Raw genomic sequence first — 72,089 nt, 5'->3', positions numbered from 1 at the left:
AGAGGCTGCTGCCCCATATATTTAGACTTGAATCACTGGCCACTTTAATAATGGAACACTAATCACTTTAATAATATTTACATATTTTTGCTTTACTCATCTCATATGTATATACTGTATTATATTCTACTGTATTTAGTCCATGCCACTCCGACATTGCTCGTATATTTATATATTCCTCCATTCCATTCTTTTATGTTTAGGTTGTGTGTATTGTGTGAAATGTTGTGAATTGTTAGATATTACTACACTGTTGGAGCTCGAAACACAAGCATTTCACTACACCTTCAATACCACATGCTAAACATGTGCATGTGTCAAATAAAATGTGATTTGACCAATACTATTATCCAATGAGTTTTAGGGGTTTCCTTCAATGTTTTACAGGCCAGACCATATTTCTGTCTTTTACACCAAACTGAGGCTGTGGCTGTGACTTGGATACCACACCACTCTCTATTCTTAATCACTCCCACTCTCTTTGACAGATAAAAAAGGCAATTAACTGAAAGATGCAGTATGGAAACACACTGAAACCAAAACTCAACCCCAAGTAACCTATTTTGAAACTACTCCTTTGGGCATTAGCCCTGTGAATACTGTGCATCAGGGACGAGCAACAGCCATGGGGTGTGCATTCTTTTTTTAACAAATGGTCCACTATCAGCTAAATCAGTTGTTAAAGTGTTGGACTGGGGGGGGGGAGCCTACACACACAACCTGGAGTTACCCAAATCCATCTCTGCTGTGCATGGCTGCAACTATAACCAAGAGGACAAGAGAGAGAGATGGATCAAGCAAGAACATGATGAGATAAGCAGGGGAATAGAGAGAGACCATTCAGGAGGAAGGACAGTACAAATGTGACAAATGAGTGAGAAGTAGTATTATGTACCAGCTGTTTTCGGTTTTCCTCCAGGCAGAGTCCAAGAACACCCAGGAAGGATCCAAATGCCAACTGCAGATATCAAATAGAACAGCCTCTGTTAGAGAGATGCCAGAGGTTGGCTCTTACTGTAGAGAACTTTATGCACTATTAAAAGTCATATAACGGATGTTAATTTTATAGAAAGATTATTCCCTGGTGGACTACTACTACTACAGAACTGGGAGCACCAATGAGCTGTGCAGTTGAATCACTCCACTAACGTTACCCCCAAATCAGAATAGAGTTGTGGTGATCCAGCAGAAGAAATGCTAAGGTTTAAAACATGGAAAATGTACCTGTTAACAACATGGCTGTGTCTTATCCATGTCAATTTAATAGTACAATTTATAGAGGTGGATAGAGGGCACACCTGCCACAAAGCCTGTTTTAGCATGGGCAGCGCCATTTGAGATTTTCACAATTTTCGAATAGTCAATTGGGTGGGACTTCCTTTTGGTTGAGAAAAAGAAATGGACTACTTTAAAAACAGATAAGAACCAATAGCACTTACTATGATGTTACAGAATCGTGGACTCTCTTTCCGAACCCTATGATGCCACTACAAAACAGAATCTAACTTTAATTTAATATTCTCTATCTTAAATTTAGTAATCGCTTGTGGACAGTTCTACATAAAAAATAACTGGTACGCAAAGGAATGGGATGCATGGGATAACGAGCCGCAGTAGTTCCAGTGTTTGGGTTTTTCATCACTGGTTATTTGGACAAATGACAATTTCGCAGTTGTTAGCATATTTCGAATTTCCAAAGGGAAGGGGACATTCGGACCATAACTTGCAAAGAGAGAAGGTGGAGCACCTCGTTCTACCATCTCTTGATCCAATTTGTTAATACGTATGGGCCCATAACTTATCGATCAGCTGACCAATTACACAAGATTTTAGTTCTGGGTTAACCGAGATTATGCACTTAGAAATTATCGGTCTTCAAATGTGTATAAAATCTACTGGAAAGATTTACTGACTGTGATGTGAATAACAGCTGAAATATATGTTGTTTGTCTGGCATGTGCTATAATAAGATGAATGATGAAAGCTCTCACGACATTTATGAGATTTTAATTGTCATGATTTGGAAGACATCTTGTTTTGTGGACAACAACTCACAAACCATAGTTTCCCTATCCATCAATAACAGACCTGCATTCTTGGCATTGCAACTTCTTTATTCTTAAGGTAAGTGTAGTTTTTTTTATGACATAAAGAGAAAACATTTGAGAATATGTGGTTATTGTTAATAGTTCATTTATATGTCAAGTGAGTAATTTTCACTAAAATGGCAGATTAACATAATGATGATTATGATGATGGTTTTAATAATAATGAGGATGATGATAATGATGAAGATGTACTTACGATGACTCCAGAGGCATATCCAGTGATGCTGAGGCTCTCTGTGCGAGTGGTGGTGTAGATCCCCAGAATGACCAGGACCAGGGACAGACAGAACATACCCAGTACCAGCCATATCGCCATCCTGTTCCTCCTCTTCATCAGCTCTGAACCCACAGATGCATATTCAGTCACAATACTATTTCCCTGTACAATGTATACTTAACGCTTCTTTAATCCACCTGGACTAACACTTGGGGCCCCTCAAAGTTTTGTCCTCAGAATCCATGTTGGCCCCACATGCGATTGCCATGTCGGGCTTTATGTGGGCTCATGTAGGGCTTCATAACCACATGTGGGGCCAAAGTGGATACTGAGAACAAAATGTTGTGGGTCCCTGACTCCCTGTTGGGTTTCCCTCATGGGGCCTGTGGAACAGCCCTTCATTAACCCATATGGGCCCCACATGGAAATGTTGGCTGGGACCATTTATGATAAAAAAATATATTAAAAAAGTAATGTTTTTTTTTATTTTAAATTTTACCCCCTTTTCGTGGGGGTAGTGGGGGCCCCGTTGTTAGTAGTTACTATCTTGTCTCATCGCTACAACTCCCGTACGGGCTCGGGAGAGGCGAAGGTGGAAAGCCATGCGTCGTCCGAAACACAACCCTACCAAGCCACACTGCTTCCTAACGCATCCAACCCAGAAGCACCAATACACCGTGCACCTGGCGACCTGGCTAGCGTGCACTGCACCCGGCCCGCCACAGGAGTCACGAGTGCGCGATGAGACAAGGATATCCCTACCGGCCAAACCCTCCCCTAGGCCAAATGTTTGTCGCCACACGAACCCTAGACCACTGCACCACCCAGGAGGCCTTTTTTTAAATAAAAAAATACAAATAAAAAAAGTGACATGTTTTTACTGAGACCTCTGGCACAGAGGGAGCAGATATGCTCCAGTCCATGATTTATTATTTCGAAATAATAAGGATTATTAATATGACGGTAATAATTACATTTAAGATGTAGGGCTCATTTATTGTGCGGACTGACATACTGGAAGGACAGTATAGAGAATAGAGAATATAGAGTATGGAGAATACATATGAAAAACCCTCAGACAGAGAGTAGATAGTATAATAAACGCAATGGGCCGAATTCTAATTTGCGATCATGTAAAAATCTACCATCGAGATCAGTACATGAGTTACACGTCAGTCATCGTTCTTTCAATTGGCAGGTCTCAAAATAGAATAAGGTCCAATGCAGAAATTCATAGTAAATCTTAAAAAATACACTTAAACCTACAAATAAATGTAATATATTTATTTATTTGATTGATGATTAGGCTAAACTACTTTGGAGATTATAAGTTATGTCAAAAAGCTGTACAAATAATGTTTTTAAATAAGCATATAACTTGTATAGCCTTCATGTATACAGACAAAAACCACTTGCATTTTACTTGCCCAAAACAAAATCCTTTTAACTAAGCTATTTAATTGATGCTGTCATAATTTACAAAGTAGAATATGGTAAAACAGTAGGCCTAATTCAAACAGTAGCCTAATTCAAATACAGTAGCCTACACTAATTCACAGTATAGGCTAAACAGCCGAATAAACCCACATTGAATGACTGAACTCCATAGCCCACCTGCTTGACTGAGAGGGGGCTTCTCCCGATCCTCTGCGTCCCGAATGGCCCCGTTTGTCATGCTACCAAACGGATGCTCCACGGAGTATAATATCCACAATATCCCTAAGTGAGCCAAGGGGCTACGTCGGCTGTGCTGATTTCAGAACACGTCCGCACGGTCTGTTGCGCATGGAGCTCTTCAAATGTTTATAAGAGCACTGCGCGCACGGTTGGCAAACGTGTTCCCCAAATAAGCACGCTTAAGATCCCCTTTCTAGCCTACAACTGCGAGGATGCGCTGCTCCCTTATTACAAAAGGACTAGCCTCATAAAACTCTTCTTCAGTCACTGAATCTTACCGTGAATGCTTTTCTTGTTTATTCAGTTGGCCGGTAAAAAAAAAACGCTAATCGTATGAGAAATTGTATAGGCTACTTTTACAATCCTACAGTACTATACCTTGAGATGTTTAACTAAAATTAAGAATAACCTACATGTGTTTTAGATTAAACATGATGAATCTATTCATCATAGATGTAATCTTTTTTTGTATTTTAATTATGAACGTGACCCACTCCCTCTCCCACTTTCCTCTGTGGTTCTGCTTAGAGTCTAGAGATCAATATTATTGTATATAATGTATATGTACTCGTGTGTTACATTATTGGATATTAATCTTGAAAAAATATCACTGGTTTAGAGGTGATATGATAGTGTACAGATTTAGCACCTGGGAAAGGTGAGAGTTGTCATATATACACTACCATTCAAAAGTTTGGGGCCACTTAGAAATGTCCTTGTTTTTGAAAGAAAACAACTTTTTTGTCCATTAAAATAACATCAAATTGATCAGAAATACAGTGAAGACTTTGTTAATGTTGTAAATGACTATTGTAGCTGGAAACATCAGATTGTTTTTGGAATATCTACATAGGTGTACAGAGGCCCATTATCAGCAACCATCTGTTACAACACAGAGGCGGATGCAAGATGCAAGCAACGATGGTTTTAATGAATGTAGTTCACAGCAGCAACATGACAGACAGACTGTACTCAGAAGGAATCCGACCCAGGAACTCGGGTGCATCTTCCGATCATAACGTGCTGAGAAAACCAGGGGAGTGTGTCCGGATGAGTAGGAAGGAGCACAGCAGATAATCCACACAAGAGAAGAGCACGGACACACGACACAACCTCAGAGAAGAAACAACGATCTGACAACAAGAAACACTGGTAACAGAACATATAAAGGGAAGATAAGTGGTTCCAGCTGGCGCAGACAATCAGGCCGAGATTGGGAAACCACGCCCACACAAACACTGGAGAGAGAGAGAGAGAGAGCGAGAGGGAGGCAGTGGATTCATGAACCGTGACAATACCCCCCCCCCCTAGGAACGCCTCTTGGCGTTCCCAGGCAAATTTACCTGTCGATTGAAATCATCGATAAGGGAGTGATCCAGAATGTCCCTAGCAGGTACCCAACTTCTCTCCTCCGGGCCGTAACCCTCCCAGTCCACCAGGTACTGGAATCCGCGTCCCCTCCTTCTAGAGTCCAAAATACGATTGACAGAAAAGGTGGTTTCCCCATCAACAAGTCGTGGCGGCGGGGGAACCGGGACCGGCGGGTTAATGCGTGCCTGAAACACAGGTTTTATTTTAGACACATGAAAGGTAGGATGAATTCTCCTATACGCCAGAGAAGCTTGAGCCGGACCGCCACCGGACTAATGATCCTGGTGACTCTGAACGGGCCGATAAATTTGGGGGCAAGCTTGTTCGAAACGGATCGGAGTGGAATGTTCTTAGTAGAAAGCCACACTCTTTGGCCAACGACGTATACCGGAGGCTTCGACCGGTGGCGATCGGCCTTAGCCTTGGTGCGCCCCCACCCGGAGAAGAGTCTCACGGGCCCTGCTCCATGCGTGACGGCACCTCTGGATGAAAGCGTGAGCGGAGGGAACAGTGACCTCGGACTCCGTACTGGGAAAGATAGGTGGCTGGTAACCTAAACTACACTCAAACGGAGAGAGACCCGTGGCTGCCACTGGCAACGAATTGTGAGCGTACTCAACCATAGAGAGTTGTTGACTCCAGGAAGAGGGATTCTTAGAAACCAAACATCGCAACACTCTCTCCAAATCTTGGTTGGCCCTCTCCGTTTGACCGTTGCTCTGGGGATGAAACCCTGAAGACAGGCTGACACTCGCTCCCAGTAACCTACAAAACTCTTGCCAAAACTTGGACACAAATTGGGGCCCCGGTCAGAAACTACGTCCATCGGCAGGCCATGTAAGCGAAAGACGTGATCCACGACAGTTACCGCTGTCTCCTTGGCAGATGGTAATTTAGGCAAGGGAATAAAATGAGCCGCCTTCGAGAACCGGTCCACCACGGTCAAAACAACCGTCTTGCCCTGGGAGGGCGGGAGGCCGGTAACAAAATCTAGCGCGATGTGGGACCAGGGTCTCGAAGGGACCGACAGCGGTTGGAGTAACCCATCTGGGGGTCGATTAGAAGTCTTCCCAGTGGCACAAACCGAGCAGGCCAAGACAAAACTGTGAATGTCACGAGCCATCAGTGGCCACCAAAAGCGTTGCTTAACCAAAAAGCTAGTGCGGCTGACTCCTGGATGACACGCTACGTTGGAGCAGTGCCCCCACCGAATAACATCGGACCGACACCCCTCCGGCACAAACAACCGATTAGGCGGGCAACCGGGCGGAGGCGTGACCCCCTCTAAGGCCGTTTTGACCCTCGATTCAACCTCCCATGTGAGTGTGGAGACCACTAGGGTCCCGGGTAGGATGCACTCGGGAGTGGATGGGCGTTTGGAATGGTCAAAAATGCGAGAAAGGGAATCGGGTTTGACATTCTTGGAACCCGGGCGATACGAGAGAGAGAAGTCAAAACGTCCGAAAAAGAGTGCCCACCGCGCCTGCCTGGAGTTGAGTCGCTTGGCGGTTCTGATATACTCCAAATTCTTGTGATCGGTCCAAACTATAAAAGGTACCCCCGAACCCTCTAACCAATGGCGCCACTCCTCCAGTGCTAACTTCACTGCCAACAACTCTCTGTTGCCAATGTCGTAGTTGCGTTCCGCAGGTGATAACCGATGGGAAAGGAACGCGCAAGGGTGCATCTTGTTGTCAGAAGAGGAACGTTGGGAAAGTACCGCACCTACCCCCACCTCTGAAGCGTCCACCTCCACCACGAACTGACGCGAGGGATCGGGAGCTATGAGGATAGGAGCCGAAACAAAGCGGCTCTTGAGTTTGGCGAATGCAGCCTCGGCTGTATCGGACCACCTGAACGTCACTCTGGGAGAGGTTAAGGCGGTAAGAGGAGCGACTATCTGGCTAAAGTTGCGAACGAAACGCCGGTAGAAATTGGCGAATCCCAGAAACCTCTGTAGGGCCTTACGGGAATCTGGGCTTGGCCAATCCACCACAGCCTTAACCTTGTCGGGATCCATGCGAATACCTTCAGTCGAGACGATGTAACCTAGGAATGGAACGGATTGTGCATGAAAAATGCATTTCTCCGCCTTGACAAAAAGTCCATTCTCCAACAACCTCTGAAGCACTCGTCTGACGTGTTGAGCGTGTTCCTGGAGAGAAGAAGAAAAAATCAGTATGTCATCCAGGTAAACATATATGAACTGATCAATCATATCTCTCAGCACGTCATTGACGAGTGCCTGGAAAACCGCTGGGGAGTTGGATAGCCCAAAAGGCATGACCAAATATTCGAAGTGCCCTCTGGGGGTGTTAAACGCGGTCTTCCATTCGTCCCCCTCCCTTATGCGAACCAAATGATATGCATTACGTAAATCCAACTTAGTGAACACGGATGCTCCCTGTAACCTTTCAAAGGCGGAGGACATCAACGGTAAGGGATAGGTATTCTTCACTGTGATGTTATTCAACCCACGGTAATCAATGCAAGGACGCAGAGATCCGTCCTTCTTCCCCACAAAGAAGAACCCCGCCCCCGCTGGAGAAGAGGAAGGACGAATGAATTTAGATGCCAGAGAACCAGAGATGTATCTCTCCATAGCCTCCCTCTCAGGAACAGAAAGTGAATATAACTTGCCTTTAGGCGGAGACTCACCTGGCAATAATTCTATTGCACAGTCATAGGGACGATGCGGAGGAAGGGAAGCAGCACGGGACTTACTGAACACCTCCTTCAGGTCGAGGTATTCAACGGGCACGTTAGACAAATCCACTGCCTCCTCTAGAAACACAGAATCAGACACAGACGAACAAGCAGACACTAAACAGGACTCAAGACACTTGTTACTCCACATGGATATAGAGTTATGACCCCAGTCAACTCTGGGGTTGTGTTGGGTGAGCCAAGGGTGGCCGAGAACTAATGGTGCAAGGGGTGAGTCCATGAGTAGGAATGATAGTGTCTCAGTGTGATTGCCAGAAGTGATGAGTGTGATAGGTTCAGTGGTGTGAGAAATGTTGGGGAGTTCTTGACCATTGAGAGCGTTGACGGATATCTTGTGCGTGAGTGAGGTGATAGGGATCTGGAGTTTGTGAGCGAGCTTGAAGTCCATGAAATTACCCTCTGCTCCTGAGTCCAGTAAGGCTTGGGTGTCGTGCGTGTGGGTGGCCCATCTTAGTCTTACCGGGAGGAGAGTAGATGATGAGGTCTTCTCTGTGGTGACACCACCCGATAGTAGCCTCATGTTTACTACCGGGCCTGATCTTTTACCGGGCAGGAGTGGATAAAGTGGCCCGCTCTACCACAGTAGAGACAGAGTCCTTGGGATCTCCGCCTCTCCCTCTCTTCCCGGGAGAGGCGAGCTCTCCCCAGCTGCATGGGTTCGTGAGCGGAAGCTGAACTGGCCGTGTTCCCGACGCTGGCATGCCAGCCCTCCGTGTCGTTATACGGTCTGTTAGGGCATGCTCGGCGGCCAATACGACTCAGACGAGCGTCGACCCTCAGGGCTAGTTCCACTAGTCCATTTAAACTCCTGGGAAGGTCCAGAACATAAATCTCCTTCTGGATCCGGTCCTCCAGCCCATGCAGGAACATGTCCCACTGCGCCTCCTCGTTCCACTGACACTCAGCGGCCAGAGTGCGGAATTGGATGGAGTATTCCGATACTGAATGGTCTCCTTGGCGAAGGTCAGCGAGTAGTCTGGCCGTCTCCCTACCCGCCACGGCCCGATCGAAGACCCTTCTCATCTCCTCGGAGAGTGTCTGGAAAGAGGTGCAGCATGGGTCCTGGTTCGCCCACACCGCCGTTCCCCAGAGAGACGCTTTGCCTGATAGCAGTGTGAGTACGAATGCTACCTTAGACTGTTCACGGTTGAAGGTCCGTGGCTGCAACGAGAAATGCATGGAACATCTCGTAAGAAAGGCTCTGCAATAGTCAGGATCACCTGAATAACCCTCTGGTGTCGGTAGCCGTGGCTCTAGCTGGGAATCCGGCTCTGGCGGGGCGGGTTGAACTGCCGGTGTAGGTGGCGCAGCGGAACCCCTCAGATGTTGCAATTGTTGGGTCAGCTGGGATACCTGCGTCGAAAGGGCTTGTACTGCCCGACCTGTGCTGGAGATGTTCTCCTCTTGTTGATCCATTCTCGTGATACTGCGGGAAAGGAATTCGGTCAGACTCGTTGAACTCGCTGCATCCATGGTCTGGTCAGATCGTTCTGTTACAACACAGAGGCGGATGCAAGATGCAAGCAACGATGGTTTTAATGAATGTAGTTCACAGCAGCAACATGACAGACAGACTGTACTCAGAAGGAATCCGACCCAGGAACTCGGGTGCATCTTCCGATCATAACGTGCTGAGAAAACCAGGGGAGTGTGTCCGGATGAGTAGGAAGGAGCACAGCAGATAATCCACACAAGAGAAGAGCACGGACACACGACACAACCTCAGAGAAGAAACAACGATCTGACAACAAGAAACACTGGTAACAGAACATATAAAGGGAAGATAAGTGGTTCCAGCTGGCGCAGACAATCAGGCCGAGATTGGGAAACCACGCCCACACAAACACTGGAGAGAGAGAGAGAGAGAGAGAGAGAGAGAGAGAGAGAGAGCGAGAGGGAGGGAGGCAGTGGATTCATGAACCGTGACACCATCACTCTTGTGTTCCAATGGCACGTTGTGTTAGCTAATCCAAGTTTATCATTTTAAAAGGCTAATTGATCATTAGAAAACCATTTTGCAATTATGTTAGCACAGCTGAAAAGTGTTGTTCTGATTAAAGAATAAATAAAACTGGCCTTCTTTAGACTAGTTGAGTATCTGGAGCATGAGCAAATATTGTTGAGGATTCAAATGAGGAAAATATTCAAAAACAGCCACGTGATTGGTGGGTCCCCCTCGGGATGTTGAGCTAATGTAGGCTAATGCAATTAGCATGAGGTTGTAAGTAACAAGAACATTTCCCAAGACATGGACATATCTGATATTGGCAGAAAGCTTACATTATTGTTAATCTAACTGCACTGTCCAATGTACAGTGAAAGGGTGGCAGGGTAGCCTAGTGGTTAGAGTGTTGGACTAGTAACCAGAAGGTTGCAAGTCCAAACCCCCGAGCTGACAAGGTACTAATCTGTCGTTCTGCCCCTGAACAGGCAGTTAACCCACTGTTCCCAGGCCGTCATTGAAAATAAGAATTTCTTCTTAACTGACTTGCCTAGTTAAATAAAGGTCAAATTAAAAAAAAAAGAATACCATGCTATTGTTTGAGGAGAGTGCCCAGCTATGAACTTGAAAAGTTATTAATAAACCAATTAGGCACATTTGGGGCAGTCTTGATACAAAATAATGTGTTATATTCTCCTACATTAATTTCACATTTCCACAAACTTCAAAGTGTTTCCTTTCAAGTGGTATCAAGAATATGCGTATCCTTGCTTCAGGTCCTGAGCTCACTTTTGGTGAAAATTGAAAAACATGGTTGTTCCAATTTGAAAACTGGACAAACTGTTAAATACATGAACAGGGAAAGAAAGAGGTATTCCACATTCCGTCATTGGACGAGCAGGAAAAGCCAAAGGAAAAGAACTGGTACAACTTTCAGTACTCTGAACCAAGTACACTTTCTGGTAGAACAGGGTCAGCTGACCTGTTATTTGTAGATAATCTCAGAATTGAACCAATGGAAAATCAAAATTATGATGTACTTGAAGTAAAAGACATGTCATTTGACTCAGCTAAACTAGATGAGCTTAGTAATTGGAGGAAAAATGGAGTGTTTGAGGAAGTCAAAGACATTGGCCAAAAATGTGTCTCGACAAGGTGGGTGTGTACCCTTAAAGCATCCTGAACTGGAGCACATCTAGTGGCTCGAGGTTTTGAGGAGCTGGCTGCTAAACAACTCACAACATGCACCCCAGAGTCACTCAGATTGCTGCTGACAGTGATCTGCCAGAAAAAAAATGGAAACTTAATTCAATAGACATCAAATCTGCATTTTTCCAGGGAACAGAGCTGTCAAGGAACATTCACATCCGACCTCCCCTGAAGCTAGGAGCGAAGGAACACTGTGGAAACTAAAAAAGTGTGTGTATGGCCAGGCAGATGCATCACTCTACTGGTACAACAAAGTCAAGGCAACAATGTAAAAATGTCACAAGTGGATCCTACAGTCTTCTATTGGCTTGATCAAGACTGCAATGTGACTGGAATACTTGCCTGTCATGTTGATGACTTCATCTGGGGTGGCTCACCGACCTTTGCTACAACTGTGATTCCACACCTCAAAGCTGTTTTCCAGCCGTGAGGAGCATGATAATTGTTATGTTGGCATAGAGTTTATTACAGTTGATGGAACAATACTGATGCAACAGGAGAGCTATATCAAGAATCTTCAACCCATCCACATGTATTCCTCAAGTGCCATACAAAGGAATTCCTCTCTGTGGAATTGAAGCTGATCAATTGAGGTCAAAGATAGGTCAAATTCCATGGTTTGCTAGACAGGTGGCTGCAACTTAGCATCCAACATAAAGCACGTCACTGTACAAACCATTGACTCTAAAGTTTCAGCATGTTGGAAAAAATGACTCTCTGAAACTAGTTGTGTTCAGTGATGCTTCGCTGGGGAACCTTACAGATGGAGGCACACAAGGTGGACATGTAATCGTGTTAATGGGTGAAGGAGGAAGATTCTCACCTATCTGTTGCAGTCAAAAAGGATGAGAAGGGCTGTCCGAAACACACTTGCTGGAGAAACCCTTGCTCTTGTGGATGGAATTGACAATGCCATCTTTCTGGCACCTCTGTTCTCAGAGCTTACCATTGGTGAGACAAAATGGAACATTCTACCTGCAGTTTGTCACTGACAATTGCTCCTTAGTTGATGCTGTCAAGTCAACCAAGTATGTCACAGAGAAAAGACTTTGTCTTGAGATTAGCAGCATCAATGAACGTATTCAAGCACAGAGAATCCAGCGGATTATGGGGTAACCACAAAGGAACAGCTTGCTGACTGTATGACTAAAAAGGGAGCTTCCGGTCTTGTGCTCCTACAGGCACTCAGCAATGGAAAGTGGTACCTTAAAAAATATAAACTTTGTCACACAACCCATTTGCAATTGGTAACTTAAATAATACTTGGGATATTTTAATTATTCTGTTGATGTTTTATTTGTCTTTAAAGAAAAGTTAATGTTTTAAGTATCCCTATATTTATTTTATTATGGTGCTATCACTCTGTTATTAGTATGCCTGCGCATTAGTCTCACTGTGGATGGACCTTGCTTGAGTGCAATGGCAACTACACTACCGTTTAAATGTTTGGGGTCACTTAGAAATGTCCTTGTTTTTGAAAGAGAAGCACTTTTTTTGTCCATTAAAATAACATCAAATTGATTAGAAATACAGTGTAGACATTGTTAATGTTGTAAATGACTATTGTAGCTGGAAACTGAAGATCTCGTACAATGCTGTGCACTACTCCCTTCACAAAACAGCACAAACTGGCTCTAACCAGAATAGAAAGAAGAGTGGGAGGCCCGGTGCCCAACTGAGCAAGAGGACAAGTACTGTACGTTAGAGTGTCTAGTTTGAGAAACAGACTCCTCACAAGTCCTCAACTGGTAGCTTCAATAAATAGTACCCGCAAAACACCAGTCTCAAAGTCAACAGTGAAGAGGCGACTCCGGGATGCTGGCCTTCTAGGCAGAGTCCCTCTGTCCAGTGTCTGTGTTCCTTTGCCCATCTTAATCGTTTCTTTTTATTGGCCAGTCTGAGATGTGGCTTTTTCTTTGCAACTCTGCCTAGAAGGCCAGCATCCCGGAATCACCTCTTCACTGTTGACGTTGAGACTGGTGTTTTGCTTTTAACACCATATGTACTGGGCTTGGGTGTTGCATTAACTAAGAAGACCATGACCACATCATTCCAGCTTTGATACTTTTTTGTTTTCTTTACTTTTTGATTCAAGATGAAGGGATGTGGTTGTAGGCCTACAATCATTAATGTTAGGCATACAATTGGTTATAGCTCTCATGACAAAAATGTAAAAAAATCAATGGCTCATGTATATACTGTACTTCTCTCTTCACTCAAAGTAAGACATTTCAGAGAAACCAAGGCAAAGGAGACCCAGCCGAGGAGTGTTGGTTCATCACGGTCCCAGACACCAACCAAACATGCACCAAACACGACCCCTCTGGCAGACTGCGAAGGCTTCTGAAAACTTACAAGCTGCTCTGCACAGAGACCAACAACCGAGCCAACACACCATTGGTACTTCTCCAGAGCATCAAAAGATGACAGCTGTTGACCAAGCTGTGTCTTAGGCTGTATTTAGTTAACACTAACACAATAATATTCAGGCCTTGCTTCCACTGGTCCTGGGGCCATTGTTAAGGTCAACGGCATCATGAACTCTACCAAGTACCAGAACATTTTATCCAAAAGCTTGGTTGCCTCTGCCAGTTGGCTGAAACTTCCAGCAAGACCATGACCCCAAGTCCACAACAAAATCCACAAAGAAATTGTTTGAATTGACCACCACAACAAATCTACATTTTGCAATGGCCATTTCAGTCTCTGGACTTGAACCCTATTGAAGACCTGTGGTTTGAATTGAATAGGGCAGTCCATACACGCAGACCGAAGGATATCAAGGATCTGGAACGATTCTGTATGGAAAAATTGTCTAATATCCCTTCCAATGTGTTAACCAATCTCATAAAGAATTCTAGAAAAAGGCTAAGTACTGTTATCCTCGCAAGGAGAGGGTGCACAAAAGTATTGAAAACAGGGGTGCCAATCATGTTGACCCCTATCATTTTCTCTAAGCAAGTGTGTTAGTATGAAATAATATAATTTTCATTTTTCTTTTAGCATACAATATATATTTGTATTTGAAATTAATGTAATACTGTCCTTTTGGTCATCTTTATCAACGGTGCCAATAATTGAGGGTGACTGTAATTCACAACCCCCTCCTTAACCGTCCACGTTAGGCGTGTAGGGCGAAGGGCTGGGAGGCCAAATGAGACAGACGTCCTCTGTGTGAGAGGTCAGAGAGAGGGGATGCTTCCTGTCTTCGCAGTGGGGTCGGGTTGAGACCAAGGGTCCTCTTCCTATCTTAGGAACACAGAGGTGAGGTAAGATACAGTACAGACGAGGCTTAAAGAGATTGAATGCGATCTTAAGCACTTACAAATTCATAACATATTTCTGAATTGGAATCCGTAACATATACTGTACACTGAACAAAAATATAAACCCAACATCTAAAGTGTTGGTCATGTTTCATGAGCTGAAATAAAAGATCCCAGAAGTCTTCCATACTTATAAAAACCTTAATTCTCTCAAATTTTGCGCACAAATTTGTTTACATCCCTGTTAGTGAGCATTTCTCCTTTGCCAAGATAATCCATCCACCTGACAGGTGTGGTAAATCAAGAAGCTGATCAAATAGCATGATCGTTACACAGGTGCACCTTGTGCTGGGTACAACACACAACAGAATGCAACAACAGGTGCAGTTAATACAGGTAATGAGTGGAGAACAAGGAGGGCTTCTTAAAGAAAACCTAACAGGTCTGTGAGAGCCGGAATTCTTACTGGTTGGTAGGTGATCAAATACTTATGTCATGCAATAAAATGCAAATTAATTACTTAAAAATCATACAATGTGATTTTCTGGATTTTTGTTTTAGATTCCGTCTCTCACAGTTGAAGTGTACCTATGATAAAAAAATACAGACCTCTACATTCTTTGTAAGTAGGAAAACCTGCAAAATCGGCAGTGAATCAAATTCTTGTTCTCCCCACTGTATATCCCATGACAGAGAGGTTTGGTGTAAACAGTACTCATGTGTTCTGGGGAGTTTTACAGCCGCTGCATCCTGTTTCCTGCACCTCCTCCGGAAAGCAGCGGGATCATCCTTAAATCCTCCGGAATCCTGTCCAAACAAACCAACCCAGGTCTTTTTGGCTGGTCCTCATGTTGCTCATCTGGAGAGATCCAGAGGAACAAAACAAACAGCATCATTCAGAGTCTTGCCTGAAGACCTTAACTGCATCATTTTATTTCCCCCTCCATCCTTCCACCCCGCTCTGCAATCATCTGCATCTCCACACTAGGTGCACTCCTCTGTGCTCCAAGAACACTAAAACCAATTGACCTCCACTCCACTCTAGTGTTCTTATAGGACATCAAATGTCTGATGCAATTAATCTGGTATGTTCTTGTTGCAATCCAGCTATACTTTTTCCTTCCAACAGCTGGAGATTAAGCGTTCTCAGCGCACTCATAGCATGCTCTGCAAATGGCCCCTATTCCCAGAGCATTTCTCCAATGTGTTATTTCTTATGGCCCCAGCTGCAGCACATGGATAGAATCTGCACACTTATATCAATCGAAGGCTTCTGCTGCAGGCACGTGCACAGATCGGGCTCTACCCGTGCAGAGCACACGCCCCTTTGCCCTTCCAGTCTCCAGTGTCCTTTACGGTGGTGGTATAATTTCACCAAAAATGTATGTCCTTTTTAAAAATTAAACCGTTGACGTTAAATTCTCATCCATGCTTCAGAACCAAAAAGTTGAGTGTCTTGATTGTTGTCCAACGACCAGTCATCAGTACTGGGTGCACATATCCAGATTAGTGACCAGAAACAACTTGTTGACCTGCCAAAAACAGAGTAGGCATACGTTTGTCATCGTTACCTGGCAATTTGATTGATCATTTTAATTCTCCAGATAGGCCTAGTTTGGGTGGCTATTGGCTATATGTAGAACGACAAGCAGCTGTAACATCCCACTGCTTTTAATATTATGGGATGAAGATATTTGGGCAAAGTTATCACGATATGTATGAGGAATAACAGGGCTACTCAGCTGGTAATGAGCACTCTGCAGGCAGGCTGCCCCCCAAAGTGATGGCTGCGGTGCAGACAGAACATGCCTTCAATCCAATCCTGCACTAACAGTAGGCCATATTATTTTGTTTGCTCTGGACTCCAGAGAAGTGACATGAGAGGCCTACACTGAGCATACAAAACATTAAGAACACCTGCTCTTTCCATATCCAGGTGAAAGCTATGATCAATTGTGGATGTCCCTTGTTAAATCCACTTCAATCAGTGTAGATGAAGGAGAGGAGACAGGTTAAAGAGGGATGTTTAAGCCTTGAGACATTGATTGGGTATGTTTGTCATTCAGAGGGTGAAATGGGCAAGGCAAAAAATGTAAGGGCCTTTAAATGGGGTATAGTAGTAGGTGCCAGGCGCACCTGTTTGTGTCAAGAACTGCAACGCTGCTGGGTTTTTCCACACAACAGTTTCCTGTGTGTCTCAAGAATGGTCCAGCACCCAAAGGACATCCAGCCAACTTCACACAACTGTGGGAAGCATTGGAGTCAACATGGGTCAACATGGGGCGTGCAACTCAATATTAATCAAATTCAAATCAAATCAGATTTATTTATATAGCCCTTCGTACATCAGCTGATATCTCAAAGTGCTGTACAGAAACCCAGCCTAAAACACCAAACAGCAAGCAATGCAGGTGTAGAAGCACGGTCGCTAGGAAAAACTCCCTAGAAAGGCCAAAACCTAGGAAGAAACCTAGAAAGGAACTAGGCTATGTGGGGTGGCCAGTCATCTTCTGGCTGTGCCAGGTGGAGATTATAACAGAACATGGCCAAGATGTTCAAATGTTCATAAATGACCAGCATGGTCCAATAATAATAAGGCAGAACAGTTGAAACTGGAGCAGCAGCACGGCCAGGTAGACTGGGGACAGCAAGGAGTCATCATGTCAGGTAGTCCTGAGGCATGGTCCTAGGGCTCAGGTCCTCCGAGAGAGAGAAAGAAAGAGAGAAAGAGAGAATTAGAGAAAGCACACTTAAATTCACACAGGACACCGAATAGGACAGGAGAAGTACTCCAGATATAACAAACTGAACCTAGCCCCCGACACATAAACTACCGCAACATAAATACTGGAGGCTGAGACAGGAGGGGTCAGGAGACACTGTGGCCCCATCCAAGGACACCCCCGGACAGGGCCAAACAGAAAGGATATAACCCCACCCACTTTGCCAAAGCACAGCCCCCACACCACTAGAGGGATATCTTCAACCATCAACTTACCATCCTGAGACAAGGCTGAGTATAGCCCACAAAGATCTCCGCCATGGCACAACCCAAGGGGGGGAGGGGGGGGGGGGGGGCGCCAACCCAGACAGGATGATCACATCAGTGACTCAACCCACTCAGGTGACGACCCCTCCCAGGGATGGTATGAGAGAGCCCCAGTAAGCCAGTGACTCAGCCCCTGTAATAGGGTTAGAGGCAGAGAATCCCAGTGGAAAGAAGGGACCGGCCAGGCAGAGACAGCAAGGGCGGTTCGTTGCTCCAGAGCCTTTCCGTTCACCTTCCCACTCCTGGGCCAGACTACACTCAATCATATGACCCACTGAAGAGATGAGTCTTCAGTAAAGACTTAAAGGTTGAGACTGAGTTTGCGTCTCTGACATGGGTAGGCAGACCGTTCCATAAAAATGGAGCTCTATAGGAGAAAGCCCTGCCTCCAGCTGTTTGTTTAGGAATTCTAGGGACAATTAGGAGGTCTGCGTCTTGTGACCGTAGCGTACGTGTAGGTATGTATGGCAGGACCAAATCAGAGAGATAGGTAGGAAGCCCATGTAATGCTTTGTAGGTTAGCAGTAAAACCTTGAAATCAGCCCTTGCTTTGAAAGGAAGCCAGTGTAGGGAGGCCAGCACTGGAGTAATATGATCAAATTTTTGGGTTCTAGTCAGGATTCTAGCAGCCGTATTTAGCACTAACTGAAGTTTATTTAGTGCTTTATCCGGGTAGCTGGAAAGTAGAGCATTGCAGTAGTCTAACCTAGAAGTGACAAAAGCATGAATTATTTTTCTGCATAATTTTTGGACAGAAAGTTTCTGATTTTTGCAATGTTACATAGATGGAAAAAAGCTGTCCTTGAAATGGTCTTGATATGTTCTTCAAAAGAGAGATCAGGGTCCAGAGTAACGCCAAGGTCTTTCACAGTTTTATTTGAGACGACTGTACAACCATTAAGATTAATTGTCAGATTCAACAGATTATCTCTTTGTTTCTTGGGACCTAGAACAAGCAAGTTTAAAAGTAGAAAGTTTGCAGCCATCCACTTCCTTATGTCTGAAACACATGTCTCTAGCGAGGGCAATTTTGGGGCTTCACCATGTTTCACTGAAATGTACAACTGTGTGTCATCTGCATAGCAGTGAAAGTTAACATTATGTTTTCGAATGACATCCCCAAGAGGTAAAATTAAAATATATAGTGAAAACAATAGTGGTCCTAAAACGGAACCTTGAGGAACACCAAAATTTACAGTTGATTTGTCAGAGGACAAACCATTCACAGAGACAAACTGATATCTTTCTGACAGATAAGATCTAAACCAGGCCAGAACTTGTCCGTGTACCAGAACTTGTCCGTGTAGACAAATTTGGGTTTCCAATCTCTCCAAAAGAATGTGGTGATCGATGGTATCAAAAGCAGCACTAAGGTCTAGGAGCACGAGGACAGATGCAGAGCCTTGGGTCTGATGCCATTAAAAGGTCATTTACCACCTTCACAAGTGCAGTCTCAGTGCTATGATGGGGTCTAAAACCAGACGGAAGCATTTCGTATACATTGTTTGTCTTCAGGAAGGCAGTGAGTTGCTGCGCAACAGCCTTTTCTAAAATTTTTGAGAGGAATGGAAGATTCAATATAGGCCGATAGTTTTTTTATTTTCTGGGTCAAGGTTTGGCTTTTTCAAGAGAGGCTTTATTACTGCTACTTTTAGTGAGTTTGATACACATCCGGTGGATAGAGAGCCGTTTATTATGTCCAACATAGGAGGGCCAAGCACAGGAAGCAGCTCTTTCAGTAGTTTAGTTGGAATAGGGTCCAGTATGCAGCTTGAAGGTTTAGAGGTCATGATTATTTTCATCATTGTGTCAAGAGATATAGTTCTAAAATACTTGAGCGTCTCTCTTGATCCTAGGTCCTGGCAGAGTTGTGCAGACTCAGGACAACTGAGCTTTGAAGGAATACGCAGATTTAAAGAGGAGTCCGTAATTTGCTTTCTAATAATCATGATCTTTTCCTCAAAGAAGTTCATGAATTTATCACTGCTAAAGTGAAAGCCATCCTCTCTTGGGGAATGCTGCTTTTTAGTTAGCTTTGCGACAGTATCAAAAAGGAATTTTGGATTGTTCTTATTTTCCTCAATTAAGTTAGAAAAATAGGATGATCGAGCAGCAGTAAGGGCTCTTCGGAACTACACGGTACTTTCTTTTAAAGCTAGTGGGAAAACTTCCAGTTTGGTGTGGCGCCATTTCCGTTCCAATTTTCTGGAAGCTTGCTTCTGAGCTCGCGTATTTTCTGTGTACCAGGGAGCTAGTTTCTTATGAGAAATGTTTTTAGTTTTTAGGGGTGCGACTGCATCTAGGGTATTGCGCAAGGTTAAATTGAGTTCCTCAGTTTGGTGAGTAACTGATTTTTGTACTCTGGTGTCCATGGGTAGACAGAGGGAATCTGGAAGGACATCAAGGAATCTTTGTGTTGTCTGTGAATTTATAGCACGACTTTTGATGTTCCTTGGTTGGGGTCTGAGCAGATTATGTGTTGCAATTGCAAACGTAATAAAATGGTAGTTCGATAGTCCAGGATTATGAGGAAAAACATTAAGATCCACAACATTTATTCCATGGGACAAAACTAGGTCCAGAGTATGACTGAGTATGACAGAGTATTAGGAAGGTGTTCCTGTTTGGTATACTCAGTGTATATCCCCAGTTAATATTGTCTGCTAACATGAATGATGTTCAGCTCCCAATGCAGGTGTAAAACAGTTTATCTTGCATTTTTAAAATGCATCACCGTTTATGGCTATAATGGCAGGCTACATTTGCTCAGCAATTGTGTGGGCATGTTTGCGTGTGCGTGCTTGGGGGTCGCAAGTGTTGTACAACTCTTTCTTTGTTGTCGTGGGTCAAAACATTTGAAATCCACTGGGATACATGACAGTGTCAACAAATGGAGTTGGGTTGTATATAGTAATCATAGGCTACAGTATTTCTTACAATCTTCTATTTTGACTGGAAATGTGTTGGTCATTGTTCATTTTATTTGATTTATTTTTATTTCACCTTTATTTAACCAGGTAGGCTAGTTGAGAACACGTTCTCATTTGCAACTGCGACCCGGCCAAGATAAAGCAAAGCAGTTCGACATATACAACAACACAGAGTTACACATGGAGTAAAACAAACATACAATCAATAATAAAGTCAAAAAATCTATATACAGCATGTGCAAATGAGGTAGGATAAGAGAGGGAAGGCAATAAATAGGCCATGGTGGTGAAGGAATTACAATATAGCAATTAAACACCGGAATGGTAGGATGTGCAGAAGATGAATGTGCAAGTAGAGCTACTGGGGTGCAAATAAGCAAGAGAAATAAATAAATACAGTATTAGGATGAGGTAGATTGGATGGGCTATTTACAGATGAGCTATGTACAGGTGCAGTGATCTGTGAGCTGCTCTGACAGCTGGTGCTTAAAGCTAGTGAGGGAGGTAAGAGTCTCCAGCTTCAGAGATTTTTGCAGTTCGTTCCAGTCATTGGCAGTAGAGAACTGGAAGGACATGCCCCCCAAAAGGTATGGCATGTCTCTGTTCTGCTGTGACATATTTGTATTATGCTGCTGGTATTTACATTGTTCTATATGCATGATTTAAATCTTGCTGAGAGCACTGATATTGTTCACCTGTTAAATCTTTAGATTCTGGGCTGGTTTCCCCAACCCAGATTAATGCCATTGCTGTTCTTCAAACGGTTTATTGGTATTACCCTCTCACTAGTAGGATGTGAGTACACGTACACCATGTTTTAAGTAAATGTCACATACCATGTACTTTTGTAGTTCTTTATTATTTATTCTGGGCTAAAGGCAAATGAATGAGTGAAACTCTATGGGAAGAAGTCCTTCGAGGGGCCTCAAGGGACCGAGGCAACGGGAGACTTCAAAAGCACAGTGCCCGACAGAGTCCTGTGGTACTCTGCGATTGAGTAGAAGACTTGAAGGATGATGGGGTGCGATCGCCTCAAGTATACAACCCTGTGAACTCAAGACCTGACTCAGCTGTACATCAACATTCCTAGTCATGCTATGTTTGGGAAAATAATCAATTGGCTTATGGCACATTGGGGCGGCAGGGTAGCCTAGTGGTTAGAGCGTTGGACTAGTAACCGAAAGGTTGCAAGTTCAAATCCCCGAGCTGACAAGGTACAAATCTGTCATTCTGCCCCTGAACAGGCAGTTAACCCACTGTTCCCAGGCCATCATTGAAAATAAGAATTTCTTCTTAACTGACTTGCCTAGTAAAATAAAACATACTGTGCATTAGGCTGGAGGTTTTTTTTGGGGGGGGGGGGAGATTGCAGTTGATTGCCTTCTGTTTATGTTTTTTTTGTTGCAAAAGTGCAACTGAGCAACAGTAGCCATAGTGTATAACATACAAAACACACAGCAAAATAGCCAGAACAGAAGGGTGCACAATAAACAATAAGAGCATCTGCTACCTTTTCAAAGCTACTTGAGGAGACCTACAGTGAAGAGTTTTACCTAAATTCAGATATAGAAACTGTCAATGCTGGAATAAGAAGAGCAATAGTTGGGGCCACAAGGCAGGTGATTCCTACACGGGGCAGAAGCAGTGAGGGGTAGGAACAGAGCTTTCAGGATGTTGAAAAGGTCCTGTAATTACCAGCACCTGATTCAGTATAAACAAGAACAAGAGGTAGTAAGGAGGATCATTAGGACAGCTAAGTGTGAGTATTGGAGCCGGTTCTGTGGAAACATAGGCAGGACCACTCCTGTGGGAGAGGTATGGGGGATGTTTAAGAAAATGAGTGGGGACAGAAGTAATTGGGATCTCCCTGTGCTAAAAAGTGGGGAGATTGTTGCAGTGAGAGATGGAGAAGGCAGAGATGTTAGCCCAGGCATTTGTAAAGGGGTGTGTGTCTATTTGGCAATAACAGCTCGTGCGCAATGTCTAATATTAAAGAAGTCTTGAGGTATTGTTCGCCTGAGGTAGAGTACCTCATGATAAGCTGTTGACCACAGTATCTACCAAGAGAGTTCTCATCTATATTATTCGTATCCATCTATTTACCACCACAAACTGATGCTGGCACTAAGACCGCACTCAACAAGCTGTATAAAGCCATAAGCAAACAAGAAAATGCCCACCCAGAAGCGGCACTCCTGTTTGCTAGTACAGACTGGAATATGTTCAGGGATTCAGCCAATGGCATTGGGGAGTATACCACCTCAGTCACCGGCTTCATCAATAAGTAGAAAGATGACATCACCCCACAGTGACCGTACGTACATATCCCAACCAGAAGCCATGGATTACAGGCAACATCCGCATCAAGCTAAAGGCTAGAGCTGCTGCTTTCAAGGAGCGGGACACTAATCCGGACACTTATAAGAAATCCCGCTACACCCTCAGAAAAACCATCAAACAGGCAAAGTGTAAATACAGGATTAAGATTGAATCCTACTACACCTGCTTTGACGCTCGTCTGATGTGGCAAGGCTTGAAAACGATTACAGACTACAAAGGGAAGCACAACAGGGAGCTGCCCAGTGGTGTGAGCCTACCAGACGAGCTAAATGCCTTTTATGCTCGCTTCGAGGTCAGCAACACTGAAGCATGCATGAGAGCACCAGCTGTTCAGGACGACTGTGTGATCACGCTCTCCGTAGCCGATGTGAGCAAGACCGTTAAACAAGTCAACATTCACAAAGCCATGGGACCAGAGGGATTACCAGGATGTGTACTCAAAGCATGAGTTGACCAACTGGCAAGTGTCTTCACTTACATTTTTAACCTCTCTCTGACCGAGTCTGTAATATCTACATGTTTCAAGCAGACCTCCATAGTCCCTGTGCCCAAGGACGCGAAGGTAACGTGCCTAAATTATGAATGATTACCGGCCCGTAGCACTCACGTCGGTAGCCATGAAGTGCTTTGAAAAGCTGGTCATGACTCACATCAACACCATCATCCCAGAAACCCTAGACCCACTACGATTCTCATACCGCCCCAACAGATCCACAGACGACACAATCTCAATCGCACACCACACTGCCCTTTCCCACCTGGACAAAAGGAACACCTATGTGAGAATGCTGTTCATTGATTACAGATCAGCGTTCAACACCATAGTGCCCACAAAGCTCCACCCGGACTATATACATTGACCCCCCCATTTGCTTTTTCACTGCTGCTACGCGCTGTCTATTATCTATGCATAGTCACTTTACTCATCCCTTTTTTTAACCTAAATCAGTTAAGAACAATTAACAATTATTTTTCTACAATGATGTCCTACCCTGGCCAAACCCGGACCTACATGTACAAATTACCTCGACTAACCTGTACCCCCACACATTGACTCGGTACCGGTACCCCCTGTAAATAGCCTCATTATTGTTATTTTATTGTGTTACTTTGTACTTTAGTTTATTTAGTAACTATTTTACTAACTCTTGAATTGCATTGTTGGTTAAGGGCTTGTAAGTAAGCATTTCACAGTAATGTCTACTACACCTGTTGTATTCGGCGCATGTGACAAATAAAATGTAATTGGATTATATTGTATCCATGACATATTGGGTAAATCTACAAGGACATACGGTTACACATCCTACAACAAAAAGGTGCTCCTAGAGTGCTGGGAACATGAATGAAATCTGAATAAAGTTTTGGGTGGATAGGCAATTGCATGGCGAGAGAGATGGGGTTGTTTGGGAGGGAGTTTAGCCCCTCTCTGGTTCTTCCAGCCATCCCACCTTGGTTTCTCCCTCAACCAGTGATAGATCTAGATTTGCTTGAGAGGGTAAGACATGTTAAGGAACGAGTAGATTCAGTTGTAAGTGAACATTTAAGGACACAATACTATGCTTTCTTAAATATATTCACAGATGGATCTAAGGACCCTAAAACAAGGAGGACAGGTGCAGCTTTTAGTGTTCCTGAGTGTAAGCTGGCAGTGACAAAAAGAGCAATGGATAATTTATCTGTTCACACAATGGAGTTGATGGCCCTACTGTTGGTGAGGCCAGACAGAGTAGTCAACTACTCTGACTCCTGTGCAGCACTGATGAGCTTAAACTCATGTGTGTCTCAGAGCAGACAGGACGTATTGTATGACATTTTGCAGTGTTTGTATAGGGTGAAAGAGATGGGGTATTTGTGATGTTCCTCTGGGTACCAGCTCATCTGTGAGTAGAGGGGAAGAGGAGGAGAATGTTATCGCCAAGCAGGCTCTTAGACATCCTAATGTTGAGATGGAATTGTCCATCAGTAAAGTGTAAGCTGAGAGATTAATAAGAACAGTGGTTCAAAATAAGTGGCAAGAGTTGTGGAACAGGGAGAGTAAAGGGAAGACACGTATAAGATCCAGGAAAAGGTCCTCGGGCCGCATCACAAGGATGCGACTGGGACACACAAGGCTAAATAGTGGTGGGGAAACATCCGACTGGTAGGTGTGATCATTGTCAGGAGGAGATGGAGAAAGTGGAACATGTTCTATTTCCATGCCAGAAATATGTGAGAGAAAGGGAGCGATTGTTATTAGATTTGAGGAGTAATGGGTTTGAAGAGCCAGAATTAAGTGAACTGCTGGGGAAATCTTCAGGCGATGTGGTATTTAATCGTGTATTTTGTTTCTTTAGGGATAAGAGATTATTGGGTAGGATTAGACTTTCACTGTCTCTAGTCCACACTCCAGTCCAATTGATGGTGGTAATGCACCATAAAGTTGGTTGCCAACCGCCATATAAAATCCCCAGAAGCAGAAGAAAAGAATACGAGTTTTACCTTCATTCACCGTAGGCTACTTTTTAATCTTTGGCTCCGCCATCTGTTCGTTTCGTAGTACTGCAGATATGTTATAGCGCACGACCGCCCCCTGGTTTGTTTGCTCTGCTGATTAAAACACGGACGAGCGAGCTAGCTTCTTTCGTCCATTTTGCTTTGCTGTTAGCTAGTTTATTGCAGAGATGGAAGACGGTGAAGAGCCGGGTTTAGTTCACTCTCACAGCTCTACTTCTGGGTCAAAATCGAGCAGTGACAAGATGTTTTCTCTCAAGAAATGGAATGCTGTTGCAATGTGGAGCTGGGATGTGGAGTGCGATACATGCGCCATCTGTAGGGTCCAAGTTATGGGTAAGTTTGTTTGTTACACCCATAGCCAACTCTTGATGAGCATTAAGCTACCTAACAACAAGCTAAATACAATAGCTTAGTGGTCAGACGGTAATCTAAACTGATTAAGAGATGCCCATCATCATGGGCAGACCGACTGAGAACGCTTCCTATTTAGAGAGCTTAGTTTGTTAGCTCATACCTAGCTAGCAAATAGACAACTAATGTTAGCTTGCTAATAAGCTGACACTAGGAGGTTAACGTTAGAATTCTGAAAACATGGCCCAAGTCATTGCCTGGTAGGACAGAATTGCTAGCCAGCTGTATCAGTCCATGTGTCACAAATCAGGAATGGTCAGCGACGGCTGTGCACCTGTTTAACGTTAAGTAGCTAGTTAGCAAGGTTTCCTTGATATGTACCATCTCTCCGCAGATGCATGCTTGCGGTGTCAGGCTGAAAATAAACAAGAGGACTGTGTCGGTAAGCCACTTTAAACGTCTTAGCCCAACATGTATATAACACCAAACAGTGTAGTTTGGTGTTCTCAGACCAGCGGGATGTATGACCCTGTGTCCGCTCCAGTGTTGGGTGAAACCTGGATACTCATTTTATAGATCCTGAACTTGGCGAAAACTCCTACTGGTCTCACAGCAGATGTGCATGTGACAGATATACCTGGGTTCCTAGTCTGGTATATTGGGTTAAAATGTGATAAAGCCAGTGTATCTAAACCTTGGTAAAGCAGAATTTGTCCTGTGTATTCATTAGGATAAAACATATTGGTTGTGTGTGTACCAATATGCTTTACCATGTCTTCTGCTGACCATGCTGCATTTGAAAATATCATGTAGCACACCATTTCATAGTCTGCTTCTGTCTCCCCTCTTTCACAGTGGTATGGGGAGAGTGCAACCACTCTTTCCACAATTGCTGCATGTCTCTCTGGGTGAAGCAGAATAATCGCTGCCCACTGTGCCAGCAGGACTGGGTCGTACAGAGAATCGGCAAATGAAGTGCCTCTAACTTCCCCATCCTTCCACTGCAAGTTTGGACAGGAGACCGGACTGAATACTGCAACCTTCTATGTACATTGTGTGTGCATGCCGCTGTCATACCTTCAATGCTAAGATATAGATTGAATGGCCAATATCCTGGTGAAGACGTCCTCGCCCCACTCTTCGATGGAAATGTCGGCAGGTGCAGGGCGATGCTGAAGGACAGAGGATAGTTGCTGCGCTTGGTGTCATGGTTAACTTTTTTTGTGTCGTCCAAGATTTTTTTGTGAGAGAAAAAAGTTGGTTATTAAAATAAGTCTAAGCGTAGCTTTGTTATTTCTTCTTTTAGCATTTTAATGTGATGGGTTATGGTTGGATCCCCTCAGAAGTCTGAACTCAGACCATGAGGTGTCTGCCTGCCTTGCTACCTGTAAGAGCACATTTCATACTTCACCTTCTAATCAAGAGAATGATTACAGAATATCTACGATTGTCTCTGCACCATGTGTTGGCTTTTGGGGTTTGGATCCATGGTGCTGCAGGGACTGTGTTTAGTCAGAGAACTTCCCAGATTGCATAATTGGGGCATTATAATTGCATAATACATGCCAATTAGACAAGTCACACATGTCTATAAGAATATTCACGTTCGAATGATGAAATAATCGTACGTTCAACTTGAAATATTATATACTGCTTATATAAAAACATGCATTTAATTTGAAACACATTAATGGTTTGGCAAAGGTTTTGATGGATATTTGCATGGCAATAGCCAAAATTTGAAAACAATTTCCTTACTCATCTTGTCTATTGTTACAAGCTGTCCTGTATGTTGTGTAGGAATGTAACACCCAGTAGTTGCCATTGAAAATTAGACCTGTATCAATTCCCACTCTATACAAACACACCTTTTCCTACAACTGAACATGTCATGCTCCTTCAGCAACTTAACGTAGATAAACTGTTGGAAAATTAAATATACATGCCAACTCAGTCTCAATCAGCACAGCTACAGAAGCTGTTTTGGATACAAGGAGTTTCCATTTTACAGACACTCTTATCCAGAGCGACTTACCGTAAGTAGTGAGTGCATACATTTTTTGTACTGGTCCCCTGTGTGAATTGAACCCACAACCCCGTTGTTGCAAGTGCCATGCTCTACCAACTGAGTGCATAAAGATATGAAACAAGACCTGTGTTGCATAATAGCTGAGGTGATGTGTATATACAGTTCGAAAACATGATGGAAAATAAAACATGTTTCACTTTGATACTGTAAATGTACAGTGCCTTCGGAAAGTATCCAGACCCCTTGACTTTTTCACATTTTGTTACGTTACAGCCTTCTAAAATTGATTAAATCGTTTTTTTCCCCTCATCAATCTACACACAATACCCCATAATGACAAATCAAAAACAGGTCTAGAAATGTTACTAATTAAGTAAAAATTGTAATTGTAAATATCATATTTACATAAGTATTCAGACCCTTTACACAGTACTTTGTTGATGCATATTTGGCAGCGATTACAGCCTTGAGTCTTGGGTATGACGCAACAAGCTTGACATAGGTGTATTTGGGGAGATTCTCCCAGTCTTCTCTGCAGATCCTCAAGCTTTGTCAGGTTGGATGGGGAGTGTCGCTGCACAGCTATTTTCAGGTCTCTCCAGAGATGTTCAATTGGGTTCAAGTTCGGGCTCTGGCTGGCCCACTCAAGGACATTCAGAGATTTGTCCCGAAGCCACTCCCGTGGTGTCTTGGCTGTGTGTTCAGGGCCGTTGTACTGTTGGAAGGTGAACCTTTGCCCCCATCCAAGGTCCTGGAGCAGGTTTTCATTAAGGATCTCTGTACTTTTCTCCGTTCCTCTTTACCTCGATCCTGACGAGTCTTCTAGTCCCTGCCGCTGAAAAACATCTCCACATCATGATGCTGCCACCACCATGCTTCACCGTAGGGATGGTGACAAGTTTCCTCCAGACGTGACGTTTGGCATTCAGGCCAAAGAGATCAATCTTGATTTCATCAGACTGAGGAGTGGCTTCTGTCTGGCCATCCTACCATAAAGGCCTGATTGGTTGAGTGCTGCAGAGGTGGTTGTCTTTCTGGAAGGTCCTCCCATCTCCACCGAGGAACTTTAGAGCTCTGTCAGAGTGACCATCGGGTTCTTAGTCACCTCTCTGACCAAGGCCCTTCTCCCCTGATTGCTCAGTTTGGCCGGGTGGCCAACTCTATGAAGAGTCTTGGTGGTTCCAAACTTCTTCCATTTAAGAATGATGGAGGCCACTATGTTCTTGGGAACCTTCAATGCTGTAGAAATGTATTGGTACCCTTCCCCAGATCTGTGCCTCGACACAATCCTGTCTCGGAGCTCTATGGACAATTCCTTCAACCTCATGGCTTTGTTTTTGCTCTGACATGCACTGTCAGGGACCTTTATATAGACAGATGTGTGCCTTTTCATGTCCAATCAATTGAATTTACCACAGGTGGACTCCAATCGAGTTGTAGAAAAATCTCAAGGATGATCACCTGAGCTCAATTTCGAGTTTCATAGTAAAGGGTCTGTTTTTAATTTGTAAATCTTTTTGCAAACTTTTTTTTTTTTTTAACTGTTTTTTTGCTTTGTCATTATGGGGTATTGTGTATAGATTATTTTTGTAATCCATTTTAGAATAAGGCTGTAACACAACAAAATGTGGGAAAAGTGGAGGGGTCTGAATACTTTCCGGGGCGCTGTATATACAGAATAAAATCAAGTTGTAATCCTGCCCGTCTTCTGCTCATCAGCCGAAGCACACCCCTTTTGACACAACAGAACTTGAAATGGACCCAGCTTACCTGCATGTTTTATCAGACTTTGTTACTCCTCGTGGTTTTAGGCTACTATACTTGGCACTGATCTTGCCTATCGTGCGGTCTATGGGCTATGTTTAGGGCTCACTAAATGCAGCTCTCTGTTGCTTATTTAGCTTTGCCCACAATCCCAGGTCAGGACTGTAGCTCGGCGTAGCAACAATCTTTGTGGAAGTCATCCATGACTTCTGCCTAAATCCTGACATGTGGCCTAACCTTTACTAGACATCTCGGAAAGCAGAATAGGAATATAATGAAAAATGCTTTTCTATTACAAGTCTAATAGAGTCTGTGTAGCTAAAGTGATTATTCTAGGGAGATCTTTCACTACTTCTTGACAGAATTGAATACACAGTAGCGTAGGCCTATGTCTGTTATTAAATCCATTCATCTCCTAAACCAGACATTGTGAAGACAAACTTAATTAATAGTCTCTCATCGCCTCAATGTGTAGCCTTTAACTCTTTGTTTACGTCTTTCTATCCATCATATTATGACAGCGAGGCCAGCAACCTCACTGGCATTGTCCCCATCTAAGTTGGCAGCTCGCTAAATATAGACCAACAAAAGCTTCTTAAGTAAGATACCACATAAGTTCCTTTCCGTGAGCAGCGCCCGTGAATGAGCACACAAACACTTAAGAGAAAATCCCTCGTGCTTTTTAATTCGAGATGAAGCATTACGTGATTGAGTCAGAGAATGTCTTCTGGTGTGGCGCAGATGTCAGAGCTGCTCAGTCACACCAGGGACCTGGAGAGAATTGGACACACTACAGGGAAAGAACATATTCTTAGCACCCCCTTCCAGCACCTTAGTAGCCTTAGCTCCCTGCTCAGCCACACGGTGTAGGAGGGACAACCCAACACAGAAGCAGCCAACATGTGTGACATGGGGGGATTGGATAATCTGGTGGCGAACACGGCCTACCTTAAGGGGGGCGACGAAAAGGAGATGAGGAAGAGGCGGCGCAGCCTGTCCCTGCCCAAGCCAGAACAGTGCGTGTCCATCCGTGCCGCAGTGGGGAAAGAATTTGAGATGCTCTGCGAGAGGCAGCCCGTTGGGAAGAAGTTCTTCCGGAAGTTCCTCCTGGAGTCCAACCCGCAGTACGTGGCAGCTGCAGAGTTCCTGGACGAGCTAATCGACTGGGATCTGGCGGAAGGCGCTGGCAAAGATAAGTCGAGGACGAACATCATCAACAAGTTCTGCAAGGCTGAGTCCAAGAGCTTCCTGTCCTACCTGACAGGAGAGGTAGCGGACAAGTGCAAGGCCGTGTCGGACAAGGATTTTGAAGACGTGATGATGGGCAAGGTGAAGGATGCCACACGGGAGTACCTGAAGGAGAAGCCCTTCACAGAGTACCAGACCAGCCCTAACTTTGACAAGTTCCTGCAGTGGAAAGAGTACGAGAAACAGAAAATCACTGATAAGTATTTTCATGAGTTCAGGACCCTTGGAAAGGGAGGCTTTGGAGAGGTAAGTCATCAAAAAGTTTGCAGTGCAGCTGCCTAACTGGCAACAGTAGTGAAATATTACAGTTGTAAAATGTAAACTTGAACACTGTTTTAGCACTGTTTCTAAGGTTATGCAACAGTTACAGTGAGAATTGGAATGGTACAAATACTAATGATAAGGGATGATAAAGAAGTCCCTAAAAATGATAATTGTTTGTACCTCATCTAACTGCATACTGCTCAGCTAACACATTTGGTTCCTTGGAAGTTGTGGAAATGTTATGTTTTTGTTTGCAATTGGTTCTGAGAACGAAGCCATAAGTTTCCTGACCGGTAAAACAATGGTTTTTTAAAAGTTCTGAGAACAGAATTTAAAATTTCACCTCTTCTGAGAATGTACATTTTTAGGTTGCAGGGAGCTTCTGAGAATGTTTTACTATGGTTACATGAAAGTTTTCCTGGGAGGTTTTATTAACGTTCTGAGAACATGTTTCAATAATATTATTTATATTTTACCCCCTTTTTCTTCCCAGTTCCGTGATATCCGATTGCGTTCCGATTACGATCTTGTCTCATCGCTGCATCTCCCCAAAGGGCTCGGGAGAGGGGAAGGTCCTTCGAAACATGTTCCGCCAAACCACGCTTCTTAACACCCTTCCGCTTAACCTGGAAGCCAGCTGTACCAATGTGTCGGAGGAAACACTGTTCAACTGACAACCAAAGTCAGCCTGCAGGCGCCCGGCCCGCCACAAGTAGTCACGAGTGTGATGAGCCAAGTACAGTCCCCCCGGTCAAACTCTCCCCTAACCTGGACGACGCTGGGCCAATTGTGCGCCGCCCTATGGGACTCCCGGTCACAGCCAATAACACTTTTAATAACACTGCTAGCTTAGTTTGGATTAACGTTTTTGGTCTCCAAGCACAGAGGGAAGCACGTGGAAATTCCTTTCCTTAGGTATTAATCATACAAACACGGTTATGTTTTATTGTGGCACGGCATCAATGAGATTCTTCTGTTCTCTGTCCATGGAATTAGTCTACTGTGCCACCAGGATAGAGCTAGCATGCCATGTTTTTTTGAACTCATACAAAGCTGTTTTAATCTATTCAAAGATACCCCATTTCAAAGGAAACAAGCACTCATTAAGTTCAGGTGTGGGCAATTAGTGGGCGTGGGTTTTTGTTGATGCTGAGAACGGAATGTATATGTTTTAAATAACATTCTTAGAATGTTTCTTAACGTTCTCAGAACAATGTGAGAACATGACTTTAAAGAGAACCATGATGAAACCTGTAGGAAACATTATGTTGAAGTACTAATATTCCCCCAGGAGAATGTTGTTTCTTAACGTTCTCTGAACTATTTGAGAAACTTCCCAATGTCAAACCAGTTGGAGACCGTGCTTAGAACATTACCAACATTTGAATTAAATGTTGCCATGTTTGAACTTTTAGGAAACATTCTGTTAAAGCAATGAAAAACCAAGAAAATATACTTTTTGTCAAGTTCCTTAAAGGTTGACTTTGGGCAAAAATGCTAAAATGAACATCTTTAATCTGCATAACTGATCAATGCACCATCCTACCAGGTCATTTAAAGCTTAAAACAAAATGGATGAATAAGATATTTGGCAACAGAAATGCCATTTCTTTTTAAAAATTTGACCCCTTTTTCTCCCCAATTTTATGGTATCCAATTGTTTTTGGTAGCTACTATCTTGTCTCATCGCTACAACTCCCGTACGGGCTCGGGAGAGACGAAGGTTGAAAGTCATGCGTCCTCCGATACACAACCTAACCAAGCAGCACCAATGTGTCAGAGGAAACACCGTGCACCTGGCAACCTTGGTTAGCGTGCACTGCGCCCGGCCCGCCACAGGAGTCGCTGGTTCGCGATGAGACAAGGATATCCCTACCGGCCAAGCCCCCCCGTATCCCGGACGACGCTAGGCCAATTGTGCGTTGCCCCACGGACATCCCGGACGTGGCCGGTTGTGACAAAGCCTGGGCGCGAACCCAGAGGGTCTCTGGTGGCACAGAGAAATGCCATTTCTTACCAATATCTACAACTTCCGTCCAAAAACAAATTCTGTGAAATGACCTCCACACACACTGGAGGAGTTCCTGGCAAGCTGAAGTGGTTAGCTTTGCTAGCGAACTAGCTACAGCGGTCGCTTTGTGCAAAAAAAACTGAATGACACATCGACAAATCACCAAAGGCACATCCCAATTCTGCTTAAAAATGTTGAAAGGGGGAGTTGGATCATTTTTTGTGCCCATAGTCGACCATTAAATGTGCTGAGAATGTTCCAAAGCCAAGCATCAATCCTGCATCATTCCCATAAAGTTGTGGGAAGGTTGTATGCTAAATAACCATAGGACAACCACGCTCTCACCAAGCTCTAAGAAACATGTGGTTCTCTGAATGTTTTGTGCTAGCTGGGTTATGTGATAGCTTGGGGATCTTATCATACATTTCTCAGACATTAGTTTCAGTCCCTCTCTCTCTCTGCATAGGTGTGTGCCGTGCAGGTGAAGAGCTCAGGCCAGATGTACGCCTGCAAAAAGCTGTGCAAGAAGCGTCTGAAGCAGAAGAATGGTGAAGGCATGGCACTGCTGGAGAAACAGATCCTGGAGAAGGTCAACAGCCTGTTCCTGGTGAACCTGTCCTATGCCTACGACACTAAGACCCACCTGTGTCTCGTCATGACCCTGATGAATGGCGGCGACCTCCGGTACCACATCTACAACATTGGCGAAAAAGGCCTAGAAATAGACCGCATCAATTACTACATTGCACAGGTCACCACAGGAATCCTCCACCTGCACTCCATGGATATAGCATACAGAGACATGAAGCCAGAGAACGTGCTACTGGATAGCTTCGGCCAATGTCGACTCTCGGATCTGGGGTTGGCCGTGGAGCTCCCTGGCGAAAAGACCATCAATCAAAAGGTAAGGGCTCTGATAGGCTGAGATGAATTTCGTCATCCTTGTTGTTTACTGTGACTGTACATTAACAACAATGACTGATTTTTTTTTTAGAGTAGGGTGAGATGACATGGTATTATTGATAAGTATTTATCCATGGTTAGGGATCTATCCATAACCAGGGTTTTACATTATTACCATCTCACTGGGCATAAACTTGTTGAATCAATGTTGTTTCAACATAATTTGTAAACTTGTAAATTGTGATGTAGAATCTATGTGGAAAATACATTAGATTTTGAAAAAAAAGTAATCGACTGTTGTTTTGAGGGTGACATTTCAACCACGGGATTATGTCATCATGGTAACACAATTTCAACATAGACAAACCATGTATAAAATATGTTGAATTTGTAGCTTTAAAACCACATTAGATCTTCAACACTATGTCCACTATCAGATAAAAAGCATTAGGCTGGGCAGCATCTCCTACTGGAGACTTGATCTGTCTACAACTAGGCTTTGGTCTCCCATCCAGGGTTTTAACCAAGCCCAGCTATGATATTTGTCACTGACTTTTACCAATGTACTATCTTGGGAATGACTGACTGTACACTGCCCTTCCAGCATTATGTACAGTGGGGCAAAAAAGTATTTAGTCAGCCACTAATTGTGCAATTTCTCCCACTTAAAAAGATGAGAGAGGCCTGTAATTTTCATCATAGGTACACTTCAACTATGACAGACAAAATGAGAAAAGAAATCCAGAAAATCACATTGTAGGATTTTTAATGATTTTATTTGCAAATTATGGTGGAAAATAAGTGTTTGGTCACCTACAAACAAGCAAGATTTCTTGCTCTCACAGACCTGTAACTTCTTCTTTAAGAGGATCCTCTGTCCTCCACTCGTTACCTGTATTAATGCCACTGTATAAGATTCACTCTCCATTAGCAACCTCTGTACACACGCACACACACACTCACGCACAAACACACACTCACTCAATTAGCAACCTCCATATTAAGAGAGCTCAACTTAAAAACTAGATAGATTCACTGTTGTTATTGAAGTCATTCCAAAGGGTTTAGGTTTAACAAAGCAAATTAAATGTGACCATACTTTATTACTCATATCACAAATGATGCTATTTAAGCCTATATAGCATTAGCAAAGTCATCAACAGCCGTTGTTTTAATTCAACTAAAAATAGACAACACAATAGGCCTAGGGATTCAGGCTCTGGTTGATTTCAAATTGTATGTTATTTAGTGATATTGAATTATCCTTTGTTGTCAACATAACCAAATATCACAATTTGAAGGAGATGTATCTTCTGCTTGGATAATTCCATTTTTGCCACTGACTTAGTCTGGCTATAATTCCAGTTTGACAAATTAATAATTTACATGTTGGATTGTCAAACAAAAATCTAAGTTAAAGAACAGGACTAAATCAAATCACACTTTATTTCAAGTGTATTTCAAGTTTGATTTGATTTAGTCCTGTTCTTTATCTTTGGTTGTTGGTTGAGATGGAGACGTGAATCCATTAATTTGTAGACAAAGTGGAATTAAACTATCCAATAAGAAGATAAATCTCTGAAATATAACAAATAGCCAATTAACTTGTCAACATGTTAACAAATGATATGTAGAATTCATGTTTCCAACTCAACCAAAAATACAAGTGAAAGAACTGGATTAAGCCAGTGGCTCAGATGGAACTATCCAAGCAGGAACTATCCTTTAAATGTTGATATTTGGTTGCATTGTCAACCAAACACAATGACTTTTGTAATACAGTAAATAGCTTAATGTTAAGGCTTTCTTACAAGTTAATGTAACATTCAACCTCACAATGAATAACACATCCATGGCCACCTTTTGAGATGACTGTATCTGTACATCTCTTCTGATGTAATCATATAGTCTACGTGTTCAAGATATCATGGAATTGATCTCTCGCACCATGTATTTTTGTTATCTCTACTGCAATCCCGGTCATTTGGTTCTGCTATTAGATTAAGCACAGTGATCACACATGAATCTGTTGTGTAAAACAAAACTAAATATCTGACATTGTATTCCCATTTGAACTTTGCTGTGCTTTTAAATGGTTGAAAGGTGCAGTGACATTTGGGTGTCAACTAAAACCAAAATTCAAACATTGTTTTTCCATGGGGGGGGGGGGGCATGGCCAGGATAGAGGGCTTACTGGAGGCTAGTGCAGGGGAAACCTGGTGCAGGCATGTGGTGCTGATGTTACGAAAGAGCTTTGGTAGAATTCAGGGATATAGAGTCCCTGATAAGGGGCATGGTGAGCATAAGGGTACATTGGCATATGTGAGGGTTGAATCAATGAATCACTCAATCAATCAAAAGTTGTGCTATGCCACTGATTAGCTCAACTATGCAAAGTATTGTGCTGTAGTCCACAGTTGATATAACACTGAACATTTTGTTACTATGGTATGGAACCCTAGAACTAGGCGTAAGCAAACCCTCACTTCTCTTTCTCTGTTTCCTTCTCTGTCATCACATCTCCCTCCTCTCCCCTCTTCTCCCCTCCCCTCCTCTCCTCTTCCCTCTCCTCAGGCTGGCACAAGTGGCTACATGGCCCCAGAGATCCTGAAGAAAGAGCCTTACCGGATGTCAGTGGACTGGTGGGCACTGGGCTGCAGTATCTACGAGATGGTGTCAGCTCGCCTGCCCTTCAAGGACTATAAGGAGAAGGTGCAGAAGGAGGAGGTGGCACGGCGCACCCTCGAGGATGAATGCAAGTACGAGCACAAGAACTTTGACGAGGGTACCAAGGCCATCATCGACCTCTTCCTCAAGAAGAAAATTGACAAGCGTCTGGGATGCAGGACCAAGTAAGAATTGACCGCAGTTTCGGGCCCAGAGATATTCCTGAGTACATGGGCAAACCAGGAACAACTCTAGGGCCCTCTAGAGGTTTTTCTGGTCAGGTCACATGTTCAGGAAAAACACCTGGTTCTAGGTATCAGGTCAGGTGGACTTGGGGGGAATGTATATTTCTCTGACTTCAGTGTGTTTCTCTCATCCAGGAACGAAGACCCAAGGAAGCATGAGTGGTTCAAGAGCATTAACTTCCCTCGACTGGAGGCGGGGCTGATCGACCCACCCTGGGTTCCCAAGCCCAACGTGGTCTACGCCAAAGACACGGGGGACATCAAAGACTTCTCAGAGATCAAGGGCATTGTGTTTGACGACAAAGATGACAAATTCTTCAAGGAATTCAACACGGGGGCAGTGCCCATTGCTTGGCAACAGGAAATGATTGACAGCGGACTTTTTGACGAGCTGAACGACCCCAACAGGAAAGAGTCGGCCCCTGGATATGACGACGAGGAGAAGAAATCTAAATCCTGCACGCTTTTATAAAAGCTCCTCTATACTATAGTTAGGACTTTTGTCATTTTCAAAGCTATCTCATTAAGAACATTGTGACGATAATCGTATCCACAAAAAAAGGTGTGAAGTGGCCAAGGTCAAGGAACGTTTTCCACCATTTCACACCTTTTTTTTGTGGATACGATTCTTCCTGCTCTCCTACATTGTAATGATCATGATAAACCACAGCACTTACGATGATATCAGCAATCGATAAGGAGCTATAGGTCATTTTGCCTGTATCATTGAGCAGAGTCAGTGTCTGTGGTATAATCAACAGCAAAGAGCTAGACCAGAGCCAGAATGGGAACTGTGCTTTACAGGCACTGGCATACTTGCAGTAGCAGGCTTCTACCACAAGGTGTCCTCAGATATCTAGATATGTGGATATTCACAAAACCTTCTTCTCTGTATTGACCTGCGTGTAACATCTTGCCTTTTTAAAATGCATATGCTGAGATCACCTGTTCATTTTTTTGTGCGTTGTGGTTTTATTGGATTGCAATGCTTTGACTCTTAAAGCCTTAGAGAGCATTAACTCTCACTCCTTCACAAATCTATCCCAATGACCAACAAACTCCCAAACCATATTTGAACAAATGTATAAATAAATATAAAATGGATGTCACTGGGTTCAGTCTCATAAGCTATTTTTAATAGTATTATGTAGGGTTTATTTCAAGTGCACTATAACAATGTATATGCTAGCTTATTTTCGCCCATTAGTTACATTTAAAGGCCCAATGCAGATGTTTATATATCAATATCAAATTATTTCTGGTAACACCTGTAATAGTATTACATTAAAATTGACAAAAATAGCATTTTAGCAAATTACTATTTCTCAAGTTGTCTGAGAGGGGTCTGAGTGGGGAGGGGAAAACTGAAAATTAGCTGTCATTGGCAGAGAAGTTTAGAACTCTCTTTGTTATTGGTGAATTCATTCATTTATCGCCTGGTGATGTCACCGGGAAAGCCAAAACTCCTGCCTTTGCAAACCTGCTAATTCGGTCCTGTGTCGATTGTATTTTCAACAAGCAACTAACAGGAAATAACACTGATCAAATTGTGTTAGTTTCATCAGCTGTTGTACAATATGACACAAAACACAGGAAAAACATCATTTTGACTGCACTGGGCCTTTAAGAATGTGTGCGCATCATAATGCACCTTACTAATTAAGTATGTTAATAGAATTGAGAAACCGAGATGATCATTGAGGATTTCAGTGTCTGTATGGACAGTTTATTATAGTCTGTGTAGGAGTTGAATGGATCTCAGAAGAATGTTAAATCAAAAGCCGGTCCTGTTTTGTGCTTGTGTCTTTGTTACGCTGAGCTTCTCGAAGTGACATTTGATTTGTAATGTTAGTGTAAATCTCTATTTCTTATTTTTTAAGGGATTGGGGATGCTTGTGGTATGTGTATGCTGAATGGAAAGGTGATATGTGCAATAGGAAATTGTAGAAAATCAAAGAAATAATGAATGCTTTTTATATATTTATTTGAGAATGTTTTTTTATTTCCCTGTATAATCTGTGTAAAATCAGTTTACATTTAACCTCAAGTGCCCCTTTTCTCTGCCTGAATTTATCCCACTTGATTTGAGAGCCAGTATGTTTAATGTCACAGTCTTTTGCCCTAGTGAATTCACCTCCAACTGCCTCAATACTCACAATACAGATATCATCTACCATAAACTAATTACATCTATCTTCCCCCATTCAACACTCAGATCAGATGTCCAGCAGTTTATGTTTTCATAACATATTACTGCCAGGGCTCCATTTTTAATCTGATAAATATCATTTACTAATGGATTGAAACCCAAACTCTGGCGTGTAAGTCTTACAGTTTGGCGAAACACAGACACATTTGTGAACAGGTTTTGAATGTGTGGGACATAAACATGTGCGGTGCTAAATCCTGAGAGAGGCGACCTAACAGGACTGAGATGTTCTGTTGGCGGGTGTCTGTTGTGGGATTAGAAGGGGTTTAGATGGAAACCCAAGACACAACCAGAGCCTCATCACACGTAATGGCAGATGAGGGAGTCATCTGTGGACGACTTGTTGACAACATCAACCCGTCGTCAGGTCTCGTGGAACATGTTTTTACCAGGCGCCTACGACCTTCAGCCAATGTTTAGTCCCAGGGTCTTTCAGAGCGAGTAGTGCAACTGTGGCCTTCCAACGCGGCCCTGCTGCACACTCCTGTCCCCCCCCCCCCCACACACACACACACACTTAGACACACACTTAGACAGACACACACTTGTTACCTCTGTTGTGGCAGTGGGTGTTGGAGATCAAAGTGGGACAGGGTGTAATTTGGGATATGTGTTTAGTACATGCTTGTCTTCAGGATTAACGTGTTATCACGCGTGTGATATAACCCCATTTTCCTCCTGAGGAATCAGTGTGCATGTTTGTGTGTGTCTGTGTTTGCCCCGTGTGTGTGTATAATATGCACATGCGTGTGTGTGTGTATAATATGCACATGTGTGTGTGTATAATATGCACATGTGTGTGTGTATAATATGCACATGTGTGTGTGTGTATAATATGCACATGTGTGTGTGTGTATAATATGCACATGCGTGTGTGTGTATAATATGCACATGAGCGTGTAGTACAGGTGAGAAATGGCTGAACAGTAGATACAGAGCCTATTGTCTGTCCAGAGGGAGAGCAAAGGAGAGCCCAGGCCAATCGCGTGGGAGGATGAGGAGGAAGAGGGCTGGTCATGGCTCCCTGTCTGACACTCCAGTTAGTTTACTTTACCACAGGGGAACTGTTTAGCTTTTGGTTTACATTCAATTTCTCCAGCTTCATTGCTCGAATTTTTCACATTTCTACAAATAAGTGAAGTCCTCCGTGCCGTCCAACAGAAACATGGTGTCTGTGTTTGACGTGCTTCCTCTCAGAGGCTCAGTATGGTGTATCCATGGAGCCAGACCCCAGAGCCCCCTGCCAGGGTGGGGAGGAGATAGGAGTAGCAGGCCTGGGAGTCACAGAAAAAACACGAATAAACACACACACACACACACACACACACACACACACACACACACACACATATACACACACACACACACACACACACATATACACACACACACACACATATACACACACACACACACACACTGCATCCTCGCTCTACTAATGTCCAAAATTACATCCTCCTTCTTCCACCATCACCTGTCACTTACAAGCACCAAATCCAAAGGAAACGGGTTGGTTGGAGCTCATCAAAAGTTATTGCATCCTGAAATCTGAGTGGACTGCAGTGTACCGCTTACTGCAGTGTCTTGCCTCCAGACTGTAGGGTGGCAGAGGAACAACACATCAAAAGAGTGAGAGAGGATATATAATGATAGAGATACGGTATTAAGGAAACATTTTATAGGACATTTTATCGGACATATACTCCTTTTCCTGAGTGCTGAGAAATGATGGTGCATGTGTTAATCTACTTAAACGCAACCTCTGGGGTTACTAGCAGAGCATTATTTGGCGGTTAAGTGTGTGTATGTGTGTGTGTGTGCGTGTGTGTAGGTGCGTGTCCGTGTGTGCGTACGTACGTGAGGGATAGTAATAGTGTCTTGGACGCAGGTAAGATTCCTCCCTGTTGGATCTGTTTCCCATAACCATAACACACAGTAATATAAGTTGTCAGGTGCTACGTGTCTCTAAGAGTGTATCCAGTTGTAATCTAATTATGTGGTGCTTTAGTGCATTCTTTTTTGCCATAGTAATGTGACTGATGGTTGGCACAGCAGGCAGTCTGGACTGGATCCAAGGCCATCGCAGTGTGCACATCTCACCTGTCTATACCTCACTTAACCTCCCAATGTGTGTGAGTGTGTGTGTGTGTGTGTGTGTGTGTGTGTGTGTGTGTGTGTGTGTGTGTGTGTGTGTGTGTGTGTGTGTGTGTGTGTGTGTGTGTGTGTGTGTGTGTGTGTGTGTGTGTGTGTGTGTGTGTGTGTGTGTGCACTCAGATCCTGTCCCCTCACCTGTCTATGCCTCACTTAACCTAACACTGTATACCCATGACCCAGGCAGCCTCACAGTGGAAATACACAGATCTATTTCACTTTAATTTCAATCCCAGTCCATTCAGGAAATTTGATGGAAATTCAATTAATAAGTTTTGTAAAAGTCTTCATCTGTAACTACAGATTTTCTGTGCTCAAATAGATTTCATCCCTTCTCTGAGCTGTTTTCCATGCCCACGGTTGAAAGCAAGTAGGCCAAAGTTGATGATCCTCAACCACCCTTTAAGACAGTGCAGTATCGTGCCCCAGACCTGGATTCAAAAACTATTTGAAGCCATTCAAATACTTTGAGCATTTTCTCTAGCCTACCATTAGTGCCATGTGGGCGGGGTTTGCCAGTTTGGCTAATAATCTACTAGGCTGTTAAGCCAGGAATGCTCAATAAAGCTCAGATAAAGTACTTGAAATGATTTCAAATTCTATTTGAACCCAGGTCTAATCCTCAGTCCCCTGTTAAGTTTACAGTTGAGAGGTCAGTTGCAGTACACTGCCCTCAGGGTTTTTTTTTTGACAGACATACTAATTTAAGAATCACTACTTTGGGCTCTGTGGTGCTGTCTCAATAAGACTGTCGATCAGTTGGTATTTAAGTTCCGAGTCCGACTGAGCTCAAGTTGCCTTTTCAATCACTGTAGCCGAACGCCTGTTGTAAATACTTTAACTGGTAACATACCAATACCACATATCTAAACTATGTGTCATTTAATCTCTCATATTTATAGTTCTGTTGGTTGACATTTTACATGCGAAGGCAAGCAAAGACACAGTAGTGAGCTCTACAGATGAATGAAGACATAGACATTAGACCATTTTATATGATAATGATAATGGTGATGAGAAACCACACACACACACACACACACACACACACACACACACACACACACACACACACACACACACACACACACACACACACACACACACACACACACACACACACACACTGAGCCCAGATGTTACTGGACTTGGTCTGTTGGCTTCCCTTCCTATGTTTATCCCAGCATGCATTGTTGACTCTTCGTGTCCTGCAGAACATTATTCGGTCCTGTGCTCTTTTCCACTGTGCCTCTTTTCCACTACAACTCCCATAAAGTCACCATCCATGCCTCTTAGAAGAGGGCATTCTCCAGACAGCAGCTCTAGTCACATGCTTTGTCAAGCCATTATCACATAATAAGTATGTGCTTTCACAGCCATTTATAACATAACACCATTCCTTCACTGCAATATTCCAGGTATTGTTGTGGCAAGGACATCTTAATGGGTTTCTTGGCTGAGAAGTTGGAATAAAAGGTGTTCTGGATGGATCACTTGGGCATGGTCACACATGCATGCACGTACACACAACCCACACACGCACAAACTTACCTTCCCCGCTCACTATACACACACATACACACACACATATGGCACGGCCCAGGCAGCTCTGAAAGCAGCCTTTGATGGCCTATTTTCTCATTTGCCGTTTGGGTTGGCATCGGACAGGCCCTCCTCTCCCATCCAGTGTGGGCCCAAGGCGCCTCCAGCCCCCCTTTGAAAGATTCATGGAGCCTGCAGGGAGTCAAACTGCTCTCACCTGTTGTCTCTGGCAGCCCGAGGGGAGACGATTAGCACCCCTTGCTGACAATATGCTCTTTGTTCCCCTTCCTTCTCTCACTCGCTTTCGCTGCCATCACACTCGCTTCTCGCACTCTGTCTGCCTCACTCTCTCACTCAGTGTCACTCTTTCTCTCTCTTACTCTCTGTCACTCTCTCTCTCACTCTCTCTCTCTGTCCTTTCCTATGCCCTTGTGAGCAGAATGTGCAGTGTGTGGAAAACAGTTGAGCACTTTATCACAGATCAGCAGGTTAATCCTGTACAAATAGATTCTGGAATGGGGTCACATATGTCCTGCGGAGGTCTCGCCATCCGGGCCAAGCCCAAACTAGCTTTAACTCATCTCAGTGCAATTATATGAAGATTTAGAGGTCGAACGCTTAGTTTAAACATTAGTATCATCGTACATGAAGTAGATTAGGCCAAAAGTTCCAGATAAATCTGCTTCCTGAAGCACTGTTCCATTCTGAATGCATTAGCATCCATTAGAAGGGACCACTAGGCCTCCCATAGATGTCTGAGTGGTGGGAATGTGTGAGAGGGCCTGTGTCCCTTATGGCCAGGGAGGGCATGAGATGCCGACACACACACACACACACACACACACTGCGGCCAGGCAGAGCATACATGTGTGCTGTGCTGAGAGCAGGCAGTGTGTGACATTTCCACTGCAAAGGGTCAAGGCTTCGCAGCTGTATAAAGTGGCCTTTATTGGCCAAAGGAAGAAAGGACTCTGTGAGATCTGGGTAAGCTGATAGGCTCCTCTTTACATTTAGTGTATAGCGCATAGTGGAACCCATTGAAGGATATTGGTTCCCTAGAGGAACATACTGTATTGAAGGAGTGGGTGTGGCACATTAAGGAGAGTCTTGTCTGATGTCAGTCTGTTGCCACCCTCAAGGTAGTGTTGTGTGACTGTATGCAACAATGCAAATTACCACCACACATATTATCAACATGTTCTCTCTTTCACAAGTCAAGTTATTGTCCCCCAGGATGAAATCGGGGCGGGGACTGTGGATCTGTCTCCGTTCTTTTGTCACACGCAATATCTCCGACAGCCCTGGCCAGATTTTGAAGAAACATGGATGAATGTTGCGTCTTGCCATAGAGATCCATCATTTACAAAATGAGTAAAGGCCCATTTACTGTTACCCTGTTTACCGTTACTCGTGGCAACCCTATGGCCTGTATACAATGTAAATCAACGTGACCTTTCCTTGTAATGATTATCCAGTTTGGGTTATAATTGTATGATAGAACCTCACTTACTTTTATATATAATTAACCATTCATCCAACCCTTAACAAAATAGACAAATGTGCAGGCCTTCCTCTGAGTGGAGGAGAGCAACCCAGGAGAGGCAGTAGCAAATCTCCTCTCAGCATCACTCTGTAACAAACGTTGCTCCTGTGGGCCATTAGGAATGCAGCCATCGCCATGCTTTAGGGCGCCGCTGATAGGCCCTGACAGATTGAGTCCCCCTCTGGAGCTCAGCCTTCCTGCTCTCAGACATACTAGAGCTTTATTACAACTCCAATCTCACCTAGAGGAACCGCGTTTCCCAGCATGACCTGCTCCACTCTTGGCCCCTGATTGGCTGACGGCCCCTGACGCTCTCCCGCCCATGGCTCTGATTGGTCGGCAATCCCGGCCTTGGGCGCAGCCAATCCCACGGCAGAGGAAATGGGTAGGACACGTGTAGTAAACCAAAGGAGCCCGGGCATACCTCCAGCCAGGACAAAACACCCAAGGAAGCAAATTAGGTATCCAGTCTCCAGCCTGCGCAGCGGCATATAATCTCCTTAACTGAGATACACAGATGTCTCTGTATGGAGTTTACTCTCAGCCATACGTAGCACTTACAGTACAGCTCTGCCAGAAACTACTTGAAGTGAACATACTAACAGTACAGAACAGTACTATACACTATATTTCAATGGAAGGCGGAGGCGCAAGGAGACTTTGAGCGATTTAACCATTGGCGACAAGAGACCAGGCGACCACAGTTTGTCAAACTTTATGATCAGCAACTTTATGATCAGCAATGAGCCCACTTGATAACCAATCAGTGGAAGGAGAGTCTTACAAATGAGCTTTGACACCGTGCTGGATAGGCTTATAACCACCATGCTGTTTTTATCCTGTATCGACAGCGGGAGATCTTGGAAATTCCTTGCTACAAAGTATAGCTTCTAGTATAGCCATACTGTTAGGAGGGTTTAACTCGTCAGACTGAAGTGGGTGTCTGGCCTGATGACAACCTGAGCCGTGACTGAATATTGGGCAGCGTTGATATGATCCTATCTCTGACAGGAAGGTTTAACATAGACACACGGAGCTGTAGGGCCCACTCACCTAAACAGAATAGACCACAGAGTGACATATCTAATGGATAGACACTTTAGTCTGTCATAAGCTTGACCTCTGTCACCTTAACACACAGAGTGGTCAGGATGTGAGCAAGTCTTGCTTCCCTTCCTCTCTCATTGACTCTTTGGCTCTCCGTTTCTCTCAGGTGCGTATCCAGACTTTCTTTGTATACTGTAGGTCTACTGTATCATATGAGTGTAGAAAACCAGACCATGATATGCAATGCTACGCCAAGGAAACCTGAAACTGCAGCCTTTTAGCCCACTGTTATCTCTGAGATCTGCTTCCTGTGTTGTACAGTATGTTATAGGGGTGCTCTATCTCCCTCTACCTCTATGGTGGTGTGTATGGGAGGGGGGGATGAGGGTCTGAGGAACTCTCTTACGTGCTTTATGCTAGACCTCCCTCACCGCACACACAAGCCTTAAAAAGCCCTGGTCTGTTCTCTGAGCGGTTAGTTAGACAGTTACTAACAGATTGAACACCTCGACGTGTTCAACATGAGGGGTCACTGCTCAAGGGACTTTCCAAATGAAGACACCTCTGAATTACAATGACTTATGATTGATATGTTTTAGGAACAGGCGATGCCATGTTGTGCCGGTGCAGCAGTTTCCTCTCCTTTGATGAAAGTGTGTGTGTCTGTGTGTATCTCTCTCTCTCTGTGTGTGTCTGTGTGTGTGTGTGTGTGTGTGTGTGTGTGTGTGTGTGTGTGTGTGTGTGTGTGTGTGTGTGTGTGTGTGTGTGTGTGTGTGTGTGTGTGTGTGTGTGTGTGTGTGTGTGTGTGTGCGTGTGTGTGTGTGTGTGTGTGCGCGTATGTGAGTGTGTGAGTGTGTGTGTGTATGTGTGTGGAGGGACGAGGGGTTCTGCCTTTTCTATAAGCATGAGAGTTTTATGTACTGTATATATAGTGTCCTGCAGATAAGTGGACTACAGCATAACTAGCCATGGGGAAACAAACAAGTTCTTGAATAAAGGCTTTCTGTATAGCAATGTCTGTGTGGCAATCCTGTATGTCATAACTGTGGTTGTCAATAGTGGATTTGATGTGGAGGTTTCAATAATCAGTCATACAAACACTAGCTGGAACAAGTCAGAGGAAAGAAATTCAGGTACACATATTAAACATTTTACTTTTTCCAGGAGCAGGGTTGAAGGACAAGGATGAGGTGCGACTAGACGAAAGCATCCAGCAGGCTTTGGGACAGAAGAAACAGTCGAAAGTAGATTTTATATGTCCCCATGCAACCAAAATACTCTGTGTCCGTTGGCTGCCACTGAATGTGTGCTTTATACTCTCACACCTAGAAGAATGAACCCCTTATTAATGGTGGGGGTGTGCTGCCAATCATAGGTGTCCATACTTTGGAACGAACACACAAGTCGTCAGTTAACGCTGTGTATTGTTCCACATTCGGGACTTATTGGAATATATTCATTTGGGATATTTGCAAAGGTAGAGATATAAGTTGTGGTGTGTCAACAAGGGATTTACTCCTCTTCAGATAATGAACTGATTTAGTCTCACATTAAACCTCGAGGTGTTTGTTGTCTCTAGTTATTTTATCACTTTTATTTCACTCACCCTTTTATTATTATCCTTTTAACCCTTTTCTTTGTGTGTCAGCCCAGCTTTAATCTCATCCCTGTCCTTGGTTGGTTTTCAGGGCTCAAGCAGTCACAGCCTGTATTCGGCTACGTTTAAGAGTCATTACTGGTCAGCTCATGTGGTCTGGAAAAACTGCTGGCCCTACACTTAACCTCTGCAGCCATGGTTGATGCTAGCCCTCTGCTAGCTTTCTCTGAGGAGGCCTGTGGTTGCTCTATGGTAATGCTCGCAGGCACAGTGTCTGTAAAGTGATCCACAATCTATCAGCAGGCGATCACATAGCAGGAGGGATATCAGTGCCATCTCAGGCATGTTCCAACTCCTGGGTTGGGCTGCATTCTCTCCGTTATACTATACTGTATTTTGGGTAACGTTACGATACTACAAATCAAAATCGGACCATCGTAAATATCAGAGACTCAAAGATGAAGACGTTAGTATAGACTGTCAGACTTCCCATCAGGATAGTGACTCTGTTCATCTTTGTGTTTTTGTAGTTGTTTTTTGTTTTCTCCAAGTTTCCCTCCCTCCATGTCACCCAAACTAGATGTAGCAGCACTATCTAGCATTCCCTGTCAACACAAATCAAAGAATATGACTCTGAGATGCAGAGTTTCCCGAACCTGAAATATCTAGGCACGTTGAAACACAAACTGCAACTCAGATTCTATTCAGATGACATAGGCCTGGTCTTGAATAAAACACAAACTTCTTCTGCTCCAAACTTTTTGACACTTTTTAAGAACAAGGCATAACACTGTCTGACTTGGCCCCCACCACCATATGCTAAAAATTATCATACAAGTTTCTCTTTGTATCCATTTTTAAACATTAAGGAGAAGAATTGAGCCTTTGTATGAGGGAGGTTGTGTGTTTATACAACAGCGCCAGCACCAGGAACAAGAGAAAGACCCCATTGCTGGCGGTGGAAAGGGGGAAAGACTCAGAGTCTGGGGGCTGGGGACTAGAGGTGGAAGAGAAGGAGAAAGGAGCCCTTTGAGTGACAGTAATTTAGGAACCTGGGCTTTTTATGATTTTCCTGCTTTAAGGAAAACATGCAGAGTTCTAGGTACAGCACTTTGGACCAAATTAAAGGGGTCTTTTTCCTCGTCAGATTTTGTGTGTGTGAGGGTTATACATATCCTGTCTATGTGTGTGCTTGTATCGTGCGCTCGGCGTGCGTGCGTTGACATGCATGTGTCTGCCGATGTGCGTGTGATGTGCGTGTACTCAAAGAGATTAAACACTTTGTCAAGAGACTAGTGGAAGCATTAAAAACCCAAGACTGGGTCCTCTGGATACATCAAAATGTGAGCACATACTGTACCACAGTTCTTTGAGTCATGAGAGGTTCACACAAACTGCTTGTAAAATTGTAAGAAATCGGAGTGTTTTCATCCTAGCATAATCATGTTGTGTCCCTCACGAAAGTGAAGATGTTTGACTCATGTCCAAGCACTCGGCTGCACTGAACAATAATACTTTTCTTTACATTTTCTTGCAAACAACAGAAATGTGTCTTTTGCTCACGGCCCAATTTGTATTTTCCTTACAGCTCAACGTGTGTAGAAGAGGAGATATGTTTTTCAAGTCCAGAATATTCATGGCTACTGACAGTGCAAATAGGATTTACAGTACACAAACCCTGTATAATCTCACAGCAAGCTGTCACCACCTCAAACGATGCATATAAAATGTTCAAATTCCACCGGCAACAAATTATCGCGCAGGGGAACAATGTGTAATGTTCCCTTAATGGCTCCATTGATTGATTATTGTTTTCATCCACGTGGAAGCGGTGCAAGAAATGAATAGGAGCCCCCAAGACCCTCTAGCTTCGTGCATACAGTACTCAGGGAGACTTGAGGTTTGGAGGTTTCAAAACCACAGTGACCCTTTTTCTCCCTCCGCTTAATTTCTGGAGTTATTCCCCCGAAACGAGACACTGGATAAATTATGTTCAGTATGAAGGCCCCCTTGTTCACTCAAAATAAGAAAGAAAGACACCCTGGTCTGGTAACAGAACTTCCAGAACTTCCAAATAAATTCCCCTGAAGCATGTACTTTTGGGCACAGTAGTTGGCTGCAGTCGGACTAGTGGCTGGCGGATTTGAGATGGAGAGGACTAGTGGTGGAGAAGAGAGACGGGGAGCCTGTCTCATTTCTCCATGATGGATGAGCCTATTAGCTGTCCCAAGTAAGCCCAGGTTTATCCTTACACACCTCACAACCAGCGTCTTGTGGCAGACACATGTGTTGATTATGGCAGGGGAAACGAATGGAGGATGAATGCAGTGGTTCTAGAGGTTTGGACAATGCAAAATGGTTGCCTTTTATACTGAGACATATGACATATGACAAACAGACCCAACTAAACAGATTCTGTATTATACTACAGGGCCTTCAGAAAGTATTCACACCACTTGACCTTTCCACATTTTGTTGTGTTACAGCTTGAATTTAAAATGATTGTGTTTAGATTTTTATATCACTAGCCAACACACATACCCTCATATTGTCAAAGTGGATTTGTGTTTTTCAAAATTGTTGCAAATTCATGAAAAATAAAAAGCTGAAATGTCTTGAGTCAGTAGGTATTCAACCCTTTGTTATGGCCTAAATAAGTTCAGGAGTAACAATTTCCCTAACAAGTCACATAATAAGTTTCATGGACTCTTGTGTGCAATAATTGTCACACCCTGAACAGTTTCACCTGTCTTGTGCTTCCACCCCCCAGCAGCTGTCTCCCGTTTGTTCCCGTTATTCCCTGTGCATTTATACCAGTGTCTTCTGTCTGTTGCCAGTCAACCAGCGTGTTTTCCGTGCTCCTGTTTTTCTAGTCCTCCCGGTTCTGACCCTTTGCCTGCCCCGACACTGTACCCGCCCGCCTGCCTGACCATTCAGCCTGCCCTGACCTCGAGCCTGCCTGCCGCCCTGTACCTTCTGGACTCTGACCTGGTTTATGAACTTCTGCCTGTCCTCGACCTGCCTCTGGCCTGCCCCTTTTCAATAATTATCAGTGACTCAAACCATCTGCCTCCGGTGTCTGAGTCAGGGTCTCGCCCTGTGTCATTATAGTACTAACTGGCCCTGACTGACCCAGCAGACTCGGACCGGCTCCGTCTCGCTGTCTCCCTGCAGGGAGCCACCATTGGAAAACATGAGGAGCTACTTCAGAACCTAATGGAAGGGCTCCATTCACTGGCGGAACGTCACGACCAGCGTTTCAAGACGTTACTGGAGCAATTCCGTGGACGATCTCACAGGCAGCATGCCACAACGGAGACCTCCCAGATGCTCAGTAATCCCCCTACCAGTGGTGGTTTTGTACAGCCTACCCAGGCTTCCGAGAACCTCGCTTACCTCCTCTGGAGCGTTATGCTGGGGATCCTGGAACCTGCAGGGCGTTTCTTTTCCCATGCTCCCTCATTTTTTACGCTAATGTCTGGAAAGGCGCTCTCCTGGGCTACAGCAGTTTGGGAGCAACAATCCACCATTTGCCTTCATCTGGGAGATTTCATGGCAGAGGTGAGGAAGGTGTTCGATTCTCTGGTATCCCGGGGAGAGGCAGCTGAAAACTACTTGGATTACATCAAGACTCCTGTAGTGTGGCAGACTACTCAGTAGATTTTCGCACGCTGGCCGGCGAGAGTGCCTGGAATCAGGAGTCCCTGTTCGATACCTTCCTTCATGTACTGCTGGAGGAGATAAAAGACGAGCTCGCAGCTCGGGAGTTACCTTTGGACCTCGATTCCCTCACTGCCTTAACCATTAGGATTGATGGGCATCTACGGGAATGCAGGAGGGAGAGGAGGTCTGGTCTCGGTCACACTTGCCCATCCGCTGCTGCTTGCTCATCTCCAAAGAGGTCCAGAAGTCCCCGACGTCTGTACTTCCGAGAGGAGCTGAAGCCACTCGAGATCCCTCGGGAATCATCGGAGACGGGCAACTTGTTCACTCCGGAGCCGATGCAACTGGGCAGAGCTAGATTATCGCCTAAGGAACGTTCATGTAAGCTGAGCTCCAACAATTGTCTGTATTGTGGTGCTGCGGGGCATTACATAGCCACCTATCCAGTAAAACACCCGGCTCATCAGAAAGTACGAGTACGCTGGTGGGCCAGACTGGGAATTTTCTAACTCCCATTAGGTAGCCTAGTGGTTAGAGCGTTGGACTTGTAACCAAAAAGTTGCAAGATTGAATCCCTGAGCTGACAAGGTAAAAATCTGTCGTTCTTCCCCTGAACAAGGGAGTTAACCCATTGTTCCTAGGCCATCATTGAAAATAAGAATTTGTTCTGAATCTCCCCACATCCCTGTTGTTTTGGGATTTTCATGGCTCCAGAGACACAAGCCCATTATTGATTGGAGCCCGTTCTGCCACTCACAATGCCTTAAGGTGACGCAGCCTCCCCTGGGACGTCCTCCTACTGGTTTTATTTAGTAAAAATGATTTAACCTTTATTTAACTAGGCAAGTCAGTTAAAACCCTTTGTGACTCCCAAACCCGCATGCGGGAGCGTAATCATCGCCTGAAACGAATTAGCATAACGCAACGGACATAAACATCCTAGAAAATATTCCTATTCATGAAAATCACAAATGATATATATTGAGACACAGCTTAGCCTTTGTTAATCACCCTGTCATCTCAGATTTTCAAAATATGCTTTACAGCCAACGCTAGACAAGCATTTGTGTAAGTTTATCGATAGCCTAGCATAGCATTATGCCTTGCTAGCAGCAGGCAACCTTGTCACGGAAATCAGAAAAGCAATCAAATTCAATCGTTTACCTTTGATGAACTTCGGATGTTTTCACTCACGAGACTCCCAGGTAGATAGCCAAAGTTAATTTTTTCCCCAAAAATCATTTTTGTAGGCGAAACAGCTCCATTTGTTCTTCACGTTTGGCTGAGAAATCGCCCGGAAATTGCGGTCACCGCAACGATATTCCAAATTAGCTCCATAATATCGACAAAAACATGGAAACCGTTGTTTAGAATCCATCCTCAAGGTGTTTTTCTAATATCTATTCGATAATATATCTGTCGGGACAATTCGTTTTTCACTAGGACCGATTGGAGTAATGGCTACCTCTGTATTTTACGCGAGAATCTCTCTCGGAGCAACCATGTGACCACTTACGCAATGTGGCCGCCTACGGCTATTCTTCAACAGAAATGCGTAAAACTACGTCACAATGCTGTAGACACCTTGGGGAATACGTAGAAAGCGTAAGCTCGTTGATGGTACATTCACAGCCGAATAGGGAGTCATTGGAACGCAGCGCTTTCAAAACCTGGGGCACTTCCGGATTGGATTTTTCTCAGGCTTTTGCTTGCAACAGCAGTTCTGTTATACTCACAGACAATATCTTTACAGTTTTGGAAATGTTAGTATTTTCTATCGAAAGCTGTCAATTATATGCATATTCTAGCATCTTTTCCTGACAAAATATCCCGTTTAAAACGGGAACATTTTTTTCCAAAAATTAAAATACTGCCCCCTAGTACTTAAGAACAAATTCTTATTTAAAATGACGGCCTAGGAACAGTGGGTTAACTGCCTTGTTCAGGAGCAGAATGACAGATTTTTGACAGTGTGCTCAGGGATTTGATCTGGCAACCTGTCGGTTACTGGCCCCACGCTCTAAAAAGCCTCGGATTACTCTGCATTTCCCGCAGAGTACCAGGACCTCCTGGAGGTTTTCAGTAAGGCTCGTGCTACCTCCCTTCCTCCCCATCATCCCTACGATTGTACTATTGACCTCCTCCCGGGCACCACACCGCTTCGAGGCCGGCTATATTCCCTGTCTGGCCCTGAGAACAAGGCCATGGAGGAGTACATTGAGGACTCTCTGGCTGCTGGGACCATTTGCCCTTCTGCCTCCCCTGCCGGCACATTGCTATTCTTTATGGAAAATACGGTTGAGACCCTGTGTCCATGTATTGACAACCGGGGCTTCAATGACATCACTGTTAAGAATCATTACACATTACAACTCCATTCCTCTCCAGGGGGCAACCATATTTTCCAAGTTGGACCTTCAGAATGCCTACCACCTAGTTTGGATTCACGAAGGAGACAAGTGGAAGACAGCCTTCAACATTGAAAGTGGACACTATGAGTACCTGGTCATGCCGTTTGGGCTCACCATTGGTCCCGCTGTTTTCCATGCCCTGGTCGATAATGTGCTCCGTGACATGTTGAATCGTTTTGTGTTTGTCTACATCTACGACATCCTTGTTTTCTCCCATTTTGCCCAAGAACACGTCCTTCAGCGCCTCCTGGAGAACCAGTTGTTCGTGAAAGCAGAGAAGTGCGAGTTTCACCGCTCCACTATCTCCTTTCTGGGATACGTCATCGCTGAGGGGAATGTTCAGATGGATCCTGAAAAGGTGAGAGCGGTGGTGGATTAGCCTAACCCACATCCAATCCTCATCCATCAGGACCCGTCCCGTCAGTTTGTGGTTGAGGTTGGCGCTTCCGGCGCTGGAGTCCCCCAGCGGTCTGTCCCAGCGGTCTGTCCCAGCGGTCTGTCCCAGCGGTCTGTCCCAGCGGTCTGTCCCAGCGGTCTGTCCAGGACCAAAAGCTTCACCCCTGTGTATTCCTATCCCATCGTCTCAACTCTGCGGAGAGAAACTATGACGTAGGGAATCCGGAACTTCTGACGGTCAAGATTGCGCTGGAGTAGTGGAGGCACTGGCTATAAGGTGCGGAAGAAACATTTTTGGTGTGGACTGACCATAAAAATGTTGAATATCTCGGTGAAGCCGGATGCCCTCTCTCGCCTGTACAGTTCCTGCTGCCACACCCTCTGACACCATCCTTCCTACCTCATGTCTTGCGGCTTCAGTTGTCTGGGGTATTGAGACCCCTGGGGGGGGGGGGCTGATTCGGGATGAACTCAGGTCCTGGAATGGGCTCATTCCTTCAGGCTTACCTGTCACCCTGGCTCCCGTCGAACCCTGGCCTTCCTCCGACAACGCTTCTGGTGGCCCACTATGGTTCCTGACGTCTCAGCCTTCATTGCCACATGCACGGTGTGTGTTCAGGCCAGACAGCAAGCTCTGTCTGGCCTCCCTCAGCCACTCCCTGTTCCACATCACCCCTGGTCCCATGGTTCCCAGGATTTTGTCATACAGGCATGTTTTCTTACTCAGTTGAGGGAGAGGAAGAGAACCACTCAGGGATTTCACCATGAGGCCCATGGTGACTTTAAAGCAGGAGTTTAATGGCTTTGATAGGAGAAAACTAAGTATGGATAAACAACATTGTAGTTACTCCACAATACTAACCTAAATGACAGAGTGAAAAGAAGGAAGCCTGTACAGAATCAAAATATTCCAAAACATTCATCCTGTTTGCAACAATACACGAAAGTAATATTGCAAAAAATGTTGCAAAGCAATTTACTTTTTGTCCTGAATACAAAGAAGTTATGTTTGGGGCAAATTCAATGCAACACATTAGTAATCGCTGCCAAAGGTGATTGGGTATGAATCATTTTCTGAATACTTTCTGAAGGCACTGTATAATATTCATTAAAATAATCTATGCTGCCCATGTGCCATTCAGTCATATGATGTACATGCATGTTGATCCTCTTACTGTTGTTACTCTGTAATATGATAGTTGATTTTCAAATAATTATCAAGGTTTAAGATATGGATTGGAAACAGCCCACTTTCCTCTCTGGGAAATGTTGGTGGCAGGTGCCCTCTACCCCCATTCATAGTGTAAGGACCTGAGAGTCTAGTCCAGTATAGAAACACGTGAGCACAAATCATGGGTCCCTATGTCATTTGACTCTGTAACCAAGCCCTTCCTCATGCACATGTACATACAAACCTCGACCTCACACAATGCGTGTGCACACAAATACACACACACAAGCACACACACACACAGTTTATTAATAGGACTTGTTTGGCTTGTCAAACTTGCTGGTAATCCTTAAGGGGCAGAAGTGGGAGGGGGTGTGAGAAGGGGGTTCAAAGATAGATGCCGTCCCACCCGCTGCTTGTCCTCCAGCCGATCTCTCCCTCTGTCCTCTACCCCTTTGCACCCTTGCCACTCTGTTGCCCTTTTCCTCCAGTTGGAGATGGTGCTAGGCTACAGTTATCAACAACCACGAGAGATTACACTGTGAGGTTACACTGATACAGTATCTTTCTTTATGCCATTGTACCTCTTCTGTAAGACTCAGGGAGACTCAGGGAGACTCTGAGGACCTTCACAGGATCTGTGAGAACACTGATTGCATTGATTGCCATGGCCTAGTCTTCCAGACTTTCACACAAATAGGAAGGGAGTGGGGGCAAATTATGTAATTCAATCGCCACGTGATTGGCTTGTTGGCCTGTCTGTCAACCTTTCACTACACAGAAACCCTCAGATATAGCTGAAGTCACCTGATGTCCTTTTATCTCCCTAGACATCAAAGTGATGATTGAAAAAGGAGTACTGGACATACACAAATAGTAGAGTGGCCTTGTTTTCCCATGTACGCTGCCAGGTTGTGATGTATAAATAGGTGGGCTGTGTCAGTGTGTGTGACCAGGGCGTTGAGGGGGGCTGTGTGTGTGACATGGGGGAGGGGGCTGGCGAGTTGTGGCTAGGGTCCGGGGGCTGGCGGTGCTCTCTTATGTGCTGAGAACCGAGAAGCCGCCCCGGGAAGGTGGTGACGGGTGGCCAGAAGGGCACGGATTCAGAGTATTTGGGTGTTAATTGAGCTTATTGGTCCGCTATTCACAGCCTTGACGTGACGGTGATTTAAGAGACTTGTGTGAGAGAACTGGCTGTCTGATGATCGCGGCTCCTCAGAGGTGACTTGAGCACAGCAAGGCTGGGAGGGCGAAGAAACGTAGCCTCTATTCTGTTAGCGACAAGAGAAGGAAAGAACTTACTTACCGTTCCATCCACTCTGATAGTACACCGAGTGTACAAAACATTAGGAACACTTGCTCTTTCCATGACATAGACTGACCAGGTGAATCCAGGTGAAAGCTATGTTTCCATATTGATGTCACCTGTTAAATCCACTTCAGTCAGTGTAGATGACAGGGAGGAGATAGGTTAAAGGATTGTTAAGCCTTGAGACAATTGAGACATGGATTGAATGGGCAAGATATTTAACTGCCTTCGAATGGGGTATAGTAGTAGGTAGGTGCCAGGTGCACCTGCTTGAGTGTGTCAAGAACTGCAATGCTGCTGGTTTCCCAGTGTATCAAGAATGATCCACCACCCAAAGGACATCCAGCCAACTTGACACAACTGGGAAAGGGAAAGGGGATACCAAGTCAGTTGTACAACTGAATGCATTCAACTGAAATGTGTCTTCCGCATTTAACCCAACCCCTCTGAATCAGAGAGATGCGGGGGGCTGCTGCCTTAATGGACATCCACGTCATCGGCGCCCGGGGAACAGTGGGTTAACTGACTTGCTCAGAGGAACAGTGGGTTAACTAACTTGCTCAGGGGAACAGTGGGTTAACTGACTTGCTCAGGGTTTTTACCTTGTCAGCTCGGGGTTACTGAGCCAACGCTGCTACCCGCCAGGCTACCTGCTGCCCTGTGGGAAGCATTGGAGTCAACATGGCCAGCGTCCCTGTGGAATGCTTTCGACACCTTGCAGAGTCCATGCCCCATCGAATTGAGGCTGTTCTGAGGGCAAAATGGGGTGCAACTCAATATGAGGAAAGTGTTCCTAATGTTTTGTACACTCATTGTATGTTTTACTCCTTTTCTATAAAACTCAAGTTCATTCTAAAACACAAAGGAGAGAAAGGTATTTCAGAGGAGATATTAGAAACTAGAAGCTCATTTCAGATGTATTGTTTTTACTATGTCTGGGGGTTTTCAAGCAGCACATGACAGATTTTGTGAAGAGGGATGGCAAATGCTAGTTTTACATTGATTTAGGAATATTGCTTATTACTTTAATAGCTACACCTGACCTTCTTGGCTACATGTAGACCTTGGTCCAAATGTAGTCCTTCCACCTCAGCCTTAACACTGTAGTAGTTTACTCCTTCACACTGACCCAAAGTGAAATCTAACCAAGCCTGACATTCACTGTAACGGAGAATGCCTGCTGAGAAATCATATTCCGGGGAAGCAGGATATAACATATTCTCCAGTTATTTTGACCTTGGCAAACAGGCATTGTTCTTCTGTTACCCGTCCACAGAAATGTGAATAATCCAAGTTTGCGAGTGTCAACAACAAACTACCTGATATCATTTGTATGTCTCCCTTCGAAGAGTTATCTTTCCACTCTTCCAAAGCATTTCTGACCCCACTTTACCGCCTTATAACCATCCAATCCCTCAAAAAAAATCCTTCCCCTTACATTAGGCCTGCGACCACACAGTAATATTGCTTTCCATTGCATTGCTCCCCCAGGACCAGAGAGAGTACACGTGTGTATGGCCAGAAAGTTCATCTTTCAAAAACAAAAGGAAAAGGTCAACATCAGGCTTCCCTTTCCTAACTCTCTTTATTACCTATATCTGTCACAGACTACACACACACATGCACACACACACACAAATGAATGAATGCACGGACACACATCTGGACAGGAATTGCGTAACTCTGCAAACACACACACACACACAAAACACACACACATTCTCTCTCTCTTCCTTTCACTTTGGACATGGTTAAAAGGATAGATGAGAGTCAGGGGTTGTGGATTAGAATCCCTGTTTTTAGAGAGATTATATTAAATCTCCTTTAGTTTTCTCTACAGTAAATGATATCGCACGTTTCTTGACATAGTTTGGTTGGATGCTATTGTTTGGGACCTTTTTAATGAATCCTTCTTATAGAACTGAGAGCCCCGTTTATTTTTGAAGTCCTTCAAAAATATTTGCTTTGCTTGGCACCTCACATTCTTACCATACGTCTGAGGAGCCTGTCTGTGCTGCCTGGGTCCCTTGATTTGGAAAAGTGCTGGGTTTTGCCTACCTCGTTAAGTGCCTGCGTTCCCTCCCCTCTGACAGAGAGAGAGGAGTGGAGAGGACAAGGAATAGGCAGCCATTCACTTATTTTGTCTACCTGCCACCATCAGAGCTGTAAAGAACATTATCTTTCCACATCACTGAGAGATGGAGAACACAGATGGGTTGTGATGATGAAAGAATTTGTTCCTTTCAATTCTCTGAACCAGTTACAGAATAGCAGGACAATAATAGTCCAATACTGTAATTCATGAGAGTTCAGAATATTAATAGTGCAGTAGTGCACTAGTGCATACCTTGTGCACTCACCCACTGCAGTAAATTAGGCAACATATTTCCTGCTACTGAAATGGTTCTGAAACTAACTGTGCACAAACATTCAGTGAGCACTCTAGCCCACCCTCACCGACAAGGGATGGCCCCTCATTCTATACGGTGAGACTTAGCTACGGCCAGGGTATCAGAGCAGTAGAGGATTGGGACTGAATGAACAAAGAGTTAATTGCATCATCCGACCTCCGACAATATGCCATTATGCTCCCCGTCAAAAGCAGTATGGCCGACCAGATGTAGTACTTTAAGTGAGAGGTGTCTCTTGTTACACCCATAACGACCACAGACAGCCAGCGTCTCTGGGAGAGTAATGTCAACCCAAGCTGTGGCAAGCTCTCCCATTGTTCTCCACTGCGTGTTTATGGCTTGGTGTCTGATATATGATAACCAATAAGTAAGAGGAGTAATAATTACAAGGCCCACACGTTGGATCGTCTGATTACTGGATGTAACACAAGATGGCGGGTTTGTTTGAAGGCTGGTCATTATAAAGACATACTGTACAAAAACCTGGCAATGGCAAGCTGTGTTATATTGCAGTGTTGGAGAAGGGGGAGTGTGTGTGTGTGTGTGTGTGTGTGTGTGTGTGTGTGTGTGTGTGTGTGTGTGTGTGTGTGTGTGTGTGTGTGTGTGTGTGTGTGTGTGTGTGTGTGTGTGTGTGTGTGTGTGTGTGTGTGTGTGTGTGTGTGTGTGTGTGTGTGGTGTGTGAGGGAGAGAGTATGAGGGATTAGAATTAACCTCAACATTTGTACTTTCTTCCAAGAAGTGGGAAGTCAATTCTCGGGTTAGCCACCTCTCTCATGTATTCCTTCCTGATAGGTCATTCCAGTCATTGTGCCTTTGTAATGGGTTCCATTGACCTTTCAAATGGACTCACAACTGTTACACCTTGAGAAGCTAAATCTAGATAAGCATATTTTCGTTAAGCCTTTTTGACTCTTAGGCCCTCTCACTTTGCCTCATGGCTTTGAAACCTGGGCCTTTTAGAAGCTAAGCATACGCTAGCTCTTTCAACGACATGAAAGAACTGTGAAGTATCATACTAGATTTACCAAAAGCATCATGCTGATGTCGAGCAAGATAACATCTCTGTGTCTGGAATGCACTTCCTCTCTGGCTAGATGAGTATCAAGCCCCAATTTGAAATTGATGTGGCAAGGTGACAGCATATTTTACCAACTGCCAAATCTCATGCATCACCACATTATAACACTACGGGTTAAGTGGTTTTATTATTCACCACCATTTGTCAGAAACGAAAGATAAATAGTCAAAGCTTTCTCTCTATCTCTTTCTCTCTCTCTCTCCCTCTCTCTTTCTCCCTTTCTCTCTCTCTCTCTCTCCCTCTCTCTCTCTCTCCCCCCTCTCCCTCTCTCTTTCTCTCCCTCTCTCTCCAATTTATTTTCAATCTAAGGGGCTTTATTGGCATGGAAAACATGTATTGACATTGCCAAAGCAAGTGAAATAGATAAAACAAAAGTGAAATAAACAATAGAAAATTAACAGTAAACATTACATTTACAAAAGTTCCAAAAATAATAAGGACATTTCAAATGTCATATTACAGTTTTTCTCAATTGCTAAAACACAATTTCTGAAACCTTGCTCCATTTCCTGAAAACACTAAACACAAAACTTCATCTTCAAGCACTATTTACATAACCTCCGACTCCTCTTGCAAAATGAAACATTCGCCTCAAAACAGTTTTACCTGTGTTCAAAATGAAACACTGCTCTCAAATCATAAACAAAGTGATCAAAATGATATACACTCTCAAGCAGTCAGTAAAGACACTGAAAAATAGAAAACACATTGTTCAAAACATACAATTCTCAGAGAGAAGTACATTTTTAATCTAAAAAAAACAACATATTTTTCCGTCATTGTCTTTTGATGAACGAAAACATGTTCTATCATAGTAGCTCAAAATTGATCAGAAATTACTACTCTGCTTTGCTCTTTGCAATTTCGTTTTTTGTTCTTCCTCCTCCTTGTACCCCTATTTACAGTACGGTACCCTGCATCTCACAAACTTGTCCTTTGTCTCTGTGATACTGTAATTCTATGAACTTGCAACCAGTCAAAATCTATTGAGCAGTCAGTACTGTTACAGTTTCTCAGTCGCTTTGGTGCATTTCTTAGATCAAAAGTGCAATTCTTGATACTACTTGTACAAATTCCAAATCATCTAGTCACTTGTGCACATCATTACAGTTTTTTTTTTATTGCTTAAGCACAATTTTCAAAGCAGGGCCCGTGTTTTCAAAACACTACACACAATTAGCACAACCACACACCCAATTAGCAAAACACTACAGATCCTTTGCTAAATTAAACACTCTTGTAAAAACTATACACTTCTTTTTAAAAACCACACTTTGTTACCATATGAAACACACACGTTTCACATTACTATACTCTGTTTGCACGAGTTACACTCTGCTGTGATAAACCTAAAACACTTTTAGCACTTCTACTTCCCTATGATTAGAGTAGGCTACTATCAACAAAGTACAAATATAATGTAATACTGTAACCAAACGTCACTTTACGTATTGTAAGTTTTTTTTTTAAAAGTTAAAAAACAACTACACATTGTCTCTTCGCCTAGCTGGATCTGGCCAGAGAATTTCATCAACATCGCAGGCAATGTTGTCATTAGCAAGACACCTTGGAAAGAATGTTCTTGAATGACGAATCCATTATTGCATTGCTGCTACCTCCATCTGGTCACAGGCCTCCTCCATGGCTTGGATGAGGGTTACCTCAGCCTGGAGACGGAGATCATATACCTTCCACCGCCATGCCGAGAAAAACTCTTCTATAGGGTTGAGGAATGGAGAGTATGGTGGAAGATATAGGACGGTGAAATGTGGATGTTGCTGAAACCAGTTCTGAACCAGAACAGAGTGGTGGAAAGACACATTGTTCCAGACAACAATGTATTGCATATGATCGATTTGATTTGCTGCTGTTGTGCAATTGGTCCAAGAATGTAAGTATGAGCGCTGTGTTGTAAGGGCCCATATGGGCATGGCGGTGGAGGACACCATTCTGTGTAATGGCTGCACAGAGTGTTATATTACCCCCACGTTGCCCTGGGACATTGACTATAGCCCTGTGGCCAATGATGCTTCTTCCCCTCCTTCGTGTTCTCGTCAGGTTGAACCCAGCCTCATCTACGTAAATGAACTCATGCTGGATCTCCTCTCCATCCATTCGTAAAACTCTCTGAAAAACAGTGTCAGGCAAAATTGTGTAGTTCAGTGTTGATCTAGTATACATTATATTTGTACTTTGTTGATAGTAGCCTACTCTAATCATAGGGAAGTAGAAGTGCTAAAAGTGTTTTAGGTTTATCACAGCAGAGTGTAACTCGTGCATAGTATAGTAATGTATAGTAATATAGTCATGTGAAACGTGTGTGTTTCATATGGTAACAAAGTGTGGTTTTTAAAAAGAAGTGTATAGTTTTTACAAGAGTGTTTAATTTTGCAAAGGATCTGTAGTGTTTTGCTAATTGGGTGTGTGGTTGTGCTAATTGTGTGTAGTGTTTTGAAAACACGGGCCCTGTTTTGAAAATCGTGCTTAAGCAATCAAAAAAAACTGTAAAGTGAGTACATACCTCTGCATAATCATGCCCCAGTCATTTCACCCTTTCGGAATTGCGCTCGAAAGGCACTCGATAAATTTGCTTCATTTGAATATGTTTTTTTTTCCGGATGCGTGCCAGTGTTGATGTTGAGACCTGATGGATATCGTTGAAAATGGCGTGGTTATTGACAATGTTAGCTTGGAGCTGATTGAGTGTTATAGCATTGTTGGCCAAAACCATGTTTACTATCTCCCTCTCTTGCAGTTCTGTGACATTAGGAGGCCTTCCCCCTTGTCGTTCCTGACCCTCAATCCTATGTAGAAGAAAAACAGTATACAATAGTACAGTAATTTCACAGGAAAAGGTAACAGAAGTGCTGATAGTGCATAGAATACAGTACTGTAAGCAGTTACTGAAACCGTGCAGATGTTTTTGATATGATGATATTTTTACAATACCTATTTTCCAGTCTAAATGTTCTCATCACACTTGCCACTGTATATCGGCTTAGATTTGGCTGTACTCGCAGTCCAGCCTCCCTCAGCGTCAGGCCATGGTTGACAACGTGGTCAACCAGTGTTGCGTGGATCTCATTTGTCAGAGTCGGTCCTGTTTGAGCACCTTCTTGTCTTCCTCTTCCTCCCCGTCTTCTTCCTCTTCCTCTTCCTCTTCCTCTTCTTCTTCTTCTTCCTCCTCCTCCTCCTCTTCATCTTCCTCATCATCCTCCTCCTCCTCCTCCTCCTCCTCCTCTTTCTCTTTCTCTGACTCTTTCCATTGTGCTTGAAGACCGATGAACTCACCTGCTGCTTTTATAGTGCTCATACACCTGATTGGTGTGTCTACAATTAAGCAAACGAGTGTTTGCACACCTGATGACTGTGTTGAACCAATTGGTTGGACGGTGTGGTAATTTGACAGTCAGTGCTTTGGTATTGCAAGGACGTGACTTCATTATAGATTTTTGTGTGTAATGTATGCTAAGTGTGTTTAGTGTTTTGCAAATCACTGTGTGTAGAGTTTTGCAACAAGTGTGAGGTTGACAATGTGCTTATAGTTGTGCAAATATGGGCTGATGTTTTGCTTCTTGAGTGTAAGGTTTTGCTAATAGTACTACTTTTAATTTTAGTGTGTAAGCAATCCAAAAAAACTGTAAAGCAATTTCTTATTGCAATTTCTTACAAATTGCAATTGATAATGTACAAGTGTCAGCTTTTTTCCACATTATCAATTGCTTATGTCATGTTGATCAAAATATAGTAGATGGTTCTCTGTTGAATAGTCTTACCCCTCAAAACATCTCGGCATTAGTTCCTTGCATAAGTCATTACATGCAAAATTGTTGAACTATTTGTCATAAACTGTCAAGCATAGTTTTACACATTTCTATTAGACCTTTTGTACAAAAATGTGAATTGATGAATCGTGCAGGTGAAATTGACCCTCACTCATGAAGGAATGTAAAGTGTTAGTTCAACCAACAATCAACCAGTTGTCTAAATTGCTCAAAGGCGCATCTCATGAAGAATCAATTGGCAAGCATATATAGACAGACCACAACACAGAGTTGCAATTTTCCAATAATGGATGGACCAGGAAACGAACAGGGTCAACAGCCAAGAGGAGGAAGAAGAGGAGCAAGGATGCAATGTGGAAGGCAAAACAGAGGAAGAGGCAGAAGAGGACATAGGCGCATATCTGATGACATAAGGGCCACTATTGTAGACCGTGTTGTCAATCATGGCCTTACAATGGCTGAGGCGGGTCGAAGGGTGCAGCCGAATATTGGCAGATCAAACGTGTCCTCAATAGTTCAAACGTTTCGAAGAGAGAACAGGTATGTCCACCAATGTATAGTACACTGTTACTGTATATAAGCAGTATATTGTATACTTCCTACAATGCTTCATATTACAGTAGTCCACTTGTATTTCACAGCATACAGAAATATACTCTATACAGATACATACTGCACCTTACATGCCCCCACCTGTATGTTTTACAGTAAAATGTGTGTTCGCATAGTTTTTGTCTATGTGAAATTGTGTGATGCATCACTGCATTTTTTCCCACATAGGGCTGCAAGATTACCTCAAACCGGTGGCAGAGGACGCCTTTTCACACCTCAACAGGAGGAGGCTATTTGCACCATGGTCCGAGCAAACAATGCCATGAGACTCAGGGAAATACAAAGGACCATTATAGAAGACAACGATGTCTTTGAAAACATCCATACGTTTAGCATCTCAACCATCGACAGGGTGCTGCATAGAAACCATATGAGTATGAAACAGCTGTACCGTGTACCATTCCAAAGGAATGAGGACAGAGTTAAGGAGCTACTGTACCAGTATGTACAGGTGAAACATATATCTATGTAACTACTTTACAGCAACGTGTTATAGTGATACGTAGTACAGTAAGCATAAACTGCACACATTTCCATTGCTGTGGAAGGAACATGCAATATATGTACATTTTATGTCACTCTTCCTTACCTAAACAAATTCAACTGTGTGTTCTGGGATATAGCGTATAATGGAGTTGGAATCAAGTGAACCCTCTCACAACTTTGTATACTTGGATGAGGCTGGCTTCAACCTGACCAAATGCAGAAGGCGGGGTCGGAATATCATCGGTCACAGAGCTACTGTAGATTTGCCAGGCCAACGGGGAGGAAATATCACCATGTGTGTTGGTATTTCGGAGCATGGTGTCCTAACCCATATCCCCCTTTTTTTGGCCATACAACACCCAGCATCTACTCAACTTTTTAGAGACTCTCTACAGGGCTCTCATCCCTGATAATGAGAGGGGTCTGTTTAGAGAGGATTTGCCAAAGTATGTGGTCATTTGTGATAATGTGAGTTTCCATCGATCAAACATCATGAAGCAATGGTTTGTGACCCACCCGAGGATGCTCATAGAATTCCTCCCACCTTATTCACCATTCCTTAACCCAATTGAGGAGTTCTTTTCAGCATGGAGGTGGAAGGTGTACGATCGTCAGCCACGCACACAGATGACCCTGCTGGCTGCAATGGATGCAGCATGTGAGGACATTACAGTAGACGCCTGCAGAGGATGGATAAGGCATTCCAAAAGATTCTTTCCACGTTGCATTGGAAGGGAAAATATCCGGTGTGATGTGGATGAGAATATGTGGGCCGACAGACAGGAACGTCTGGATGTGTAGTGCTGCGGGCAAAGTTGTGCCTTAGGGGTGGTTTCCTGTGTTTCTTTTTAATTTATTTGTGTATCCTTTGTGCCCCTTGGGTTGTCCAGTCTCTTTCAATCAATAACCCACATACAGTAATATGTAAATAGTACTGTTGAAATTGATATATGCCATAGAAGTGCAGCCTTGTGCATTTTCAATACAGTAACTGTCATCCAAACTGTAGGCTAAGTTTACATCAGGTAATACTGTCAAAGTACACAGTTACATTGACAACATGCCTAAACATTTTGACGACCTTGTTCGTGAACAATGACTCAATGACTTATCATTCTGATGACACTGACATGATCATTGGCATGAATATTTACTTTTGAGAGACGTACTAAGGATTTTTAGTGACTGACTAGCTTTAGAAACATATCTATTTTATATTGCAGTTTGTACAAATTGTTATGAGAAATGCACTTATTATTTTGCACATGTTAGGGATGATGTTAAAACTACACCAAAGCGACTGAGAAAAACTGTAATAAATGGAAAGCACAATGTTCAGGGCCATACAATTTGTCCATTGTACAGTATGCAGCCTACAATGCGCTGTACTACAGTATCCATTCTCAGACTTTCTCCTTCCCACCTTCAACAACCTGTTTGCTCTCTGAACTGGCTTATATTGGTTGTGTCGCATCATTTGAAACAGGTTAAATCAATTTTGAGTGGTTGTGTTCAATCAATGACATATGTTCTCTATTTGTATTTGATTGTTGCCACTTGTGTTTACCAGTATGGATGACATGTGCATTAGAGTGCAGAATGTGTTTTGAGAATGTGTTTAGAGTTTTGCTGAAAAGTCTAAGTGAGATCTGCAAACTGTGTTTTACCATGTGAAATGGTATTGACAACAGACTGCATAATTAGCTAAATGAGTCCAGGCAACTGAGGACTTTGTTCAGCCAAATGGGTTTTAGTGTTTTAGCAATTGAGAAAAACTGTATGTCTATATACATTGTTGCAATGATGTGCAAATAGTTAAAGTACAAAATGGAAAATAAATCAACATAAATATAGGTTGTATTTACAATGGTGTTTGTTCTTCACTGGTTGCCCCTTTCTTGTGGCAACAGGTCACAAATATTGCTGCTATGATGGCACACTATGGTATTTCATCCAATATATATGGGAGTTTATCAAAATTGGAGTTGTTTTCAAATTATTTGTGGGTCTGTGTAATCTGAGGGAAATATGTGTCTCTAATATGGTCATACATTTGGCAGGAGGTTAGGAAGCACAGCTCAGTTTCCACCTCATTTTGTGGGCAATGTGCACATAGCCTGTCTTCTCTTGAGAGCCGGGTCTGCCTTCGGTGGCCCTCCTCAATAGCAAGACTATACTCACTGAGTCTGTACATAGTCAAAGATTTTCTTAACTTTGGGTCAGTCACAGTGGTCGAGTATTCTGCCACTGTGTACTCTCTGTTTGGGGCCAAATAGCATTCTAGTTTGCTCTGTTTGTATCAAGTAATTATCAAGTAATTATCTTTTTGTTTTCTTATGATTTGGTTGGGCCTAATTGTGTTGCTTTCCTGTGGTACTGTGGGGTCTGTTTGTGTTTGTGAACAGAACCCCAGAACCAGCTTGCTTAGGAGGGTCTTCTCCAGGTTTATTTGTCTGTATGTAATGGCTTTGTTAAGGCAGGTTTGGTAATTGCTTCCTTTTAGGTGGTTGTAGAATTTAACGTCCATTATATGGATTTTGATAATTAGCAGGTATTGGCCTAATTCTGCTCTGCATGCATTATTTGCTGATTTACATTGTACACAGAGGATATTTTTTCAGAATTCTGCATGCAGAGTCTCAATTTGCTGTTTGTCCCATTTTGTGAATTCTTGGTTGGTGAGCTGTATGTTGAAATAGATAATAAACAAAGGTGAAATAAACAAAAAAAATTACAGTAAACATTACACTCACAAAAAGTTCCAAAGCAATAGAGACATTTCAAATGACATATTATTGCTGTATACAGTGTTGTAGCAATGAGCAAATAGTTAAAGTCACTTTCTCTCAATTAAGAGGAGTTCAAAGCCAATCCAGGCTTGGACATTGCCTCTGATTCAGAATAAGCACTGCTGCAATTGGCCAACAATGAAAATACATGAATTCCCATCTGACATGACTCCTTGGGGAGATCTCTTTCAGTTATCTGTGACTAATTTCAGGAAACATTTTCATAAACTCAAGTGTTGGTGAAGCTGCCTATTTCAATATTTTATGCATTTTATAGAAATCTTTAATTTACCCTTGAAAGCTCAAACAGATTTAGCATCATGTGTCGGAGGTGCACCTAGTTCATGGGCCTAATGTGCAGTTTCTGAACATGTCTGATATAATTACCAAGACCATGATTTATTATGCTGTGTGTCACTGTCATATTATAAACTGTTAGATCATACTGTCTCTTTGATATTTCCTAGTCTCTCTTTGGCCTTTCCTAAGACAGCCTCATCAATGGGATTTTGTGCATGAGTAGAGTCAGTTATATCACATAGTGAATGAAAAGATCAAACATTTCTTTGAGATGTCAAGGGGGCAATTGTAGCCTACCATTCAGCCACTAGATGGTAACAATAGTATTTTTCCTAGGCACAAACACTGGCCAGGTAACATAACATACATCATTGTGATACTGTATGATAAATAGGGACCGTTTCACTACTCACTTAAACCATTGCAGAAGCAGATGTGTAGCCTATCATAAGATGCCTTATAAACTATTTGGACAGAATGGGCCATAGCCTATTGTCATGATCACTCGGTTAAATGATAAGATTCAAGTTTATCCAAACCTTACTCACCACTTTCAAATGTCCAAATAAATAAATGTGGAATTAATATAGTCGTGCGTGCGCTTAAAGACGCTTCTCAGGTCGGTGGTGGGCGGTGCGAGATGGAAGCGTCGCGTCATGGAAGTGCCCACCCTCGCATCGGGTAAGAGCCGCAAATAGAAGAGAAAGTTCAGTGTTCTCAAACGATGGATGGAGAGCGGTTGTCTGACGTAGAGTGAAATGTACGTACTGCTGCAAACAGCTGCACGGATTTAGTTTTAAACATGTTTTATTCAAAACTAAGAAGTCCAGGATTAACACGTTCTGTAATGAACGTTATTTGAGCTCACCAGCGTTATTTTCTCATTTCATTGCAAACTTAATTTTCAAGATTGAACTCTGCGGTGCTCGAATTGGCTCGGAGTCTTACCTTCTAAGGACATTTAAACATTTAATACCGTGGAAGCTTTTTTTTAATATAACAGACTAATGTGTACCAACTGGAATTCATTTTTTATAAATTTGACCTGCATTTGCGTTGTATAGCAGCAGGAAATGCATTTGTAACAACGGATTTACAACGCTTGTTTTGGGGGCTATGCTTACAATGGTAAAATAATATGGACATATCCGCATGAATTTACATTTTCGGTCTGAACAAATACAACTTGTTCTTACACTAAACATATGACTGAAAAGAAGCATGGAGGGGTCTCCTTTGAAGATACTGATTTCTCTCTGGTGTCAGTTGGTGGTTGCTGGCTACAGTGTGGAGCTAGGAACCTACGACCTGGAACGCGGCAGACCAGCCAAATGCGAACCCATAGTAATCCCCATGTGCCAGGGCATTGGCTACAACATGACCAGAATGCCCAATTTTATGGACCATGACAACCAAAAGGAGGCTGCCATCAAGCTGAATGAGTTTGCACCTCTAGTGGAGTATGGCTGTGATGTGCACCTTCGTTTCTTCCTCTGCTCTCTCTACACCCCCATGTGCACTGATAAAGTGTCTACCTCCATCCCAGCCTGCAGGCCCATGTGTGAGCAGGCCAGGCAGAAGTGCTCACCCATTATGGAGAAGTTCCACTACGCATGGCCTGACTCGCTGGATTGCTCCAAGCTCCCGACCAGGAATGACCCCAACGCGCTGTGCATGGAGGCTCCAGAGAACGACACCAAGACAGAGATCAAGAAGGGAGAGGGCATGCTTCCTGTTCCCCCTCGGCCAAGGCAACCGGGTAGCGGTAACGGGCGCTCCACGGGCAGTCTGGGGTCCTGCGAGAACCCAGAGAAGTTCCAGTACGTGGAGAAGAGCCAGTCGTGTGCTCCCCGCTGCTCCTCGGCAGTGGACGTGTTCTGGTCCAGAAGGGACAAGGACTTTGCCTTCATCTGGATGACGGTGTGGTCAACGCTCTGTTTCGTCTCCACGTCCTTCACCGTTCTCACCTTCCTCCTGGACCCCCACCGCTTCCAGTACCCTGAACGGCCCATCATCTTCCTCTCCATGTGCTACAACATCTACTCTGTGGCCTTCATCATCCGCTCGGTGGCCGGGGCCGAGAACATCGCCTGCGACCGGGAGAATGGCGAGCTCTACATCATCCAGGAGGGGCTGGAGTCCACAGGCTGCACCATCGTCTTCCTCATCCTCTACTACTTCGGTATGGCCTCGTCCATCTGGTGGGTCATACTTACCCTCACCTGGTTCCTGGCCGCTGGTAAGAAGTGGGGCCACGAGGCCATTGAGTCCCACAGCAACTACTTCCACATGGCCGCGTGGGGCATCCCGGCTCTGAAGACCATCATCATCCTCACCATGAGGAAGGTAGCAGGGGATGAGCTGACGGGTCTGTGCTACGTGGGCAGCATGGACTCTGGAGCGCTCACTGGCTTTGTGCTCATCCCTCTGTCCTGTTACCTGGTCATTGGCACGTCCTTCGTCCTCACCGGCTTTGTGGCGCTCTTCCACATCCGCAAGGTGATGAAAACCGAAGGCACCAACACGGAGAAGCTGGAGAAGCTGATGGTGAAGATCGGCATCTACTCCATCCTGTACACGGTGCCCGCCACCTGCGTCATCATCTGCTACTTCTACGAGAGGCTCAACATGGACTACTGGAAGTTCAGGGGGCTAGAGGGCAAGTGCGTGTCATTCCCCGGGCGCCGGAACGAGGACTGCTCCCTGGATGCGTCGGTGCCCACTGTGGCGGTGTTCATGCTGAAGATCTTCATGTCTTTGGTGGTGGGCATCACCAGTGGTGTGTGGGTGTGGAGCTCCAAGACCCTGCAGACCTGGCAGGGCCTGTGCAGCAGGAAGCTGGCATCAGACAGGACTAGCAGGAAGCCCTGTGGCAGCGTGAGCTGCAGCACACACTGTCATTACAAAGCCCCTGCCGTGGTGCTCCACATGGCCAAGACAGACCCTTACTCAGAAAGCCCCACACATGTCTGACACTGATAGACAATATATTACCAGTATGCAGTTCATTCAATGCTCTGTCTAAACGCATGGAGCTACTGGGGTGACATTGTAGTATATGGAATAAGACTGAGAGGAATGAGAGAAGTTATAATTCAACTGTCAATTGCTGCTTTTCCGTGCACAGGGAGAAAGCACAGGCTACAGTATGGAAGTAGACACAGCTTTCCTTATTTCAGTATTGATGTATTTCAGCATTGCTCTCTATAGACACACAAGATGTGTGGACTGTATTACACAGAGATGCTCAACTGCAATGCAGAAAAGGACTTGCATGGACATTTTAAAGGAGAGGCATTGTTCTCCCCTGAACTGGGTATAAATAACTTCATAAATATGTTTAAATGTTAAACAGTCTATTTATTGTATATATATTTAATTGAAGTTTACTTTGGTTTCTCACAAGTTTGATTGGAGTGAACATGCATCTATTAGGCTAAAGATTAAACTCTTGAGAATCAAGGAAAATAAAGTGCCTCTTATCAAGTTCTTAAGAATAATAACATGTGGTATACATTTTCAAACGGTCTTTTAATTGTATGTTCTTGGTCATGGTTTATTTACTATTATTGAGTTTAGTGTGAATCCTATATATGTTTCAATACGGCGTCACTTCATTATATTGATTGAGGAAATTATATTTAGTGGAGTTGAGAAAATACATTGCAAAACATATTGCATCTTACGTTCTCTTTGATAATAATTTGGTTCTATAATAAATAAATAAAAACATTTCTCACAAAAGGAGAACTTGGTTAGATTACCTCTGGCTATAGATATTCATGATTCGTTCATTTCATTATCCCAGGATGACCAGAATAAATCAGATGTGCTAGACTGTAGTAGGGTTCATTCTCTTTTGGGTGAAGTAGACTGTAGTAGGGTTCATTCTCTTTTGGGTGAAGTAGACTGTAGTAGGGTTCATTCTCTTTTGGGTGAAGTAGACTGTAGTAGGGTTCATTCTCTTTTGGGTAAAGTAGACTGTAGTAGAGTTCATTCTTTTGCAAATTAAAGGTGGCCTGTTTCCTATGGTAATGCCAACATGCAAAAATGAACTGTAAACCTTTGGAGCACATACAATATAAGAATAAATGCAACCGTTTATATTCCTAACTTTTGTAGCCTAATACACCCATCTCTTCTCACCACAATGTTGTAGCCTAATACACCCATCTCTTCTCACCACAATGTTGTAGCCTAATACACCATCTCTTCTCACCACAATGTTGTAGCCTAATACACCCATCTCTTCTCACCACAATGTTGTAGCCTAATACACCCATCTCTTCTCACCACAATGTTGTAGCCTAATACACCATCTCTTCTCACCGCAATGTTGTAGCCTAATACACCATCTCTTCTCACCACAATGTTGTAGCCTAATACACCATCTCTTCTCACCACAATGTTGTAGCCTAATACACCCATCTCTTCTCACCACAATGTTGTAGCCTAATACACCCATCTCTTCTCACCACAATGTTGTAGCCTAATACTCACCACAATGTTGTAGCCTAATACACCATCTCTTCTCATCTCTTCTCACCACAATGTTGTAGCCTAATACACCCATCTCTTCTCACCACAATGTTGTAGCATAATACACCCATCTCTTCTCACCACGATGTTGTAGCCTAATACACCATCTCTTCTCACCACTATGTTGTAGCCTAATACACCCATCTCTTCTCACCACAATGTTGTAGCCTCATTAAATACATTGATCACAGGACATTAAGGCCAACATTTGTTATTTATTTTCCTGTCGACAATTT

The 72,089-nt window shown here is 43.7% G+C and overlaps 3 protein-coding genes and 1 pseudogene across 3 annotated transcripts; 3 read left to right on the top strand and 1 right to left on the bottom strand.

Moving 5' to 3' along the window:
- Positions 1-4,221, bottom strand: part of LOC135546275 (transmembrane protein 255B-like) — a 39,443-nt pseudogene extending 35,222 nt beyond the window's left edge.
- A 21,267-nt stretch (positions 4,222-25,488) lies between these two features.
- On the top strand, positions 25,489-26,967 carry LOC135546276 (RING-box protein 2). The gene is made up of 3 exons (XM_064974568.1): positions 25,489-25,665; positions 26,078-26,125; positions 26,539-26,967. Exons 1-3 carry the CDS (start codon positions 25,500-25,502, stop codon positions 26,655-26,657), a joined length of 333 nt encoding a protein of 110 aa, XP_064830640.1. The 5' UTR covers positions 25,489-25,499; the 3' UTR covers positions 26,658-26,967.
- Positions 26,968-30,376: 3,409 nt separating this feature from the next.
- Positions 30,377-37,772, top strand: LOC135546274 (rhodopsin kinase grk7a-like). Its single transcript, XM_064974567.1, has 4 exons — positions 30,377-30,970; positions 33,466-33,903; positions 36,477-36,754; positions 36,950-37,772. The coding sequence occupies exons 1-4, from the start codon at positions 30,377-30,379 to the stop codon at positions 37,284-37,286; spliced, it is 1,647 nt and encodes a 548-aa protein (XP_064830639.1). The 3' UTR covers positions 37,287-37,772.
- Positions 37,773-68,049: 30,277 nt separating this feature from the next.
- LOC135546273 (frizzled-9-like) lies at positions 68,050-70,958 on the top strand. Its single transcript, XM_064974565.1, has one exon. The coding sequence runs from the start codon at positions 68,536-68,538 to the stop codon at positions 70,285-70,287; it is 1,752 nt and encodes a 583-aa protein (XP_064830637.1). The 5' UTR covers positions 68,050-68,535; the 3' UTR covers positions 70,288-70,958.
- Positions 70,959-72,089: the final 1,131 nt, after the last annotated feature.

This window comes from Oncorhynchus masou, chromosome 9 (assembly GCF_036934945.1).
Source record: "Oncorhynchus masou masou isolate Uvic2021 chromosome 9, UVic_Omas_1.1, whole genome shotgun sequence".
Lineage (NCBI taxonomy): Eukaryota > Metazoa > Chordata > Actinopteri > Salmoniformes > Salmonidae > Oncorhynchus > Oncorhynchus masou.
This window is presented reverse-complemented; position numbering and strand designations above follow the sequence as displayed.

What these genes read in the sequence shown, in the direction of transcription:
- LOC135546273 (XM_064974565.1), top strand. Translation starts at nt 68,536, where the DNA reads ATGGAGGGGTCTCCTTTGAAGATACTGATTTCTCTCTGGTGTCAGTTG.
- LOC135546276 (XM_064974568.1), top strand. Translation starts at nt 25,500, where the DNA reads ATGGAAGACGGTGAAGAGCCGGGTTTAGTTCACTCTCACAGCTCTACT. An exon ending in CTGTAGGGTCCAAGTTATGG is followed by an intron (nt 25,666 to 26,077) that starts GTAAGTTTGTTT and finishes ATCTCTCCGCAG; the next exon opens with ATGCATGCTTGCGGTGTCAG. An exon ending in TAAACAAGAGGACTGTGTCG is followed by an intron (nt 26,126 to 26,538) that starts GTAAGCCACTTT and finishes CCTCTTTCACAG; the next exon opens with TGGTATGGGGAGAGTGCAAC.
- LOC135546274 (XM_064974567.1), top strand. Translation starts at nt 30,377, where the DNA reads ATGTGTGACATGGGGGGATTGGATAATCTGGTGGCGAACACGGCCTAC. An exon ending in AAAAGACCATCAATCAAAAG is followed by an intron (nt 33,904 to 36,476) that starts GTAAGGGCTCTG and finishes CCCTCTCCTCAG; the next exon opens with GCTGGCACAAGTGGCTACAT. An exon ending in CGTCTGGGATGCAGGACCAA is followed by an intron (nt 36,755 to 36,949) that starts GTAAGAATTGAC and finishes TCTCTCATCCAG; the next exon opens with GAACGAAGACCCAAGGAAGC.